This window comes from Triticum urartu, chromosome 5A, assembly GCF_056163025.1.
Source record: "Triticum urartu cultivar PI428250 chromosome 5A, HENAU_Tu73, whole genome shotgun sequence".
NCBI classification, from domain to species: Eukaryota; Viridiplantae; Streptophyta; class Magnoliopsida; order Poales; family Poaceae; genus Triticum; species Triticum urartu.
In genome coordinates this window covers 417,991,654-418,063,742 of record NC_141877.1, presented here as the reverse complement: position 1 = coordinate 418,063,742, position 72,089 = coordinate 417,991,654, and the positions used below count along the sequence as shown (strand labels likewise).

At 47.3% G+C, this 72,089-nt stretch overlaps 2 protein-coding genes across 2 annotated transcripts; both read right to left on the bottom strand.

The window, feature by feature from the left end:
- Positions 1-35,972: 35,972 nt before the first annotated feature.
- On the bottom strand, positions 35,973-37,554 carry LOC125507071 (GDSL esterase/lipase At5g45910-like). The gene is made up of 5 exons (XM_048671760.2): positions 37,314-37,554; positions 36,988-37,200; positions 36,754-36,902; positions 36,364-36,640; positions 35,973-36,275 (listed from the first exon to the last, which is right to left on the bottom strand). Exons 1-5 carry the CDS (start codon positions 37,552-37,554, stop codon positions 36,049-36,051), a joined length of 1,107 nt encoding a protein of 368 aa, XP_048527717.2. The 3' UTR covers positions 35,973-36,048.
- A 23,467-nt stretch (positions 37,555-61,021) lies between these two features.
- Positions 61,022-61,577, bottom strand: LOC147971679 (uncharacterized). The gene is made up of 2 exons (XM_087524076.1): positions 61,470-61,577; positions 61,022-61,300 (listed from the first exon to the last, which is right to left on the bottom strand). The coding sequence occupies exons 1-2, from the start codon at positions 61,575-61,577 to the stop codon at positions 61,022-61,024; spliced, it is 387 nt and encodes a 128-aa protein (XP_087380202.1).
- Positions 61,578-72,089: the final 10,512 nt, after the last annotated feature.

Below are 72,089 nucleotides of genomic sequence, written 5' to 3'. Positions count from 1 at the left end.
ACAATCAAAGACTCATATCATACAAGACGCTCCAAGCAAAACACATAGTATGTGACAACTAAAAATATAGTTTCGAATGATATAAGGAAGTATGTTCACGGAAAACATACACAATTAAACATTGGTTGAAAGGTGTGCCCAAAATATGGGTTGGGGTTGCACGACCAATGTCAGAATGGTGATTCAATAATCAATAGTCTAAGAACGAACGGCCGACCATTAACTTCAAAGCAATAGGGTTGCTAGAAGGGCAGAATCCAAACAGCACCGTTCACCTGTTGGTATCCCGGTTAGATACAACACGGGGACCAAGAAAGAATGGTGATGGTGATAAGTATTACCTGTATCAAGAATTCTTAGGAGGTGGTGAAATTCTCACGACATTCTTGACATAAAAGATGGTAATACTCCAAGGTATCGAAGAATAATTGCTGGATAGCACGGGTCTCCAGGTATAACACAAAACACGAACAAGTTTGTGTTGGAGGGAAAGCAATAATGTTGTCGGTGATAACACAAATCATCGAGGGACAAGGATGGTTACATGTCATCATACATTTGGTTGATATTCTAGAAGGAATCAAAATGTTGTTTGATGACCACGAAAAATTTAGTCGAGAGGCTCCACGAAGATGTAATCGATCGGCGATGACATCAACTGAAAGGAATGATGAAGCGAATGGTTATTGGAACCATGGGTATGACACAAACTCGAAATCAAGTTTGCTGTTCAGGGAGAAATGATATGATGAGGAAAATCGACGTAAGCTTAGCTCATCGTCGAGAATTGTGCTCCGTGAAGGACCAGGTAGCACAGTTAAAATTTAGCACAATGATGATATAGCCAATCAGGCTAGGAATGACTTAAATGAATATTAACTCGTAAGCAACAACATTTACTTAAGAGTTATTGAATCAGAGTGCGGACTCGATTCACTATTCGATGTTCTCGGTTGACGACAACCCAGAACCTAGGAACAATTGGATCCGGCGAGTGATAATAGTTTATGAAGAACCCATAAGAAGTTATGATGTCCCATGATATTCCCGAGATACCAGGGTGTAATACTCGACGGTAGATCAAAGTAAAGGTTGGACTGGTGTATTGGCCCACACAAGACAAGTGCTTAAACTTGCCCGAGAAATGGGGTCAAAGAAGAACATATGGTCGGAACCACGATTGCAAGGATCAATTCACAGATACCAAATGATATTATACCAAGGAGGATAGTTATTATTGCAAGAAGCTTCCATGATAGGATATACATCGTGTCCATGGGCATGAACACAAGTTCAAGGTCGACTCCCACTTCTTCAATGCATAACCTTTCATTCACTGCTCTAGATAAAACTGATTTCAGTGTCAAAACCTACCTGGTGAATTATCAGAGGAGTATGACCCGTGAAAACTTTTGGGTTCACACAGATTAAGAAAGGCATAGGTTCAACCCGTCAGGGTATCGTGGAAACATATACCACAAGCTTCAATCGTAAATATCACCAGCTCGAAAACAGAGCATGGTTGAGAAAACAGAGGATACAATTTACCGAAAGCATTATGTATTAGAGGAAAGGATCACGAGGTTATTGAATAAGGAGGACACTGTCGAATAATAATCCAATAAAGGATCTGACGGTCCATAGCGGAGCTGATGTGAGCATCGGCACACAATCAGTTGAAGAAAGGATGCAAGGGGATCAGATTATAGAAACAACTGACTAACTCAAAGCTCAAATGCAAAAGAATTATGATTTCTGATCAAGGGATCAAAAGCAAACGCTCTGATTAAGGATGGATAAGTTGAATAGCCCTAGGGGTACAATCGACGGCAATTGGATTTGTCGAGAACCAGCTCGTGTTTAAAATGACGTCTGAGCCGGAAAGATAATTTAAAAGGATCAACTGATGATTGCGTGCATTCGCACTCATGTTGAATCAATAGGACCAAAAAGACGATGCCTAAGGATACTGATGAATATTGCCAGACATATGGAAAGCATCCATAATGCAAGCAGCCAAGTATTGCAGAGCAATAAGCTACTAAGGATTTTTGGAGGATCGAATAGTATGTCGATGACCATTGTGAAACACATGAACAACTGGGGGATGAGCGGATACTCAATAAGTGCGAGAATTATCCGTAGGGGTATTCAGGTGACAAAGAACAACAAGGCAGTAAGCTCAAGGGATTATCGAAACAACGACGAGTATTTCAGGGTATCTTGTAATAACAAGACCAACTAGGGATGAATGTAAGAATAACAACTGCAAGTAGTTATCCATAAGGGTTGATGGTGGAAGGGCAATTGCAAACGCGATGAACACAAGTTCTTGGGTTAACAGTGGAGTGTATCCTCAGGATCTTCTCGTGCAGCAGACGATCATCAGTAATAAGGGGCTCTCCGGGTGAAAGTGATAACGAGATCCTAATGTTAGATTTAGCAAAATCCATTTAACCCGAATAGAAGAGAGATCAGTCCCAGAGTATAGACAAGGAGTAAAAGATCCTAATACCACCCAATGGCGACATGGGCCCATAAGCCACACAGCCATGTTAGTAAATGATTTTCAATGACTAAACTCGACTTCGGCCATGGAGTTTGGAAGGGGGATTCCTACAGGCAGTCGGCTCTGATACCAACTTGTGACGCCCTCGATTTGACCGTACACTAATCATACACGCAAACGTGTACGATCAAGATCAGGGACTCACGGGAAGATATCACAACACAACTCTACAAATAAAGTAAGTCATACAAGCATCATATTACAAGCCAGGGGCCTCGAGGGCTCGAATACAAGAGCTCGATCATAGACGAGTCAGCGGAAGCAACAATATCTGAGTACAGACATAAGTTAAACAAGTTTGCCTTAAGAAGGCTAGTACAAACTGGGATACAGATCGAAAGAGGCGCAGGCCTCCTGCCTGGGATCCTCCTAAACTACTCCTGGTCGTCGTCAGCGGGCAGCACGTAGTAGTAGGCACCTCTGGTGTAGTAGGAGTCATCGTCGACGGTGGCGTCTGGATCCTGGGCTCCAACATCTGGTTGCGACAACCAGGTAGAAGGGATAGGGGGAAAAAGAGGGAGAAAGCAACCGTGAGTACTCATCCAAAGTACTCGCAAGCAAGGAACTACACTACATATGCATGGGTAAAAGTGTAAAGGGCTATATCGATGGACTGAACTGCAGAAAGCCAGAATAAGAGGGGGATAGCTAATCTTGTCGAAGACTACGCTTCTGGCCACCTCCATCTTGCAGCATGTAGAAGAGAGTAGACTGAAGTCCTCCAAGTAGCATCGCATAGCATAAACCTAACCGATGATCCTCCCCTCGTCGCCCTGTGAGAGAGCGATCACCGGCTGTATCTGGCACTTGGAAGGGTGTGTTTTATTAAGTATCCGGTGCTAGTTGTCATAAGGTCAAGGTACAACTCCAAGTCGTCCTGTTACCGAAGATCACGGCTATTCGAATAGATTAACTTCCCTACAGGGGTGCACCACATTCCCCAACACGCTTGATCCCATTTGGCCGGACACACTTTCCTGGGTTATGCCCGGCCGCGGAAGATCAACACGTCGCAGCCCCACCTAGGCACAACAGAGAGGTCAGCACGCCGGTCTAAACCTAAGCGCACCGGGGTCTGGGCCCATCGCCCATAGCACACCTGCACGTTGCGAACGCGGCCGGAAGCAGAACTAGCCCCCTTAATACAAGAGCAGGCTTACCTTCCAATCCGGCGCGCGCCGCTCAGTCACTAACGTCACGAAGGCTTCGGCTGATAACACGACGCCGGGATACCCATAACTACTCCCGCGTAGATGGTTAGTGCGTATAGACCAGTAGCCAGACTCAGATCAAATACCAAGATCTCGTTAAACGTGTTAAGTATCTGCGAACGCCGACCAGGGCCGGGCCCACCTCTCTCCTAGGTGGTCTCAACCTGCCCTGTCGCTCCGCCTCAAAGTAACAGTCGGGGGCCGTCGGGAACCCAGGCCCACCACTACCTGGATGGAGCCACCTGCCCCTTCAGCCCCCATCTCCGAACAGTATCACAGGTAAGGTAACTGTGTAAAGTATATTGTATATGCCCGTGATCACCTCCCGAAGTGATCACGGCCCAGTAGTATAGCATGGCAGACGGATAAGAGTGTAGGGCCACTGATGTAACACTAGCATCCTATACTAAGCAGTAGGATAGCAGGTAATGGTAACAACAGTAGTAGCAAGGACAGGATATGCATCAGGATAGGATTAACGGAAAGCAATAACATGCTACACTACTCTAATGCAAGCAGTATAGAGAAGAGTAGGCGATATCTGGTGATCAAGGGGGGAGCTTGCCTGGTTGCTCTGGCAAGAGAGAGGGGTCGTCAACACCGTAGTCGTACTGGGTAGCAGCGGCGTCGGTCTTAGTGTCTAGCGAGAGAAGAGGGGGAAGAAACAATAAATATTTAAGCAAGCAGATGCATAGCGATGCATGACATGACAAGTATCGGTGCTAGAGGTGCTCTAACGCGGTATGAGGTGATACCGGTGAAGGGGGAAACATCCGGGAAAGTATCCCGGTGTTTTGCGTTTTCGGGCAGAGGAGCTGGAGGGGGAAAGTTGCGAGTTTTCTATGCTAGGGATGCGTGGCGGACGAACGGGCTGCGTATCCGGGTTCGTCTCGTCGTTCTGAGCAACTTTCATGTAGAAAGTATTTTCATCTGAGCTACGGTTTATTTTATATGATTTTCTAAAGTTTTAATCATTTTTAGAATTTATTTAATTATTTAATTCTAACCTTATCCAGAATAGTGCATGCTGACGTCATCATGACATCACCAGTCAACAGGGAGTTGACTGGTCAACTGACGTGTGGGTCCCGTTCGTCATTGTCCGAGATTAACTAAAACAGATTAATTAGTTTAATTAGTAATTAGGTTAATCTAATCAGGATTAGTTAAGTTAATTAATTTAATTAACCAATTAATTAATTAATATTTTTATTATTTTATTTTAATCTTTTTTTATAAACGTTCCAGGGGCTAGGCCCCACATGTCATTGGGTCAGGGGGCCTTAGCGGGCGCCGGCGCTAGCGGCAGCAGGTGTGGTGCCTGTGCCCGAGGCCGTAGCCTGCCCGAGCGATGGGGGGGAGCCGGGTACGGGCTCCGGCGGCCAAGGACCGCGATGGCGCTGGCCGGAACATGGCGGCAGGGCGGAGGCGGGACGGCGCCTGGGGTGAGCAGCATCGGCTGGAGCGGCTGAGCGCGGTCGTCCGGCGCGGCGCAGGAGCAGAGCGCCGGCATAGGAGGGAGGCAGCAGCAGCGCGAACGCAGGCGGGGCGAGGTTGCGTCGTGCGGGTGCGTACGGGAGCTGCGGTGGCCGCCGCGGGCAGCACCGACGCAGGTTGCAGGGGAGCGCTGCTGGCGCGGCCGTGGGCGCGAACGACACGGGCGGGCGCCGAGCGCGGCAAGGACGTCGACTGCGGGGGCGCGACGCGACGGAGCTCGTCGGGGCAGTCGGGGGCGGCGAGCAGCGGAGGGAACGAGCATGGGGCGAGGGGAAGAGAGGAGGGGCGCGGCTCACATTGGGTGGGGTAGGGCACTGGCAGTGGGTGCGGGGAGGCTCGTGGTGGCCGGAGTCGGTGGCGGCGTGCGGCGGCCCGAGGTGGAAGCCGAGCACGGGGCGGCGTCGTTGGGGCGTCCCCCTCCCGATCCAGCGGAATCGGGCAGAGGAGGGCGGAGGAGCGCGGCGTCTGGGACGGCGGCTGATGACGGGGCTCGAGGCGGCGGTGGCGTCCGGCGAGGAGGGGAATTCCGAACGGCGACGGTTGGCGAAGAGGAGCCGGCGCCCGATCCAGATCGGGATCGGGAGGAGACGAGGGAGAGAGGGGAACGTGGGGGGAGGAGTGGGGTAGTGGGCTAGGGTTTCGGTGTCCCCAGGGGTTAGTAGGTGAGGTGGGGGTGGGCCGGTCCAACCAGGCCGACTGGAGTGGCCAGCTGGGCTGAGGCCCAGCGTGCGGGGGGAGGGGGGTTAGGTAGTGGGGTGGCTCGGTCCAAGTGGGACGGCCAGTTGGGCCGAGGCCCAGGTGGGCCAAGGGGGACTTGTATTCTTTTTTTGTTTTGTTTTGTTTTCTCTTTTGTATTTTCTTTTTCTTTTATTTCTTTTCCTTTCTGTTTTAATTCAATTTAAAATATTTATGCATTTTATAAAACTGTATCTTCTACACCATAATTATCTATGTAATATTTAGTACAAACCGAACATTTTTATTTTAATGTTTGAAAACTTTTATTGTTTTCCTGTAATTAAATTTTGAACTTGTTTCGGTTTTGAATTATCTAGGGTTTATCAACAGTAACCGAGGTGACGTGGCATCATTAGCGGGGGATCACTGTAGCTTAATTATCCGGGCGTCACAATTCTCCTCCACTACAAGAAATCTCGTCCCGAGATTTAGGAGGGGAGTAAGGGGCAGAGATTGGTTAGGAAATTCTAACGGATCTTCTCGGTGTTGGTTGCTCTTCTCGAAGAGGTCAATCCAATATATTGATGCCTTCATACTTCTGCTTCAGGTCAAAATGATGAAGTCGTCATCCTGTCTTCGGGAACTTCATCGTACTTACGAAAAGGTAAGGGGTAGCTCGGCTACGACAGAATGCTTAAGGGGTAATCGTCTGGGGTTTTCCCGTGAATGAACAGATGAGTATCTCTCGAGTTTAACAAATCGAGAGTAAGGAAAGAAGGTACAATAAGGAGTTTGAAGCGGATAGACAATCGTCGTTCCCTGAAACGATGTGTTGAAGGGGTTTAGTGCAATGTGAATAAGCAGTGCATCTGATCCCAGAATAGATCAACAGACAGGTGGCACGTGAATTACATATGAAGTCAAGCGCGAGGAATACCTTTGGCAATAGGTTGTACAGGAGAGTCAGGTTTCGATCCTGTGGAACTATGGGTTATGGGCCCACCATGTGGGTTAAAAGTATGAAGGGCGAGGACATCTTGCACGATCATGTGAGCAAGGCATGTCAGAGGATAGTCCATTGGTTAAGTCGGCAACAACATCGGTACCAAGGGCGAGGGACGAAGAGAACCATTCTCCTGCTCGTTGAAACGAGGCGGACCAATAGGCAAAGTTCTCGTCCATCGGTGGTTATCGAATGTCATCAACAATCGCGACAGGGTCTTGCAGACAGAGAGGTACAACGAGGTGTTTACATAAGCAGGGAAATATTACTGCTTATATATTATAGATCACAAGGAGTTTTAAACAAACCAACGGAAGGAAAATGTGATCATCAGATCAAACAGAACAGTGGAAAGGATAATGTGTTTGTCACATATACCAGGGGTATACCCTTCCCAAGGACAAGCAGAGTATGATATCCATGACAGGATATAATGTAGAAAACTCTTTAGGTAAGGGGAGAGAAATTTCATGACATTACCCATACAACGGTGTTTGGAGAATTGAGCAGGAAACATTTAGCATTGGGCTTTAAATGTTCTCGTTGAAAATCGGAGTACCATAGACATGCTTCGAGATAGCATTGACATAGTCTTCAAGCAAAGGTCGTACTTTGGATACACCAAGGATCCATCAGGAACAACTTATAGAATAAGTCTTGCAATTTCCTCATGGAAGAATGGATAACCTTGCTAATAAGAAAATTATAACAGTAGGTCCTCCGGCCAGGTGTGCTGGCATGACATCACCTTACCAGGTCATATGAGGATCAATGTTATAACTCTTGAAAGTATGTTCCAACCATCATATCTGACCGAGATTCAGATCTGATCGGTGTTAGGAAACCTCAGACTCAAGATGCCTGAGAAGAAAAGGTGCAAGAAAAATTGACGAGACGACATTGTAAGATTCTCGGGAATTGAACTATGGAAGCAAGTTCCGAATCATGAGTTCATTATTAAATCAAGGATAGAATGAGGAGGTGGCTGATGGAATCAGCGACAATTCATCGAGATTAACAAAAGATGGATTCCCACAATTAAGTGAACAAGGAGATAACATTTGTCAGATCAAATGATATAAGGAAGTATGCTCACGGAAAACATACACAATTAAACATTGGTTGAAAGGTGCGCCCAAAATATGGGTTGGGATTGCACGACCAATGTCAGAATGGTGATTCAATAATCAATAGTCTAAGAACGAACGGCCGACCATTAACTTCAAAGCAATAGGGTTGCTAGAAGGGCAGAATCCAAACAACACCGTTCACCTGTTTGTATCCCGGTTAGATACAACACGGGGACCAAGAAAGAATGGTGATGGTGATAAGTATTACCTGTATCAAGAATTCTTAGGAGGTGGTGAAATTCTCACAACATTCTTGACATAAAAGATGGTAATACTCCAAGGTATCAAAGAATAATTGCTGGATAGCACGGGTCTCCAGGTATAACACAAAACACGAACAAGTTTGTGTTGGAGGGAAAGCAATAATGTTGTCGGTGATAACACAAATCATCGAGGGACAAGGATGGTTACATGTCATCATACATTTGGTTGATATTCTAGAAGGAATCAAAATGTTGTTTGATGACCACGACAAATTTAGTCGAGAGGCTCCACGAAGATGTAATCGATCGGCGATGACATCAACTGAAAGGAATGATGAAGCGAATGGTTATTGGAACCATGGGTATGACACAAACTCGAAATCAAGTTTGCTGTTCAGGGAGAAATGATATGATGAGGAAAATCGACGTAAGCTTAGCTCATCGTCGAGAATTGTGCTCCGTGAAGGACCAGATAGCACAGTTAAAATTTAGCACAATGATGATATAGCCGATCAGGCTAGGAATGACTTAAATGAATATTAACTCGTAAGCAACAACATTTACTTAAGAGTTATTGAATCAGAGTGCGGACTCGATTCACTATTCGATGTTCTCGGTTGACGACAACCCAGAACCTAGGAACAATTGGATCCGGCGAGTGATAATAGTTTATGAAGAACCCATAAGAAGTTATGATGTCCCATGATATTCCCGAGATACCAGGGTGTAATACTCGACGGTAGATCAAAGTAAAGGTTGGACTGGTGTATTGGCCCACACAAGACAAGTGCTTAAACTTGCCCGAGAAATGGGGTCAAAGAAGAACATATGGTCGGAACCACGATTGCAAGGATCAATTCACAGATACCAAATGATATTATACCAAGGAGGATAGTTATTATTGCAAGAAGCTTCCATGATAGGATATACATCGTGTCCATGGGCATGAACACAAGTTCAAGGTCGACTCCCACTTCTTCAATGCATAACCTTTCATTCACTACTCTAGATAAAACTGATTTTAGTGTCAAAACCTACCTGGTGAATTATCAGAGGAGTATGACCCGTGAAAACTTTTGGGTTCACACAGATTAAGAAAGGCATAGGTTCAACCCGTCAGGGTATCATGGAAACATATACCACAAGCTTCAATCGTAAATATCACCAGCTCGAAAACAGAGCATGGTTGAGAAAACAAAGGATACAATTTACCAAAAGCATTATGTATTAGAGGAAAGGATCACCAGGTTAGTGAATAAGGAGGACACTGTAGAATAATAATCCAATAAAGGATCTGACGGTCCATAGCGGAGCTGATGTGAGCATCGGCACACAATCAGTTGAAGAAAGGATGCAAGGGGATCAGATTATAGAAACAACTGACTAACTCAAAGCTCAAATGCAAAAGAATTATGATTTCTGATCAAGGGATCAAAAGCAAACGCTCTGATTAAGGATGGATAAGTTGAATAGCCCTAGGGGTACAATCGATGGCAATTGGATTTGTCGAGAACCAGCTCGTGTTTAAAATGACGTCTGAGCCGGAAAGATAATTTAAAAGGATCAACTGATGATTGCGTGTATTCGCACTCATGTTGAATCAATAGGACCAAAAAGACGATGCCTAAGGATACTGATGAATATTGCCAGACATATGGAAAGCATCCATAATGCAAGCAGCCAAGTATTGCAGAGCAATAAGCTACTAAGGATTTTTGGAGGATCGAATAGTATGTCGATGACCATTGTGAAACACATGAACAACTGGGGGATGAGCGTATACTCAATAAGTGCGAGAATTATCCGTAGGGGTATTCAGGTGACAAAGAACAACAAGGCAGTAAGCTCAAGGGATTATCGAAACAACGACGAGTATTTCAGGGTATCTTGTAATAACAAGACCAACTGGGGATGAATGTAAGAATAACAACTGCAAGTAGTTATCCATAAGGGTTGACGGTGGAAGGGCAATTGCAAACGCGATGAACACATGTTCTCCGGTTAACAGCGGAGTGTATCCTCAGGATCTTCTCGTGCAGCAGACGATCATCAGTAATAAGGGGCTCTCCGGGTGAAAGTGATAACGAGATCCTAATGTTAGATTTAGCAAAATCCATTTAACCCGAATAGAAGAGAGATCAGAGTCCCAGAGTATAGACAAGGAGTAAAAGATCCTAATACCACCCAATGGCGACATGGGCCTGTAAGCCACACAGTCATGTTAGTAAATGATTTTCAATGACTAAAATCGACTTCGGCCATGGAGTTTGGAAGGGGGATTCCTACAGGCAGTCGGCTCTGATACCAACTTGTGACGCCCCCGATTTGACCGTACACTAATCATACACGCAAACGTGTACGATCAAGATCAGGGACTCACGGGAAGATATCACAACACAACTCTACAAATAAAGTAAGCCATACAAGCATCATATTACAAGCCAGGGGCCTCGAGGGCTCGAATACAAGAGCTCGATCATAGACGAGTCAGCGGAAGCAACAATATTTGAGTACAGACATAAGTTAAACAAGTTTGCCTTAAGAAGGCTAGCACAAACTGGGATACAGATCGAAAGAGGCGCAGGCCTCCTGCCTGGGATCCTCCTAAACTACTCCTGGTCGTCGTCAACGGGCAACACGTAGTAGTAGGCACCTCCGGTGTAGTAGGAGTCGTCGTCGACGGTGGCGTCTGGATCCTGGGCTCCAACATCTGGTTGTGACAACCAGGTAGAAGGGATAGGGGGAAAAAGAGGGAGAAAGCAACCATGAGTACTCATCCAAAGTACTCGCAAGCAAGGAGCTACACTACATATGCATGGGTAAAAGTGTAAAGGGCCATATCGATGGACTGAACTGCAGAAAGCCAGAATAAGAGGGGGATAGCTAATCCTGTCGAAGACTACGGTTCTGGCCACCTCCATCTTGCAGCATGTAGAAGAGAGTAGACTGAAGTCCTCCAAGTAGCATCGCATAGCATAAACCTAACCAATGATCCTCCCCTCGTCGCCCTGTGAGAGAGCGATCACCGGTTGTATCTAGCACTTGGAAGGGTGTGTTTTATTAAGTATCCGGTGCTAGTTGTCATAAGGTCAAGGTACAACTCCAAGTCGTCCTATTACCGAAGATCACGGCTATTCGAATAGATTAACTTCCCTGCAGGGGTGCACCACATTCCCCAACACGCTTGATCCCATTTGGCCGGACACACTTTCCTGGGTCATGCCCGGCTGCGGAAGATCAACACGTCGCAGCCCCACCTAGGCACAACAGAGAGGTCAGCATGCCGGTCTAAACCTAAGCGCACAGGGGTCTGGGCCCATGGCCCATAGCACACCTGCACGTTGCGAACGCGGCCGGAAGCAGAACTAGTCCCCTTAATACAAGAGCAGGATTACGTTCCAATTCGGCGCGCGCCGCTCAGTCGCTGACGTCACGAAGGCTTCGGCTGATACCACGACGTCGGGATACCCATAACTACTCCCGCGTAGATGGTTAGTGCGTATAGACCAGTAGCCAGACTCAGATCAAATACCAAGATCTCGTTAAATGTGTTAAGTATCTGTGAACGCCGACCAGGGCCGGGCCCACCTCTCTCCTAGGTGGTCTCAACCTGCCCTGTCGCTCCGCCTCAAAGTAACAGTCGGGGGCCGTCGGGAACCCAGGCCCACCACTACCTGGATGGAGCCACCTGCCCCTTCAGCCCCCATCTCCGAACAGTATCACAGGTAAGGTAACTGTGTAAAGTATATTGTATATGCCCGTGATCACCTCCCGAAGTGATCACGGCCCAGTAGTATAGCATGGCAGACGGACAAGAGTGTAGGGCCACTGATGTAACACTAGCATCCTATACTAAGCAGTAGGATAGCTGGTAATGGTAACAACAGTAGTAGCAAGGACAGGATATGCATCAGGATAGGATTAACGGAAAGCAATAACATGCTACACTACTCTAATGCAAGCAGTATAGAGAAGAGTAGGTGATATCTGGTGATCAAGGGGGGAGCTTGCCTGGTTGCTCTGGCAAGAGAGAGGGGTCGTCAACACCGTAGTCATACTGGGTAGCAGCGGCGTCAGTCTCAGTGTGTAGCGAGAGAAGAGGGGGAAGAAACAATAAATATTTAAGCAAGCAGATGCATAGCGATGCATGACATGACAAGTATCGGTGCTAGAGGTGCTCTAACGCGGTATGAGGTGATACCGGTGAAGGGGGGAAACATCCGGGAAACTATCCCGGTGTTTTGCGTTTTCGGGCAGAGGAGCCAGAGGGGGAAAGTTGCGAGTTTGCTATGCTAGGGATGCGTGGCGGACGAACGGGCTGCGTATCCGGGTTCGTCTCGTCGTTTTGAGCAACTTTCATGTAGAAAGTATTTTCATCTGAGCTACGGTTTATTTTATATGATTTTCTAAAGTTTTAATCATTTTTAGAATTTATTTAATTATTTAATTCTAACCTTATCCAGAATAGTGCATGCTGACGTCATCATGACATCACCAGTCAACAGGGAGTTGACTGGTCAACTGACGTGTGGGTCCCGTTCGTCATTGTCCGAGATTAACTAAAACAGATTAATTAGTTTAATTAGTAATTAGGTTAATCTAATCAAGATTAGTTAAGTTAATTAATTTAATTAACCAATTAATTAATTAATATTTTTATTATTTTATTTTAATCTTTTTTTATAAACGTTCCAGGGGCTAGGCCCCACATGTCATTGGGTCAGGGGGCCTTAGCGGGCGGCGGCGCTAGCGGCAGCGGGTGTGGTGCCCGTGCCCGAGGCCGTAGCCTTCCCGAGCGATGGGGGGGAGCCGGGTACGGGCTCCGGCGGCCAAGGACCGCGATGGCGCTGGCCGAAACAGGGCGGCAGGGCGGAGGCGGGACGGCGCCTGGGGTGAGCAGCATCGGCTGGAGCGGCTGAGCGCGGTCGTCCGGCGAGGCGCAGGAGCAGAGCGCCGGTGTAGGAGGGAGGCAGCAGCAGCGCGAACGCAGGCGGGGCGAGGTTGCGTCGTGCGGGTGCGTACGGGAGCTGCGGTGGCCGCCGCGGGCAGCACCGATGCAGGTTGCAGGGGAGCGCTGCTGGCGCGGCCGTGGGCGCGAACAACACGGGCGGGCGCCGAGCGCGGCAAGGACGTCGACTGCGGGGGCGCGACGCGACGGAGCTCGTCGGGGCAGTCGGGAGCGGCGAGCAGCGGAGGGGACGAGCATGGGGCGAGGGGAAGAGAGGAGGGGCGCGGCTCACATCGGGTGGGGTAGGGCACTGGCAGTGGGTGCGGGGAGGCTCGTGGTGGCCGGAGTCGGTGGCGGCGTGCGACGGCCCGAGGTGGAAGCCGAGCACGGGGCGGCGTCGTTGGGGCGGCCCCCTCCCGATCCAGCGGAATCGGGTAGAGGAGGGTGGAGGAGCGCGGCGTCTGGGACGGCGGCCGATGACGGGGCTCGAGGCGGCGGTGGCGTCCGGCGAGGAGGGGAATTCCGAACGGCGACGGTTGGCGAAGAGGAGCCGGCGCCCGATCCAGATCGGGATCGGGAGGAGATGAGGGAGAGAGGGGAACGTGGGGGGAGGAGTGGGGTAGTGGGCTAGGGTTTCGGTGTCCCCAGGGGTTAGTAGGTGAGGTGGGGGTGGGCCGGTCCAACCAGGCCGACTGGAGTGGCCAGCTGGGCTGAGGCCCAGCGCGCGGGGGGAGGGGGGTTAGGTAGTGGGGTGGCTCGGTCCGAGTGGGCCGGCCAGTTGGGCCGAGGCCCAGGTGGGCCAAGGGGGACTTGTATTCTTTTTTTGTTTTGTTTTGTTTTCTCTTTTGTATTTTCTTTTTCTTTTATTTCTTTTCCTTTCTGTTTTAATTCAATTTAAAATATTTATGCATTTTATAAAACTGTATCTTCTACACCATAATTATCTATGTAATATTTAGTACAAACCGAACATTTTTATTTTAATGTTTGAAAACTTTTATTGTTTTCTTGTAATTAAATTTTGAACTTGTTTCAGTTTTGAATTATCTAGGGTTTATCAACAGTAACCGAGGTGACGTGGCATCATTAGCGGGGGATCACTGTAGCTTAATTATCCGGGCGTCACAGATATCTAGGCAATGATCATTACATAGGCATCACGTCCAAGATTAGTAGACCGACTCCTGCCTGCATCTACTACTATTACTCCAGACATTGACCGCTATCCAACATGCATCTAATGTATTAAGTTCATGGAGAATCAGAGTAATGCAATAAGAAAGATGACATGATGTAGACAACATCTATCTATGTAGAGATAGAACCCATCATTTTTATCCTTAGTAGCAACGATAAATACGTGGCGGTTCCCTTTCTGTCATTGGGATCAAGTGTTGGGGAACGTAGTAATTTCAAAAAAATTCCTACGCACACGCAAGATCATGGTGATGCATAGCAACGAGAGGGGAGAGTGTCGTACACGTACCCTCATAGACCATAAGCGGAAGCATTATGACAACGCGGTTGATGTAGTCGTACGTCTTCACGATCGACCGATCCTAGTACCGAACGTACGGCACCTCCGCGATCTGCACATGTTCAGCTCGATGATGTCCCATGAACTCACGATCCAGTAGAGCTTCGAGGGAGAGTTCCGTCAGCACGACGGCGTGATGACAGTGTTGATGAAGCTACCGACGCCGGGCTTCGCCTAAGCACCGCTATGATATGACCGAGGTGGATTATGGTGGAGGGGGGCACCGCACACGGCTAAAAGATCAATGATCAACTTGTGTGTCCATGGGGTGCCCCCTGCCCCCGTATATAAAGGAGCAAGGAGGGGCGGCCAGCCGGCCCTAGGAGGGCGCGCCAATAGGAGGAGTCCTCCTCCTAGTGGGGGTAGGACTCCCCTTTCCTAGTCCCAATAGAAGGGAGGAGGAAGGAGTGGGAGAGGGGAAAGGCAAGGGGGGCGCCGCCCCCTTTCTTGTCCTATTCAGACTCAAGGGGAGGGGGGCGCAGCCTGCCCTAGCTGGCCCCTCTCTCTCTCTCTCCACTAGGGCCCATCAAGGCCCATTAGCCTCCCCCCCCCGGGGGGGGGGGGTTCCGGTAACCCCTCCGGCACTCTGGTTTTCTCCGAGATCACCCGAAACCCTTCTGGTGTCCGAATATAGTCGTTCAATATATCAATCTTTATGTCTCGACCATTTCGAGACTCCTCGTCATGTCCGTGATCACATCCGGGACTCCGAACTACCTTCTTTACATCAAAACACATAAACTCATAATACCGATCGTCACCGAACGTTAAGCATGCGGACCCTACGGGTTTGAGAACTATGTAGACATGACCGATACTCATCTCCGGTCAATAACCAATAGCGGAACCTGGATGCTCATATTGGTTCCTACATATTCTACGAAGATCTCTATCGGTCAAACCGCATAACAACATATGTTGTTCCCTTTGTCATCGGTATGTTACTTGCCCAAGATTCGTCGGTATCTCAATACCTATTTCAATCTCGTTACCGGCAAGTCTCTTTACTCGTTCTATAATACATCATCCCGTAACTAACTCATTAGTTGCATTTCTTGCAAGGCTTATAGTGATGTGCATTACTGAGAGGGCCCAGAGATACCTCTCCGACAATCGGAGTGACAAATCCTAATCTCGATATATGCCAACCCAACAAGTACCATCGAGACACCTGTAGAGCACCTTTATAATCACCCAGTTACGTTGTGACGTTTGGTAGCACACAAAGTGTTCCTCCAGTATTCAGGAGTTGCATAATCTCATAGTCATAGGAACATGTATAAGTCATGAAGAAAGCAATAGCAATATACTAAACGATCAAATGCTAAGCTAACGGAATGGCTCAAGTCAATCACATCATTAGAGAATGATGTGATCCTGTTAATCAAATGACAACTCATGTCTATGGTTCAACGAGCTAGTCAAGTAGAGGCATAGTAGTGACACTTTGTTTGTCTATGTGTTCACACATGTACTAAGTTTACTGTTAATACAATTCTAGCATGAATAATAAACATTTATCATGATATAAGGAAATACAAATAACAACTTTATTATTGCCTCTAGGGCATATTTCCTTCATCAAGCACCGTAAGATCGAACCCACTATAAAGCACCTCTTCCCATTGCAGGATAAATAGATCAAGTTAGCCAAACAAAACCCAAATATCAAGAAGAAATACGAGGCTATAAGAGATCATGCATAAAAGAGATCAAAGAAACTCAAATACTTTCATGGATATAAAAAGATAGATCTGATCATAAACTCAAAGTTCATCGATCCCAACAAGCACACCGCCAAAGAGTTACATCATATGGATCTCCAAGAGACCATTGTATTGATAATTCAGAGAGAGAGGAAGCCATCTTGCTACTAACTACGGACCCGAAGGTCTACAAAGAACTATTCACGCATCATCGGAGAGGCACCAATGGAGGTGGTGAACCCCATCCGAGATGGTGTCTAGATTGGATCTGGTGGTTTTGGACTTTGCAGCAGCTGGATGAATATTTCTCCAAATCCCCTAGGGTTTTGGGAATATTGGGGTATTTATAGAGCAAAGAGGCGGTCCGGGCGGCACCCGAGGTGGGCACAACCACCAAGGCGCGCCAGGGCCTCCTGGTCCGCCCTGCTGGGTTATGCTCTCCTTGGAGCACCCCCAGGTGCATCCAGGGCCCATTACGTGTCTTCTGGTCCATAAAAAATCTCCGTAAAGTTTCATGGCATTTGGACTCCGTTTGGTATTGATTATCTGCGATGTAAAAAACATGGAAAAAACATTAACTGGCACTTGGCACTATGTCAATAGGTGTAACGCCCGGATAATCTTGCTACAGTAATCCCACACTAATCATGCCATGTCATCCCGATTACTGTTGCTAAACGTCCGTTAGTTCAAACCGCGTCAAATTCAAATTTGAAATTAAAATTAATGTCGGCAATAAAAGTTTTCAAAAATTGAAACAAAAATGTTTGGTGGTTGCCAAATATTACAAAGGTAATTATGGTGCAGCAAACACATTTTTATAAAATGTCTAAATAATTTAAAAGGTTTAAAAGCAGAAATGCAAATAGATAAAAACAAAAAAAAGGCAAAGCAACCCCCCCTCTCACTGGGCCAAGTGGCCCAGCTGGCCTCAGCCGCCCGAACGGGCCGGCCCACCCTTGGCCCAGCCGGCCCCCCCACACTCCCTTAACCCCCCACCCGACCGAAACCCTAGCCGTCGCCCCACTTCCCCCCCACTCCCCACGACCGCAGCCACTCCCCCCACACTCCCTCGTCTCTCCCTCTCACCCGATCCAGATCGGATCGGGCCGTCCCCGTTGGCGGCGCCGCCGTTCACCATCGCCGCCACCGCCCGCCTCCTCAACCCTCCTTCCCGGTGCCCCACACTCTAGATCGGGGAGGGGCCCGATCCCGCGCCGCCCTGCACACCCGATCCCGTCGCCCGTCACCGCGACGACCTCGCCATCCCGTGCCAGGACGCCGCGCCCGGAGCCCGCGCCTCCTCGCCGGCCTACACCTCGTCTCCGCCACACACGTCGTCGTCGTCGTCCTCCCCAACCCCCACTGCCCCGTTCCCTACGCCCCAATGTGAGCTTGCTGCTGCGCTCGTCTCCGCGCTCCTCTCTCGCGCGCCTCTGCTCACCGGCCCCACAGTCGCCGTCCACGCCATGCTCGTGTCGTCCGCTATCCCGCTCCGCCCCTGCCCCTTGCCCTGGCCGGCGCCCTCCTCCGCCCTAGCCAGCGCCAGGGACCAGTCGGGGTGCGCGCGCCCTATCGCCACTGTGGCCTCACCCTGCTGCGCCGCATGGAGGCCCCCGCGCCCTGCCTAGCTCGCCGTGGCCACCGGCCTCTCCCTGCTCCGGCGCCCTGCCGGGCTTGCCCGCCCGCTCGGGCTGCGCCCCACGCCCGTGCCCACTAAGGCCACAGGGGCCTTTTCACAGCCGGGCCCCAAACCACCTCTGTGTCTATGACGAAGGGGGCCCCCACCCCCCAGAATGTTTAATAAAAAGAAAAGGATTTTTTAAATTTTTTTAAAACTAAATAAAAATAAAAATATTAATTAATTAATTAACTTAATCCTAATTAGATTAGCCTAATTAACTAGTTTCACCTAATTAACTTTGATTAATTAACATAACTAATATGATTAACTAAACTAATTAACCTGGTTAATTAGATAACAGACAATGACATGTGGGTCCCACTGGACCCACCTGTCTGTTTGACTGGTCAACCGACCAGTTGACCTGCTGACATCACCCTGATGTCATGCTTGCGTCATCATTCACTGTTCTGGATAATGTTGGTTTTAAATAAATAATTAAAATCAGAAAATGATTTAAATATTTAGAAAATCATATCTTTTAATCCGTAATTCGGATGAAAATACTTTATACACGAAAGTTGCTCAGAACAACGAGACGAATTTGAATACGCAGCCCATTTATCCGCCACGCATCCCTAGCATAGAGAACACGCAACTTTCCCCCTCCGGTTCGTCTGTCCAAAAACGCGAAACACCGGGGATAATTTCCCGGATGTTTCCCCCCTTCACCGGTACCACCTCGTACCGCGTTAGGGCACACCTAGCATCACGCTTTGTCATGTCATGCATCATCATGCATTTGTTTGCATTATATTTATTGTTTCTTCCCCCTCTTCTCCCGCTAGACACCGAGACCGACGCCGCTGCTACCCAGTACGACTACGGTGTTGACGACCACTCTCTCTTGCCAAAGCAACCAGGCAAGCCCCCCCCCTTGATCACCAGATATCGCCTACTCTCCTCTATACTGCTTGCATTAGAGTAGTGTAGCATGTTACTCCTTTCAGTTAATCCTATACTACTACATAGCCTGTCCTTGCTACTACTTTTGTTACCTTTACCTGCTATCCTACTGCTTAGTATAGGATGCTAGATTATCATCAGTGGCCCTACACTCTTGTCCGTCTGCCATGCTATACTACTGGGCCGTGATCACTACGGGAGGTGATCACGGGCATATACTATATACTTTACATTGTTACATTACCGGAGAAACTGTTTGGAGATGGGGGCTGAAGGGGCAGGTGGTTCCATCCCGGTAGAGGTGGGCCTGGGTTCCCGACGGCCCCCGGCTGTTACTTTGTGGCGGAGCGACAGGGCAGGTTGAGACCACCTAGGAGAGAGGTGGGCCTGGCCCTAGTCGGCGTTCGCGAATACTTAACACGTTTAACGAGATCTTGGTATTTGATCTGAGTCTGGCTACTGGCCTATACGCACTAACCATCTACGCGGGGACAGTTATGGGCACCCGACGTCGTGGTATCAGCCGAAGCCTTCGTGACGTCAGCGACTGAGTGGCGGGCGCCGGGTTGGACCGTAAGCCTGCTCTTGTATTAAGGGGGCTAGTTCTGCTTCCGGCCGCGTACGCAACGTGCAGGTGTGCAATGGGCGATGGGCCCAGACCCCTGCGCCATAGGATTTAGACTGGCGTGCTGACCTCTCTGTTGTGCCTAGGTAGGGCTGCGACGTGTTGATCTTCCGAGGCCGGGCATGACCCAGGAAAGTGTGTCCGGCCAAATGGGATCGAGCGTGTTGGGTTATGTGGTGCACCCCTGCAGGGAAGTTAATCTATTCGAATAGCCGTGATCTTCGGTAACAGGACGACTTGGAGTTGTACCTTGACCTTATGACAACTAGAACCGGATACTTAATAAAACACACCCTTCCAAGTGCCAGATACAACCGGTGATCGCTCTCTCACAGGGCAACGAGGGGAGGATCATCGGTTAGGATTATGCTACGTGATGCTAATGGAGGACTTCAGTCTACTCTCTTCTACATGCTGCAAGACGGAGGCTGCCAGAAGCGTAGTCTTCGAAAGGACTAGCTATCCCCCTCTTATTCCGGCATTCTGCAGTTCAGTCCACATATGATAGCCTTATTCTAGTTGATACCAATGCATACATATGTAGTGTAGCTCCTTGCTTGCGAGTACTTTGGATGAGTACTCACGGTTGCTTTCTCCCTCTTTTCCCCCTATCCCTTCTACTTGGTTGTCGCAACCAGATGTTGGAGCCCAGGAGCCAGACGCCACCTTCGACGATGACTCCTACTACACCAGAGGTGCCTACTACTACGTGATGCCCGCTGACGACGACCAGGAGTAGTTAGGAGGATCCCAGGTAGGAGGCCTGCGCCTCTTTCGATCTGTATCCCAGTTTATGCTAGCCTTCTTAAGGGAAACTTGTTTAACTTATGTCTGTACTCAGATATTGTTGCTTCCGCTGACTCGTCTATGATCGAGCTCTTGTATTCGAGCCCTTGAGGCCCCTGGCTTGTAATATGATGCTCGTATGACTTATTTTATTTGTAGAGTTGTGTTGTGATATCTTCCCGTGAGTCCCTGATCTTGATCATACACGTTTGCGTGTATGATTAGTGTACGATTAAATCGGGGGCGTCACAAGTTGGTATCAGAGCCGACTGCCTGTAGGAATCCCCCTTCCACACTCCTTGGCCGAAGTTGAGTCTAGACATTACAAAAACTTTTACTAACATGGCTGTGTGCCTTACGGGCCCACATCGCCATCTGGGTGGTATTAGGCTCTTTTACTCCTCGATCCTTACTCTCGGACACTGAACTCTCTCCTACTCGGGTTAAACGATTTTACTAACTCTAACACTAGGATCCCGTGACCACGTTCACCCCAAAGTTGGATAAGCCCTAGTTATTCTTTAGAGTAGTATTTGAACATTATCCACATTGTCATTTGACTCCTGTGAAAACATCTTTGTTTTCAGATGGAACCCCCGAGGCAGGTCGTGCGCCACACGACGGCCATTGGTGCCTCAGGATCACCTGCTGTGTTGGTTGAGATGATGACCTATCTGGGTTATCGCTGGCACCCTGAGTACACCGTCTATGAGGAGTATCAGGACTTCAACCAAGAGCAGTACCGTGCCATCGTCCACCTCTACTCTCGGGAGTATGACTCCACTACTGTGCTGCACACTGCTCATGGTGTTGGAGTGACTATCGATATGGCGGTCCACGATGCTGCTTATGCTGCTCTGACACGTCTTCGTGGAGAGTATCAGGAGTTGGACACCTCCCCCTTCAGGCACATTGCTATCGCATCCGATGTTGGTGCGGAGGGATACTACACTGCTGCCTACTCCACTGTCACCCGAGAGCCCTTCTACCATCAGAGCCTGGTTATGCATGCTGATGGGCTGGATAGAGCTAACCGAGCTCTTCGCCACGAGTTGTACACCACCTGTCAGCACCTGTATCGTGCTCTGACGCTGTTGCACCCCTCTGTCCGCTCTGGTGATCTGTCGCGTTCTGCGATCTACCCTGCCTGGACCGTGATGCCCCAGGGCGTCGGCTGGCCAGATGTGGGAGGCTACTCTCCTGCATTGGGCCCTCTCCTGCCACCTGCGCATCGGGTTCCTCACCAGAGTATCCGCGAACCCAGGCTACTCGCATGGAGGTCTTCCCTTCGCGTCACTACCAACTGTCGGGCTACACCTACCTCCGCAGTACCGCATGGGACTGACGTAGACTTGCTTATTGGTGTTAGATGCATTCGCCGCGAGCCTGCGTGCCGCCTATGATGTCTTAGCCTATGTACTAAACACTGTGTAACGAACTCTATGCATGATCTCTTTTGTAAGGTATGCCGACTACTATGTAGTATCTATCGTGCTGCTTTCGTTGTGCATGTTTCATCATGAATGATTCTTGTTTTTTGCAAATTTCTCAATGCTGAACTACCCCTGTTAAATATTAGCAGGATGGTTAGACCAGGTGGTCATGGTCGTGGTGGCAACGCCCGACCACCGCCTGAGTACATGGCTGGGATGATGCAACAGTTTGAGCTGAATCGTCAGTTCATGGAGAATATAATGGCTCAGTTTCCTCGCCCCAATATAAACCAGCAGCCAGCCCAAGTGACTCTGCAGGATTTCATGCGCCTCAACCCAACCGTGTACCACAGCTCGACTCAGCCTCTGGATGCTGATGACTGGCTCCGTGACATCACCTATGAGATGGAGTCTGCTGATGTAGCCCCTGCCAGCTATGTCACCTTTGCTTCCTTCTTCCTGAAAGGACCCGCAGCTCAATGGTGGGACAGCCACAGGCGTACTCTGCCAGCTGGAACAATCATCACCTGGCCAGACTTCCAAGTTGCCTTCCGTGCTCGCTTCATTCCTCAGGGAGTCATGGACCGGAAGAAACGTGAGTTCCGCAACCTCACCCAAGGCAACAAAACTGTGGAAGCTTACCAGCGGGAGTTTCTTGACTTGTCCCGCTATGCTGAAGAGGACATTGCAACTGATGCACGCTGACAGGAGAAGTTCCGTGATGGCCTTCAAGCTGACATCAAGCTCGCACTTCTAGTGCATGACTTTGCTGATTTCGCCACTCTGGTGAACAAGGCCATCAATGTTGAAACTGGTCTGCAGGAATACCAGAGCTCTCACAGGCGCAACCGTGACACGGGCTCATCTTCGGGCCCGTCTTCACAGAAGCGCAAGATATGGATTCCCAACAGCATGTACCAGCCGAATGCACCTGCCCCAAGGCAGAACTATGCTGCACCTCGTCTGCCTGCTCCTCCAACTAGGCAGCCAATACTTCCAGCTCCAACACCACAAGCTCCTGTTCCCACTCCCAATAATGGTCTCTGCTACAAGTGTGGTCAGCCAGGTCACCGTGCTAGGGATTGCAATCAGAACCAGAATCAACTGGCCCTCCCCACAGCTGGCCGTGGAAGCAACCAGCCTCGCAACAACAATGCCAAGTCTTATGGACGTGTTCATGCCAACCACGTTGATCTCAATGAAGTTCTAGACCAGCCTGCTACCGTGATGGCTACACTCCTCGTAAACTCAGTACCTGCATCTGTTTTATTCGATTCAGGACCATCGCATTCATTCATGTCAGAAGATTTTGCATACAAGCATGACGTTAAATGTGAGGAGATGAACACTTCGGTATTGGTAAAAACCCCCGTGGGACAATGTCAAACCTCACTGGTTGGCATCGATGTCCCCGTGGAAATCAAAGGGCTGGAATTCTATGCCTCTCCCATTATCCTGAAGTCGTCTAACATCGACCTCATTCTGGGAATGGATTGGTTGAAAGCGCATACTGCTTCTATAGTTTGCGCCACTAAGGTCGTCCATCTGCTACACCCTTCTGACGAAATAATAGCTTACCAAGCTCATCTAGTTCAGAACGCCGAGGCACGACTTTATGCCTTGAATGCGTTGAACGCTGCACCACTTGAGGGCATTGAAAACATTCCCGTCGTTCGTGAATTCCAAGACGTCTTCCCAGAAGAACTTCCAGGGATTCCCCCTGCTAGAGCTGTCGAGTTCATCATCGACTTGAAACCCGGCACCACCCCTATAGCTAAACAACCCTATAAGATGCCGCCGCATGAACTCATTGAGCTTAAGGAGGAAATCGACAAATCTCTTGTCAAAGGTTTCATTCGCCCAAGTTGCTCTCCTTGGGGAGCACCTTCTCTCTTTGTTAAGAAAAAGGATGGGACAAACCGATTAGTCCAAGACTACCGTCCTATAAACCAAGCTACCATTCAGAATAAATATCCTCTTCCTCGGATCAATGATCTTTATGATCAACTGGCTGGCTCATGAGTGTTCTCCAAACTCGATTTGAGGCTAGGTTACCACCAGATCCGTGTTCGTGAAGAGGATATCCCAAAAACTACCTTCGTGACTCGGTATGGATCATACGAGTACACCGTCATGTCATTCGGCTTAACGAATGCTCCCGCCACCTTCTCTCGTTTGATGAACTATATATTCATGGATTACCTCGACAAGTTTGTCATGGTTTATTTGGACGATATCCTTGTATTTTCCAAGAACAAGGAAGAACATGCTGAACATCTTCGTCTTGTGCTGGAAAAGCTTCGGGAGCATCAGCTGTATGCTAAGTATTCCAAGTGTAAATTCTGGCTCCCTGAAGTAACCTATCTTGGGCATGTCATCTCCAAGGATGGTATTTCCGTCAACCCTAAACGAGTTCAGGCCATTCTCGATTGGACTCCTCCGAAGAATGTGAAGCAAGTCCGAAGTTTCCTCGGTCTCGCCAGATATTGCCGTCGATTCGTCGAGAACTTCTCCAAGATTGCCAGGCCTCTGACTAATCTGTTGCATAAGGGTGTCAAGTTCGAATGGACAGACAGGTGTCAGGAAAGTTTTCAGGCGCTCAAAGACAAGTTGACCTCTGCCCCGTACTTGCTCCACCTGATACTAAGAAGGACTTCGTCATTTGCTGTGATGCTTCCCGTCAAGGATTAGGCTGTGTCCTAATGCAAGAGCGCAGAGTGATTGCTTATGCCTCTCGTCAACTGCGCCCTCACGAAGAAAACTACCCAGTTCACGACCTCGAGCTTGCTGCTGTCATTCATGCACTAAAGCAGTGGCGACATTACCTTCTCGATAATCGTTGCGAGATCTTCACCGACCACCAAAGTCTGAAGTATCTGTTTACTCAGCCAGATCTGAACCTTCGCCAGCAGAGATGGATGGAGACTGTTGCAGACTTTGACATGGGTATATCATATACCCCCGGAAAGGCTAATGTAATGGCTGATGCCTTGAGCCGCAAGTCTTACTGCAACCACCTCCAGGTTCACAAAGTTCAGCCCTCGCTTGTCGAAGAATTTAGAAAGCTGAACCTCCATATTGTTCCTCCTGGAGCACTCGCTCCCCCTCCCCAGAGTTCCGCAAGATGAATCTTCTTGTTGTTACTAAGGGTTCTCTAAATACCCTGGCTGTCGTACCAGATCTCATAGCTGGTATAAAGACTATTCAAGGTTATGACTCTGAAGTCCATAAGATTAAACGCCATCTAGCAGAAGGAAAGCCCTCATTCTTCACTATCGCCGATGATGGCGCCTTGTATTTCAAAGGCCACCTAGTGGTACCATGTTCGAAGAAAAACCTGGATAAGACTAAAAGGGTTATGCAAGAAGCTCATGATACGCCTCTGTCCATCCATCCTGGTAGTACAAAGATGTATCAGGATATTCGCCAAAGATTCTGGTGGTCTAATATGAAGCAGGACATTGCTCGTTATGTTGCGGAGTGTGATGTTTGCCGTCGTATCAAAGCTGAGCATCAAAGGCCTGCTGGAACTCTGCAACCTATCTCTATTCCTGAATGGAAATGGGACCATGTTGAGATGGACTTCGTCACTGGATTTCCCAAGTCGCAGAAAGGTAATGATGCTATTCTTGTCGTCATTGACCGGCTTTCTAAAGTTGCACATTTTCTGGCGGTCAAAGAGACAATCACTGCTAGTCAGCTTGCTACTCTCTACATGGGCAGAATTGTTTCACTTCACGGTATTCCACTGGTTATCAGTTCAGACCGTGGCAGCTTATTCACTTCAAGGTTTTGGGCGAGTTTCCAAGAAGCTATGGGAACTCATCTATCATTCAGTACTGCGTTTCATCCTCAGTCGCAAGGACAGGTTGAACGTGTCAACCAAATTCTCGAAGACATGCTTCGAGCTTGTGTAATATCATTCGGCAAGAAATGGGAGGAATCTCTTCCATATGCCGAGTTCTCTTATAATACTAGCTATCAAGCTAGTCTGAAGATGTCCCCCTTCGAAGTGCTATATGGACGAAAGTGTCGAACCCCTCTGAACTGGTCAGAAACTGGGGAACGTCCACTCTTTGGTCCGGATATTATCCAACAGGCCGAAGAACAAGTTCGCATTATTCGCGAGAATCTCAAGACTGCTCAGTCATGTCAGAAAAGTCAGTATGACCGTCATCACCAAGACATGGTCTATCAACCTGGCGAAAAGGCTTATCTTTGAGTTACACCAATGAAGGGTGCACACTGCTTCGGGATCAAAGGAAATCTAGCTCCCCGCTATATTGGTCCTTTCACTATTCTCGAAAGGCGTGGAAAGGTGGCATATCAACTGGAGCTTCCGCCGAACCTTTCTCAGGTTCACGATGTGTTCCACGTGTCACAACTCCGACGCTGCTTCAAGGACCCAATCCGAGCAGTGGATCATGAAGTGCTTGAATTGCAACAAGACCTCTCATATAAAGAGCATCCGGTCCGCATTCTCGACCAAGCTGAACGCCGCACACGTCAGAAGGCGATCAAGTTCCTCAAGGTCCAGTGGTCGAATCACTCTGAAGACGAAGCCACCTGGGAACGCGAGGATCGTCTTCGTGATGAATACCCCGCACTGTTTCCTTCTACCTCCTAAATCCCGGGACGAGATTTCTTGTAGTGGAGGAGATTTGTAACGCCCGGATAATCTTGCTACAGTAATCCCACACTAATCATGCCATGTCATCCCGATTACTGTTGCTAAACGTCCGTTAGTTCAAACCGCGTCAAATTCAAATTTGAAATTAAAATTAATGTCGGCAATAAAAGTTTTCAAAAATTGAAACAAAAATGTTCGGTGGTTGCCAAATATTACAAAGGTAATTATGGTGCAGCAAACACATTTTTATAAAATGTCTGAATAATTTAAAAGGTTTAAAAGCAGAAATGCAAATAGATAAAAACAAAACAAAAAAGGCAAAGCAACCCCCCCTCTCACTGGGCCAAGTGGCCCAGCTGGCCTCAGCTGCCCGAACGGGCCGGCCCAGCCGGCCCCCCCACACACTCCCTTAACCCCCCACCCGACCGAAACCCTAGCCGTCGCCCCACTTCCCCCCACTCCCCACGACCGCAGCCACTCCCCCCACACTCCCTCGTCTCTCCCTCTCACCCGATCCAGATCGGATTGGGCCGTCCCCGTTGGCGGCGCCGCCGTTCACCATCGCCGCCACCGCCCAGCGCCCGCCTCCTCAACCCTCCTTCCCGGTGCCCCCACACTCTAGATCGGGGAGGGGCCCGATCCCGCGCCGCCCTGCACACCCGATCCTGTCGCCCGTCGCGGCGACGACCTCGCCATCCCATGCCAGGACGCCGCGCCCGGAGCCCGCGCCTCCTCGCCGGCCTACACCTCGTCTCCGCCACGCACGTCGTCGTCGTCGTCCTCCCCAACCCCCACTGTCCCGTTCCCTACGCCCCAATGTGAGCTTGCTGCCGCGCTCGTCTCCGCGCTCCTCTCTCTCGCGCCTCTGCTCGCCGGCCCCGCAGTCGCCGTCCACGCCATGCTCGCGTCGTCCGCCGTCCCGCTCCGCCCCTGCCCCTTGCCCTGGCCAGCGCCCTCCTCCGCCCTAGCCAGCGCCAGGGACCAGTCGGGCTGCGCGCGCCCTATCGCCACTGTGGCCCCGCCCTGCTGCGCCGCACAGAGGCCCCCGCGCCCTGCCTAGCTCGCCGTGGCCACCGGCCTCTCCCTGCTCCGGCGCCCTGCCGGGCTTGCCCGCCCGCTCGGGCTGCGCTCCACGCCCGTGCCCACTAAGGCCATAGGGGCCTTTTGACAGCCGGGCCCCAAACCCCCTCTGTGTCTATGACGAAGGGGGCCCCCACCCCCCAGAACGTTTAATAAAAAGAAAAGGACTTTTTTTAAAAAAATTTAAAACTAAATAAAAATAAAAATATTAATTAAGTAATTAATTAATTAACTTAATCAATCCTAATTAGATTAGCCTAATTAACTAGTTTCACCTAATTAACTTTGATTAATTAACATAACTAATCTGATTAATTAAACTAATTAACCTGGTTAATTAGATAACAGACAATGACATGTGGGTCCCACTGGACCCACCTGTCTGTTTGACTGGTCAACCGACCAGTTGACTTGCTGACATCACCCTGATGTCATGCTTGCGTCATCATTCACTGTTCTGGATAATGTTGGGTTTAAATAAATAATTAAAATCAGAAAATGATTTAAATCTTTAGAAAATCATATCTTTTAATCCGTAATTCGGATGAAAATACTTTATACATGAAAGTTGCTCAGAACGATGAGACAAATTTGAATACGCAGCCCGTTTATCCGCCACGCATCCCTAGCATAGCGAACACGCAACTTTCCCCCTCCGGTTCGTCTGTCCGAAAACGCGAAACACCGGGGATAATTTCCCGGATGTTTCCCCCCTTCACCGGTACCACCTCGTACCGTGTTAGGGCACACCTAGCATCACGCTTTGTCATGTCATGCATCGTCATGCATTTGTTTGCATTATATTTATTGTTTCTTCCCCCTCTTCTCTCGCTAGACACCGAGATCGACGCTGCTGCTACCCAGTACGGCTACGGTGTTGACGACCACTCTCTCTTGCCAGAGCAACCAGGCAGGCCCCCCCCCTTGATCACCAGATATCGCCTACTCTCCTCTATACGGCTTGCATTAGAGTAGTGTAGCATGTTACTGCTTTCAGTTAATCCTATACTACTACATAGCCTGTCCTTGCTACTACCGTTGTTACCTTTACCTGCTATCCTACTGCTTAGTATAGGATGCTAGATTATCATCAGTGGCCCTACACTCTTGTCCGTCTGCCATGCTATACTACTGGGCCGTGATCACTACGGGAGGTGATCATGGGCATATACTATATACTTTACATTGTTACATTACCGGAGAAACTGTTTGGAGATGGGGGCTGAAGGGGCAGGTGGTTCCATCCCGATAGAGGTGGGCCTGGGTTCCTAACGGCCCCCGACTGTTACTTTGTGGCGGAGCGACAGGGCAGGTTGAGACCACCTAGGAGAGAGGTGGGCCTGGCCCTAGTCGGCGTTCGCGAATAGTTAACACGTTTAACGAGATCTTGGTATTTGATCTGAGTCTGGCTACTGGCCTATACGCACTAACCATCTATGCGGGGACAGTTATGGGCACTCGACGTCGTGGTATCAGCCGAAGCCTTCATGACGTCAGCGACTGAGTGGCGCGCGCCGGATTGGACCGTAAGCCTGCTCTTGTATTAAGGGGGCTAGTTCTGCTTCCGGCCGCGTACGCAACGTGCAGGTGTGCAATGGGCGATGGGCCCAGACCCCTGCGCCATAGGATTTAGACCGGCGTGCTGACCTCTCTGTTGTGCCTAGGTAGGGCTGCGACGTGTTGATCTTCCGAGGCCGGGCATGACCCAGGAAAGTGTGTCCGGCCAAATGGGATCGAGCGTGTTGGGTTATGTGGTGCACCCCTGCAGGGAAGTTAATCTATTCAAATAGCCGTGATCTTCGGTAACAGGACGACTTGGAGTTGTACCTTGACCTTATGACAACTAGAACCGGATACTTAATAAAACACACCCTTCCAAGTGCCAGATACAACCGGTGATCGCTCTCTCACAGGGCGACGAGGGGAGGATCATCGGTTAGGATTATGCTACGTGATGATACTTGGAGGACTTCAGTCTACTCTCTTCTACATGCTGCAAGACGGAGGCTGCCAGAAGCGTAGTCTTCGAAAGGACTAGCTATCCCCCTCTTATTCCGGCATTCTGCAGTTTAGTCCACATATGATAGCCTTATTCCAGTTGATACCAATGCATACATATGTAGTGTAGCTCCTTGCTTGCGAGTACTTTGGATGAGTACTCACGGTTGCTTTCTCCCTATTTTCCCCCTATCCCTTCTACCTGGTTGTTGCAACCAGATGTTGGAGCCCAGGAGCCAGACGCCACCTTCGACGACGACTCCTACTACACCGGAGGTGCCTACTACTACGTGATGCCCGCTGACGACGACCAGGAGTTGTTAGGAGGATCCCAGGCAGGAGGCCTGCGCCTCTTTCGATCTGTATCCCAGTTTGTGCTAGCCTTCTTAAGGCAAACTTGTTTAACTTATGTCTGTACTCAGATATTGTTGCTTCCGCTGACTCGTCTATGATCGAGCTCTTGTATTCGAGCCCTCGAGGCCCCTGGCTTGTAATATGATGCTCGTATGACTTATTTTATTTGTAGAGTTGTGTTGTGATATCTTCCCGTGAGTCCCTGATCTTGATCGTACACGTTTGCATGTATGATTAGTGTACGATTAAATCGGGGGCGTCACAATAGGTTAGTACAAAAAATGATATAAAATGACTATAAAATGATTATAAAATATCCAAGATTGATAATATAACAACATGGAACAATCAAAAATTAATGATACGTTGGAGACGTATCATGGCGCACTAAACTATCAAGCAGTCATCATACTGAGCTTGCCAAACGTTCGTAACGTCTGCATCCGCTCCTGCAATAGGTTTGTCACCTAGCGGTGCATCAAGGACATAATTCTTTTGTGCAACAATGAGGATAATCCTCAGATCACGGACCCAGTCTGCATCATTGCAACTATCATCTTTCAACTTAGTTTTCTCTAGGAACATATCAAAAACATAGGGGAGCTACAGCGTGAGCTATTGATCTACAACATAATTTGCAAATATTATCAAGACTAAGTTCATGATAAATTAAGTTCAATTAATCAAATTACTTAAGAACTCCCACTTAAATAGACATCCCTCAAGTCATCTAAGTGACACGTGATCCAAATCAACTAAACCATGTCCGACCATCACGTGAGATGGAGTAGTCATCAATGGTGAACATCTCTATGTTATCTACTATATGATTCATATTCGACCTTTCGGTCTCTAGTGTTCTGAGGCCATGTTTGTACATGCTAGGCTCGTCAAGTTTAACCCGAGTATTCCGCATGTGCAAAACTGTCTTGCACCTGTTGTATGTGAATGTAGACCCAATCACACCCGATCATCACGTGGTGTCTCAGCACGACGAACTGTCGCAACGGTGCATACTCAGGGAGAACACTTATACGTTGAAATTTTAGTAAGGGATCATCTTATAATGCTACCACCGTACTAAGCATAATAAGAAGCATAAAAGATAAACATCACATGCAATCAAAATATGTGACATGATATGGCCATCATCATCTTGTGCCTTTGATCTCCATCTCCAAAGCACCATTATGATCTCCATCGTCACCAGCTTGACACCGTGATCTCCATTGTAGCATCGTGGTCGTCTTGCCAACTGTTGCTTCTACAACTATCGCTAAGGGATAGTGATAAAGTAAAGCAATTACATGGCGTTTGCATTTCATACAATAAAGTGACAACCATAAGGCTCCTGCCAGTCGCCGATAACTTTTACAAAACATGATCAGCTCATACAATAACGTATATCACATCATGTATTGACCATATCACATCACAACATGCCCTGCAAAAACAAGTTAGACGTCCTCTACTTTGTTGTTGTAAGATATACGTGGCTACTACGGGCTTCTAGCAAGAACCGTTCTTACCTACACATCAAAACCACAACGGTGATTTATCAAGTTTGCTGTTTTAGCCTTCAACAAGGACCGTCCGCGGTCAAATTCGATTCAACTAAAGTTGGAGAAACAGACACCCGCCAGCCACCTTTATGCAAAACTAGTTGCATGTCTGTCGGTGGAACCGGTCTTATGAACGTGGTCATGTAAGGTTGGTCTGGGCCGCTTCATCCAACAATACCGCCGAATCAAAATAAGACATTGGTGGTAAGCAGTATGATGATCACCTCCCATAACACTTTGTATTCTACTCGTGCATATCATCTACGCATAGACCTGGCTTGGATGCCACTGTTTGGGAACGTAGCATGCAATTTCAAAAAAATTCCTACGCTCACGCAAGATCTATCTAGGATATGCATAGCAAAGAGAGGGGGAAAGTGTGTCCACGTACCCTCGTGGACCGAAAGCGGAAGCGTTTGACAATGCAGTTGATGTAGTTGAACTTCTTCTAGTTTCGACCGATCAACCACCGAACGTACGACACCTCCGAGTTCTGCACACGTTCAGCTCGATGACGTCCCTCGAACTCTTGATCCAGCAAAGTGTTGAGGGAGAGTTTCGTCAGCACTGCGGTGTGGTGACGGTGATGGTGAAGTGATTCGCACAGGGCTTCGGCTTAGCACTACGACAATATGACCGGAGGCGTAAACTGTGGAGGGGGGCGCCGCACACGGCTAGGAATCAATGTTGTGTGTTCTAATGGTGCCCCCCACATATATATTGGTGGGAGAGGGAGAGGGGCTTCAAGGGCGCCCCAAGTAGGAGTAATCCTACTTGGGCGCCTCCTCCAAGTCGGCCTCCCCCCTTCCATATCCATCAGAGGGGGGAGGAAAGAGAGGGCGGAGGGGAAGGAAAGGGGGAGGCCGAATCCTCCCCCTTCCTTCTCCCTTCCCTTCCTTTCCTTCTCCTCCTATTCAGCCTATAGGGGGGAGCACCAGCCCCTTTTGGGGCTGTTCTGTCCCTCTCTTGTCCCATTAGGCCCATATAGCTTGTCAGGGGGTGCCCGAAACCCCTTCCGGTGACCCGATACGTACCTAGTTCCCCCAGAACACTTCCGGTGTCCAAATACCATCATCCTATATATATGAATATTTACCTCTCGACCATTTCGAGACTCTTCGTCATGTCCGTGATCTCTTCCGGGACTCCGAACAACATTCGGTCACCAAATCACATAACTCATATAATACAAAATCGTCATCAAACGTTAAGCGTGCGGACCCTACGGGTTTGAGAACTATGTAGACATGACCGAGGCACCTCTCCGGTCCATAACCAATAGCGGAACCTGGTTGCTCATATTGGTTCCCACATATTCTATGAAGATCTTTATTGGTCGTACCGTAATGACAACATACGTTATTCCCTTTGTCATCGGTATGTTACTTGCCTGAGATTCGATCGTCGGTATCTTCATACCTAGTTCAATATCATTACCGGCAAGTCCCTTTACTCGTTCCATAATGCATCATCCGACAACTAACTCATTAGTCACTTTGCTTGCAAGGCTTATCATGATGTGCATTATCGAGAGGGCCCAGAGATACCTCTCCGATACTCGGAGTGAAAAATCCTAATCTCGATCTATCCAACCCAACAAACACCTTCGGAGATACCTGTATGGCATCTTTATAATCACCCAGTTACGTTGTGACATTTGATAGCACACAAGGTATTCCTCCGGTATCCGGGAGTTGCATAATCTCATAGTCAAAGGAATATGTGTATGACATGAAGAAAGGAATAGCAACAAAACTTAACGATCATAATGCTTAGCTAACAGATGGGTCTTGTCCATCAAATCATTCTCCTAATGATGTGATCATGTTCATCGAATGACAACACATGTCCATGGTTGGGAAACTTAGCCATCTTTGATTAGTGAGCTAGTCTAGTAGAGGCTTACTAGGGACACGATGTTTTGTCTATGTATCCACACTTGCATCAAGTTTCCGTTTAATACAATTCTAGCATGAATAATAAACATTTATCATGATATAAGGAAATATAAAATAACAACTTTATTATTGCCTCTAGGGCATATTTCCTTCACAATTACATGGCAACTTTACTTTGCTTTTTTAGCTACAAAGTAGCGATGGCAAAAAATTTGATGTTTCTGATTTGGCCACTTTAAGTTTCATACTACATATTCTCATGGCAAAATTATTGTATTGACCATGGAAAAATCAATGCATTGACTATGGCATTTTATTATTTAAACAATGGCAATTTTATTAATTAGACCATGGTAGTTTTAGTGTAGGTAGCATGTCATTTTTATTTTTTAGGGGATGACATTTTTGTTCTTTAAACGATGTTTTTTTTTCTTAATGGCATTTCCTTATTTAGAGCATAGAAAATCATTAGGTAGAAACAATATGCTCTTCTTTTTGAAAACTGCCATGCTTTTTGTTAATATTTGTCAATGCCATTTAATGACCATCACCATTCAAATTGGAATACTAATTTGGTTCTAATGGTAATTTTTGCACTGATCTTTTTCTTCCAAAATGTTATCTAACACATGGCAATTTGTCTAATATGCTTATCTAGTGATCAATGGCATTCATGAACAAATTGGGTTTCTCCATAACATGGAAGTTTGATTTTTTGGGTAATGGTCACATGGGAATTCAGAACTTTATGTTTCCACGACAATTCTATGAACTATACTTTCAAATTCTTGAAATAAAAGTATATTTGTCTCATGGGAAGTTCTTTTAAACAGTTTTTGATTTCTAAATCATGGCAATTCTTGAAGAAAAAATATACTGACATGGCACCTTATCATATATGGCCACATTCATATAGAGCATCATGGCGAGTATTTTAAATGCATCATGCACAAATCTACATAAATTAGGACCTTTCTTTGTTTCTTCTTGGGCACATTCCATGGCAATTTTTACTGAACATGCATGCCATGGAAAAATTGTTGAACTTACCATGGCATTTATTTTCAATTTTTAGAAGCATGCAAATTTTATTATCTAGATCATGGCAATTTTTGTTTTAGTCGCATGGCAATTTTATTAGTTCGACAGTGATAAGTTTGTATGCACGATATTTTATGCTATGACAAATAAAGTATAAAACATGGCAAATTTATTATCTTGGTAAATATAGTTTTAGTGTCATGGCATTTTTATTTATTTTCAATCACGACAATTTGTTTGTGTGATTGTTATGTTATGACAACAGAAAAATAGAGGATGACCATTCTGTTATTTAGAGCACGACTCTTTCTTTGAATTAGCATAGCAATTTTTATTTTCTCGACCATGCCAATTTTTTATTTGATACATTTTCGTCGAAAACCAGATTTTTATTCCGTTTTTAGACGATAGCAAGTTTATTAATTATATTTTGTGCATTTTTAAGAGCAAGGTCTTTTATATTATCTAGATCATGTGAATTTTGTTTTTAATGGCATGGCAATTTTTATTTCAGTCTGCTAAATCTCAGTCGACTAAGACTTGGTTAAGTTTCAGTCGGCGCTATACTCATGAGATCTTACATTGAGAACTATGTCAAACTTTCTTTTTAGTTCTTTTCTTTCTTTCTTACATGTTATATCACTTGACTCTTCGGTAAGTCTCACTACACCCTTTTTATTTATGTCCAACCATGGCACTTTTCTATGTGCGCTTTTTTTATGTTATGACAAAGAAAACATAGAGCATGGAAATTTATTTATATTAAGATCATGACAAATTAAATCTAAAAAAAGATCATGGCAAATTACATTCTAGATTTTGGTAATTTTTCTGCATGGCAATTTTAATATATTTTAAACTAGAAATATTCAGTGTGTGATTTTTATGTTATGATAGCAAAAAATATAGAGCATGGTAATTATTAAGAGCGTAGCATTTTTAGTTTTTTGCAGTGGAAGGAAAATTTTATTGTTTCGATACACACATTTGCCATGATTTGGTCTAGAGCATCATGGCCGCGAGCTGTGAACTTTTTTCTTGGATATACATATTAATTTGTTGCTCAACTTTGTGTTTTTTCCCTTCTTTTTGAATATCACGGGTAACTCAATTTTTTTAGTCCGCAGAATGTCACGGGTAACTCAATAGTGGTAATGTTATGGCCCCAAATATACTTTAGACTCTTGTATGCATTGGCACTGCTAATGCAGAGACTGAGGATAATAAAAGGTTGCACTTTCTTGGATTTGTTATAATAACTGGACGCTAGCCCGCCGAGTATAAAGCCATTGAGTTATACCATGAGTTTCAGAAGTACAGCATGCAACAATAGCTAGTCTCTGTAGTTAGTCGCTGCTGAAAATTACTGTCAATTTGCCTCGGGTCGTTTCAGTTCTCTCCCCCCTCTAAAAACAACTCGTCTTGGTTTCAAAAAAAAAAATCGTCTCAAATCAATTGTCTAAAGCTAACTTTTATTGATTCCTTCTAAAACATGGTATTAACATGTTCGTGAACCGTGGAACTCTTTACGACACCTGTAACGGTTTTATTCCGGGCTCCTCTCTAATACTAGTTATTAGCATTCAGTATGGGCGGATCGGCGTAAGGACCGGAGAGCCACCCTTTGGCGACGTGGCGGTACGTGGCCTCCGTGAAGTGAGTCCCGTCCCAGCTCACAAACGCCGAGGGATTCTTGCAGGCGGCCACCCCCGGTTGGCTGCACACGGCGCTGATGTTCCAGTTGTACTTCCCGCCACCTCCGCAGCAAGCCCGCAGAACGTCGCCGCCGGCCACTCCTGCATGCAGATCGGTCACAAAATCTCAGATAACTCAGTGGCCATGCACATGCAACCCATGCACGCAGAACTTCTTTTTCTTACGTACCGAACCGGCCAGGGTTTCGGAGGATGTCGATGATCGGGTTGTAGAAGTCAGCCTTGATGACCTTGGCATGCGTGTACTTGCGCCTCAGACCGTCGATCGCATCACGGAGCTGGGTGTTGTGGTACTTGGTCACGCGGTCGACGTCGCTTAGGCAGCCGAGCTGGTCGAACTCCTTCGCCTTGTTGAGCTTCACGCGGGTCGCCAGCAGGGACGGCGAGCACCCGATCGGCGGGATCCCCGGCAGGACCACGTAAGTTGCACCTCCTTTGATGAGCACCTGTTGCACCAAGGTAATTAAGTTGACTAGTTTAGCGCCGTGTCACAAAAATGGTGTGTTGTGTACCAAAAAACTGAAGCATAACTAAAGAAATTGCAAAATGTATTACATACATCGACGGCATTGGCAATATTTTGCACAACTTGAGGTACATAAGCCCTCACTTCGCCTTCAGACTTCCCCGCAGCCCATGCCAGGTTGTAGTCGTTCACTCCAAACTCCCCGACGACGAAGAGGGTTTTCTTGAAGCATTCACTTGGTCCTACGTATCAAGCAGTTTCTCGGTATGTGTGTAACAGCCAAGAATTAAGCACTGTAACGGCTAGACAAGGGAGCGTGTCGCAGACCTGCCGTCTTGCAAAACGATGGCTTGAGTTTCTCGAACCAGTCCAGCTGCACGTTCAGAGAACTGTTTAGAAGCTTGAAATTAACATATTTGTTCCTCTCGAAGAAGTCGGCGTTGAGCGACGTCGCGCCGCCGACAGCGAAGTTGACGCCCTTGGAGACGTCAGGGCTCTTTTGCAGGGAGGGTCGAAGAAGAGGGAGACCAAACTCCTCGGCTGGTACCAAACCAAAAGAACAAGGTACATGATCAGTTATTCAAATTCCATCTAATCAAATTTTGAGCAAAGTGTTCACTTGACTCAACGAATTATCTGATAGTTCAACTTACCGATGAAATCGATGGTGACTCTCCCGTCGCTGAAGCGGCCATTGGGGTGGCCAAAGAAGGACTTGCCGTAAGGAGGCTTGTTATTGAACACAGGCACATCCGGAGTAGCCAAGATAAGCAGGTTGCCGGTGTCGATGTTGGAGTCGCCGAGGGCAAACAAGGAGGTGAACTTAACCCTGTCGGCGCTCACGCCTTGGAGACAGAAGAGGGCGAGAAGTGAGAATACGAGGGTAAGCTCCATGGCTGCAAAAACGTGGATTGCTGAAGAAAATCAGAGGCGCCCGAGGGCTAATTATAGTAGACGCTGCCCTCTGCTGATATGGAGTTACCATGCGTTATTTTAGGAAACAGTCAATGGAGTTACCATGTTTTTCTTTTGGGAAACCAATGGAGTTACCATGTTAATTAAGGTGGGAGCTCCTAAACTGATACGGGCCAGGAGGTACTAATTGAATAAGATTGAGCAACGATTTTGCACTTATACTATACAAAGACAGTATAATTGCTGGCACAATATTTTGCACGCAATCACCGTGATTACATGACAAATATGGATTTTAGCTGCCAAATGAATCAGCACTTACTCTCTTTTTTTTGCACTACTACAAACACAATATAATTGCTGGCACAATATTTTGTACGCAATCGCCGTGATTACATGACAAATATGGAATTTAGCTGCCAAATGAATCAATACTTCCTCCGTTTTTATTTACTCTGCATATTAGAGTTGACTGAAGTCAAACTTTGTAAAATTTGACCAAATTTTTAGAAAAAAGTACAAACATTTTCTATAAAAAATCTATATGATGTGAAAGTACATTCAATAATAAATCTAATGGTATATGTTTGTTATTGTATATGTTAATATTTTTGTTTATAAATTTGGTCAAAGTTTACAAAGCTTGACTTTGACTAAAGCTAATACGCGGACTAAATAAAAACGAAGGGAGTACTTACTTAATAAAACAAAAATTATTGATTTACCAAAGATGACACTAGTCAATGTGTACGTGCAATGCACGTTAATTTGAAAATATATTAAGTGCATGCGGATATTAAGTAGAATATTATTTGTGTGTTATTATGTAATTAGCACTATAATTGGTATGAAATTAACTGCACGCTAAACGTATTGAGTGCTCGACATTGAAGCAGTCTAGGTCGTTGGATTGCCATGATTTAATGGGCGAGATTAATTGGATCTGCCTCTTTATGTCTTTATATTGGTATAGATGATTTCATTTGCTAAACCAGCAAGACGTGTGTGGTTTTCAATGAAAACCGGTGAAAGAAAACCAAAGGCGGGAGAAAAAAAGTTAAAACAGAGAGGACATACATAGTGTGGGTTGGACACTCTAGGTTACTATCAACCTAATAGCAACCTTTTCTGTTTGTAAGTATTGCACCAGGGCACATTTTACTTCTAATAGGTCATGAATTATAGATAAATAAAAGAATCATTCTGAGCGAGTACATAATAGTTGTCCATTTTTTTTAATCGGCTTTAGGGAAAGACCAAAGATCTTTCGCCAGAAAAATTCCGAAAGAGAAAGAACTCTCATTGATATCTTCATGCTCGGTCCGATTTTGTAGTATGTTTTGGCCAAAGAAAACCCCACTTCATGGCACGATTGCCAGAATCTTTTAAGAAATGTTGTTTTAGGGCATCTTTAAAGCAGACTCTCAAACCTCCCGCAAGTGTCCGGACAACCATTCAACGACGTCCCATATTAGTCCGCGGACCAATCCGGAAGTCGGTTTTTTGGCAAACCGGAAGCAACCCAAGGGACTTTGCGGGAGTCTGGACAACTAGCCACCACTAGTGCAGGCAGGTCCTATACAAACTGTTTGGTCCTATACAAACTGTTTTTACCCCCTGTTGGTGTCCTGAATTAGTGGGTGCTTGTCACGTTGGCCCTATGGAGATGGGTCAGGCCGAAGACTAACCGAAGATAGACAAGTGGACCATGCTAGCCCTCGCCTACACTTAAAGCATATTTTGAATAGTTTGCATGTTTATCCCTACATTGTAACCAACCATGTGTAAATCCTAGGTACCCCCGACGTCTATATAAGACGCGGGGTTTAGTCCATAGAGGCACGCATTCTCATTCGCAAGGTGTACAAAGCTTAGACACTCATACAATCTCGAGGTAGATCAATTTGTACTATATACCCCATCACAATCAATATATAAGAAGAAGGATGCAGGGTTTTACCTCATCAACAGGGCCCGAATCTGGGTAAAACATCGTGTCCCTACTTTCCTTGTTACCATCTATCTCTGATCATCAAGCTTCAGACCCCCTACCCAAGATCTGCCGGTTTTAGCACTGACATTGGTGGCCCATACAGGTCCCGTCAGGTGATCACGAGAGCTCGGTGGTAGGTCTTCGGATCGATGACAACATCGGCTGTGGGGATATCTTTTGTCCCCGACCCACTCTTTGCTTTAGGAAGCGGCGTACTATGCGCTGACCCCGTTGGCACCTCGGCCAGGTGGAGAGTCTCGCCCAAGCCAAGCCCTTCGATTTGGCAATCTGGAATATGCCGCGGATGCCCGTGGCAAGCTCGTCTTCTCGGGTTGGGTTTCTGATCAGCTCGAGGATTCTTCGCATGTCATTGCCCACGAACCAGATTCGATCTTGGAGCAGGCCCATGACGAGATCCACTCCCCGGACTTGGCCTCAAGGATCTGAACATTACCTCGCCAGCTTAGACATCAAGCCCCTCCGGTGAGGCTTCTGAGGCAGCGTTACACCGCACCCCAGCTGATCTACAGGTAAGCTCCCCCTACCGTTAAGAGATGGGCGAGGCCAAACTCTCTGTTGTAAACAAGATGTTAAGCAGAATCCAGAACCTTACGACGCGTTTGGTTTGCGCTCAGGTAACGTATTCGACTTGGGTATCGGGAAGCTTCGTCTTCAGACTATTTTTACCGAATACGAGATATGTTTGTTTCGAGCGTTCGGCTCCTGATTTTCTAATCACCTTCGGTCCCGCCGTTTTCCGCTTCGCGAGCGCATGTATCGGAAGACGCCGCTACCTAATACATCGTGGGCCTACCAAACGCCGGATTCTGTTTCAGAAAGCGCTGTAATCGGAAGTCGTGACATTTCCGTTGAACCAAACGCGTTGTTAGACTCTCGAACGACCAGACTTCGGTCTACGACAAGATCAAAGGAGAGTCCAAAGACACGAGAAAATTCATCGCACCCGCCACCCACGAAGTCGTTACTGTCAAATATAGAACTGACATATCGGACCACGCCTATGAAAACACACCAATTCAAACGAAGTTGCCAGCAATCCATCACAGGACGTGCTCCCGATCACCGCCGAGGAGACTCAAAGTCGAGCAGTTCCCTCCACCCAAGACGTTTGTATCTTGGACAATACAAGTGATGAGGAGGAACCCAATGATTATGATTATTATCCGGAGACCAAGGATGATTTAACCCTCAGATCCGATGACTTCGATGTCCCCGAGGAGCCGTTCACCGACCTTCGGCTACAGGCTTTCCACCGGCGGTTTATTAGTACCGCCAGAAGAATGAAACAGAAGTCCGAATAGCTTCAAGGTGAGCAGGATAGACTAAATGACAAATGGACCGAGGTCCTTATCGCTGAGCAGGAGTTCAAACAAAGGGGGATTTGCTCTCCTTAGTTAGCAGATTCTTCTTAGTTAGATTCGCAAAATACTTTATTAGGATCAGCTACTAGTTCTCGTCAATGAGCACCGCCAAGCGGTCTTCACTGGCGTGCTTCTCCTTGACCGTGGAGTCGACCTTAACGGAAGTTGCATCATCGGAGGAAGGCATAACCACGAAATCGATCGGTGCTAACACCTTTCATCACACAATGAAAAATAAGATAAGAATTAACAACAAAGATTAATTCTAAGCAAATTTACCAAGGTTGTTGTATATATGGTGGACACTCTCTCAAGGTATCACGTGATGAACTGGCCCAGATCAACCGTCAATGTCAAAAGTCAACTTTTTTCTCCAAGAAGAACTGTTACAAATCTCATCTCTCTTGTGGTTGTATATATGGTGGACACTCTCCTGTGTATTTTGACTTCAGTGATGGTCAAGTTGGGTGAGTCCATCGTGCATTGCATAGGTATTTCATAGGACAAACTCGCCCAGATTGACCGTCATCATCAAAACTTGATTTCTTTCCTCCAAGAACAAATCTCACCGACTTTCATGATGGTCGCTCTTTCTCTCCTCTTTCTGCTTTACCAAGATCTCAGAGAAAGAGCGACCCCCTACGAAAACTGAAGGAAATATGCCCTAGAAGCAATAATAAAGTTGTTATTTATATTTCCTTATATCATGATAAATGTTTATTATTCATGCTAGAATTGTATTAACTGAAAACTTAGTACATGTGTGGATACATAGACAAATATAGTGTTCCTAGTATGCATCTACTTGGCTAGCTCGTTAATCAAAGATGGTTAAGTTTCATAGCCATGGACATGTGTTGTCATTTGATGAACGGAATCACATCATTAGAGAATGATGTGATGGACAAGACCCATCCTTTAGCTTAGCATAATGATCGTTTAGTTTTTCTGCTATTGCTTTCTTCATGACTTATACATGTTCCTCAGACTATGAGACATTAGAGAATGATGTGATGGACAAGACCCATCCGTTAGCTTAGCATAATGATCGTTTAGTTTTTCTGCTATTGCTTTCTTCATGACTTATACATGTGTAACGCCCCGAGACCGTTGCGCCAGGTGTCTTCCAGTTATTCGCTGTTGTTGCCTTGTCATTCGTTTGCGTGTTGCATCCTTGTCATGTCATCTGCATTGCATCATCATGTTTTCAAAACTTGCATCCGTCCGGGTTCCCCAATTCCGTCCGTTGTCCGTTCTGAGCCCAGACACACTCGCACGCGCCCGCGGCACGTCCGAAATAGTATTTTATAAGTGGCCAGGAAATGTTCTCGGAATGGGTTGAAAGTTGGCATGTGGTGTTGTTATGTTGTAGGTAGGTCGCCTTCCAAGTTTCATCGCATTCGGAGTTAGTTTGATAGCCCAACGGATAAATATGGCGACATTATAGTCGGTCTAACGTCGGATGTTTTCGGTCTCCGAAAACAGTCGCCGGGCCTCTCCTCTTCTCTCTTCTCAGCCCATTGCCTTCTGCACTACCTCTCACCTCCAGGCCCTACCTAACATCTCTCATCAACCCGCGACCCTCCTCGCGCGCGCACCCGAAAGCTGTCCCGGAACCGACCCGGGCAGTCGTCACCGTTGGATCCGGATCATCCCCAAACATCTACAAAATATCTCCGTTTTATTATTTGATCTCCCTAGCCTATTTATCCGGGACCATCCGATTAAGATCGGAGGGACCAAATGCCCTTAAACTTAGCCTTTTTGCTATATATAGATCAAACTCTATCCAAACCCTAAAATCTAGGAAGTTTGTCCTGCTGCCGCCGCCGCACTCATCTCCCAAATCCCCATCGGGATCCACCCCGATCCATCCCATCGCACCGCCGCAACCCCACCAAACTTCACTTGGCTTTCGTGCCCAGCCAATCCAGATCGAGAGGGGTTCGATCCCCAGCCTTCCCGTCCTCCTCCTTACCTCGTCGCTGGTGAGCGTCGTCGTCGGACCAAAACGGCCAGGCCAGTACCCCGCCGATGCCCCTCTAATCCCCTTCTCTCTTTGTTCCTCTCTCACATGTTCTCGTTTCTTGCTGCGAGGAGGAATCTCCATGGCCAACCGGAGCTGCGTCGCCGCGCCCGAGCTCTTCCGTCCACGCCAAGCCGTCGCCGTTCTTTCTCCGGTGCCCCATTCCCGTCGGATTTGCTCGAGCCCGCCACCACTGCGCCTCAAGCCTCTCCCGCCGGAGCCCCGCAGTCCTGCGCCGTCGCCTCCTCTGCATCGAGCGGGAGGACGACAAGCAGTGCTTTCCCTACAGCCGAGCTCCCCGTGACCTGAGGCTGTCGTCTTCGCCCGCGCTGCCACCATTGATTGGATCCGGCCGGAGCTGCTCATCCGCCTCACCTCCTGTCCTGGCTGCAAGCCACCGTCGCCCAGATCCTCCCCGAGCTCCAAGTTCTAGCGCCGCTGACACTACTGCATCTCCGCTGCAACCACCGTGGCGCTCGAACTCATGCAGCTTCGGGGCCAGCGCCGTCGCCTAGAGTTTCTCCGCCCGTAGTCCCCTTCGTCTCGTCCGCGTCGCTGGCGCCCCGCCAAGTCCTTCAAGCCACCGCCAAGTTCGCCGTCGTAGCTCTCCTGCATCGCCGCTGAACCTGCCACTGCTTCGCTCGAACAGGGAGGAGAACGCGTCTTCCTCTCCTGGCTCGGTTCGGCTGCACGTTGACCGGCCCAGCAACCGGCCTCTCTCCCGACTGGGCCTCAGCCCAAAGTGAGCAGCACCCTTTGTTTTTTTTTCCTCCTGTTGGGTCCAGCCAGTTTCGGCCCATGCTGTATTTTTTTCCCTGAACGATTTTCCTTTTTTTTCCAGAGAACCCAGTTTTACAGGAAACCCCCTAAACTTCATGCATTTAATAACTCTCAAAACGTGCATCCAAATTAAACAAACTTAATATGAAAGTTGCTTAGAATTTTGTGTAGTTTCATAATATGTCTTTTTCATCCATGTCTAAAATGTTTAAAATGATGTTTGTTTAAATTTGCTTAAATAACTTATTAAAATGATTTAATTCATAACTTAATAACCGTAGCTCGGTTTTTAATAAACTTTATATGTAAATGGGGTAGAAAAATGCCTAGTTTAACATGGTGTACTTGCTTTGCATGTTTAACAACTCTAAAATTGTGTTTAGGTCAGAACAGTACCAAACCTAATATTTGCATATGGGGTTTTGCCGGAGTTGTTGTTCGTTGTTTCCGGCCTCATTTGAACTTGCCTAGATAGGTAGTTTTGTTGTGCTTCACCCTTGCCATGTTAATCAACATTTAATATTGTTGGGTACATAAGCGAGATCAAACTAAATAACTTGAATGTGGTGTTTCATCAATATGCAACTCGTTGCATATTGAGCTCCACTTGATTTGTAGGATTGCTTGTGCACTTTGCCATGCCATGTATCATTAAACCGGTCATGCATCATACTTGGTTGTGCATCATGCCATGTCTATGTGGTGGTTGTTTACTATGTTGTTTGCTCCTTTCCGCTTGTGCTTCTTCGGGTTAGTTTCGATAACGTCGCGTTTGTGAGGATTCGTTTGACTTCGTCCGTTTGTCTTCTTCATGGACTCGTTCTTCTTCCTTGCGGGATTTCAGGCAAGATGACCATACCCTCGAAATCACTTCTATCTCTGCTTGCTAGATGCTCGCTCTTTTGCTATGCCTATGCTACGATACCTACCACTTGCTTATCATGCCTCCCATATTGCCATATCAAGCCTCTAACCCACCTTGTCCTAGCAAACAGTTGTTTGGCTATATTACCGCTTTGCTCAGGCCCTCTTATAGCGTTGTTAGTTGCAAGTGAAGATTGGAGTTTGTTCCATGTTGGAACATGGATATTTTGTTGGGATATCACAATATCTCTTATTTAACTAATGCATCTATATACTTGGTAAAGGGTGGAAGGCTGGGCCTTATGCCTGGTGTTTTGTTCCACTCTTGCCGCCCTAGTTTCCATCATACCGGTGTTATGTTCCTTGATTTTGCGTTCCTTACACGGTTGGGTTATAATGGGAACCCCTTGATAGTTCGCCTTGAATAAAACTCCTCCAGCAATGCCCAACATTGGTTTTACCATTTTCCACCTAGCCTCTTTTTCCCTTGGGTTCCGCGGATTCAAGGGTCATTTTTATTTAAACCCCCCGGGCCAGTGCTCCTCTGAGTGTTGGTCCAAACTAGAGCCCTGTGCAGCGCCCCCTCGGGGAAACTCGAGGTTTGGTTTTAGTTGTATGGAGCGCTCATCTAAGTGTGCCTTGAGAACGAGATATGTGCAGCTCCTATTGGGATTTGTCGGCATATTCGGGCAGTGTTGCTGGACTTGTTTTACCATTGTCGAGGATGTCTTGTAACCGGGATGCCGAGTCTGATTGGATTGTCTTGGGAGAAGGAATATCCTTCGTTGACCGTGAGAGCTTGTGATGGGCTAAGTTGGGACACCCCTGCAGGGATTTGAACTTTCGAAAGCCGTGCCCGCGGTTATGGGCAGATGGAAATTTGTTAATGTCCGGTTGTAGAAAACCTGAAACTTATCTTAATTAAAATGCATCAATCGCGTGTGTAACCATGATGGTCTCTTCTCGGCGGGGTCCGGGAGGTGAACACGGTGTTGGAGTAATGCTTGAACGTAGGTTGTTCTAGGATCACTTCTTGATCATACTTTCTCGACCGTGCTTTGCCTTCTCTTCTCGCTCTCATTTGCGTATGTTAGTCACCTAATATGCTACTCGCTTGCTGCAGCTCCCCCTCATACCTTTTACCCTACCTATAAGCTTAAATAGTCTTGATCACGAGGGTGTAAGATTGCTGAGTCCCCGTGACTCGCAGATTACTTCCAAAACTAGCTTGCAGGTGCCGATGATACCGTGCAGGTGACGCAGCCGAGCTCAAGGAGAAGCTCGATGAAGATCTCGTTCATTGTGTTGTTTTGTTTCAGTTGATCAGTAGTGGAGCCCAGTTGGGACGATCGGGGATCTGTGTAGCATTTGGGGTAGTCTTATTTTATTTTGGTTCCGTAGTCGGATCTTGTTTGTTTTCTGGATGTTGTAATGTTATATTCATGTATTGTGTGAAGTGGCGATTGTAAGCCAACTATGTATCTCCTTTCGTATTCATTACATGGGTTGTGTGAATATTACCTCACTTGCGACATTGCTTACAATGCGGTTATGCCTCTAAGTCATGCTTCGACACGTGGGAGATATAGCCGCATCATGGGTGTGACAACATGTTCCTCAGACTATGAGATTATGCGACTCCCAAATACCGGAGAAACACCTTGTGTGCTATCAAACGTCACAACGTAACTGGGTGATTATAAAGATGCTCCACAGGTGTCTCTGATGGTGTTTGTTGAGTTGGCATAGATCGAGATTAGGATTTGTCACTCCGAATGTCGGAGAGGTATCTCTGGGCCCTCTCGGTAAGGCTCATCACTATAAGACATGCAAGCAATGTGCCTAATGAGTTAGTTACGGGATGATGCATTATGGAACGAGTAAAGAGACTTGCCGATAACGAGATTGAACTAGGTATGATGATACCGATGATCGAATCTCAGGCAAGTAACATATCTATGACAAAGGGAACAATGTATGTTGTTATGTGGTTTGACCGATAAAGATCATCGTAGAATATGTAGGAGCCAATATGAGCATCCAGGTTCTGCTAATTGACCGGAGATATGTCTCAGTCATCTCTACATAGTTCTCGAACCCGTAGGGTCCGCACACTTAATGTTCGATGACGATTTGTATTATGAGTTTATGTGATTTGATGACCGAAGGTTGTTCGGAGTCCCGGATGAGATCACGGACATGACGAGGAGTCTCGAAATGGTCAAGACATAAAGATTGATATATTGGAATGCTATATTCGGACATCGGAATGGTTCTGAAGAAGTTCAGGTATTTTCCGGAGTACCAAGAGGTTACCGGAACCCCCCGGGGAGTTGATGGACCTTAGTGGGCCTTAGTGGGAAGGAGAGGCGGCAGCCAGGAGGTGGCGTGCGCCCTCCACCCCCAAGCCCAGTCGGAATTGGACAAGGGGTTGGGGGCACGGCCACCCTCTCCCTTGCTTCCCTCTTCTCCTTTACGTGGAAACCTACTAGGACTTGGAGTCCTAGTAGGATTCCCCTTCTCTCGGCGCGCCCTAGCCTGGCCGGCCGGGCTCCCCCTCCCTCCTTTATATACCCGGGCAGGGGGCACCCTAGAACACACAAGTTGATCTTTTAGCCATGTGCGGTGCCGCCCTCCACAGTTACACACCTCGATCATATTGTTGTAGTGCGTAGGCGAAGCCCTGTGTCGATAACTTTGCCGTACCTTCGGTACTTGGATCGGTTGGATCGCGAAGACGTTCGACTACATCAACCGTGTTACTAAATGCTTCCACTTTCGGTCTATGAGGGTACGTAGACACACTCTCCCCTCTCGTTGCTATGCATCTCCTAGATAGATCTTGTGTGATCGTAGGTAAATTTTTTGTAATACTGCGTTCCCCAACAGTAGCATCCGAGCCAGGTCTATGCGTAGATGTTATATGCACGAGTAGAACACAATGAGTTGTGGGCGATAATAGTCATACTGCTTACCAGCATGTCTTACTTTGATTCAGCGGTATTATTGGATGAAGCGGCCCAGACCGACATTACATGACCGTGTTCATGAGACTGGTTCTACCGACGTGCTTCGCACACAGGTGGCTAGTGGGTGTCTGTTTCTCCAGCTTTCGTTGAATTGAGTTTGACTACACCTGGTCTTTGTTGAAGGTTAAAATAGCACACTTGACGACAAATCGTTGTGGTTTTGATGCGTATGTAAGAACGGTTCTTGCTAGAAGCCCGTAGTAGCCACGTAAAACTTGCAACAACAAAGTAGATGACGTCTAACTTGTTTTTGCAGGGCATGTTGTGATGTGATATGGTCAAGACGTGATGATATAAATTGTTATATGAGATGATCATGTTTTGTAACAGTTATCGGCAACTGGCAGGAGCCATATGGTTGTCGCTTTACTGTATGAAATGCAATCGCCATGTAATTTCTTTACTTTATCACTAAGCGGTAGCGATAGTCGTAGAAGCAATAGTTGGCGAGACGGCAAACGATGCTACGATGGAGATCAAGGTGTCAAGCCGGTGACGATGGTGATCATGGCAGTGCTTTGGAGATGGAGATCAAAGGCACAAGATGATGATGGCCATATCATATCACTTATTTTGATTGCATGTGAGGTTTATCCTTTATGCACCTTATTTTGCTTAGTACGGCGGTAGCATTATAAGATGATCTCTCACTGAATTTCAAGATATGAGTGTTCTCCCTAAGTATGCACCGTTGCTATAGTTCGTCCTGCCGAGACACCACGTGATCATCGGGTGTGATAAGCTCTACGTTCACATACAACGGGTGCAAACCAGTTTTGCACACGCAGAATACTCGGGTTAAACTTGACGAGCCTAGCATATGCAGATATGGCCTCGGAACACTGAGACCGAAAGGTCGAGCGTGAATCATATAGTAGATATGATCAACATAGTGATGTTCACCATTGAAAACTACTCCATCTCACATGATGATCGGACATGGTTTAGTTGATATGGATGACGTGATCACTTAGATGATTACAGGGATGTCTATATAAGTGGGAGTTATTAAGTAATATGATTAATTGAACTTTAATTTATCATGAACTTAGTACCTGATAGTATTATGCATATCTATGCTGTTGTAGATAAATGGCCTGTGTTACTGTTCCATTAAATTTTAATGTGTTCCTAGAGAAAGCTAAGTTGAAAGATGATGGTAGAAACTACACGGACTGGGTCCATAACTTGAGGATTATCCTCATTACTGCACAACAAAATTACATCCTGGAAGCACCGCTAGGTGCTAGGCCTGCTGCTGATGACTACTCGATAGTTCAGTGTGCCATGCTTTATGGCTTAGAATTGGGACTTCAAGGACGTTTTGAATGTCATGGATCATATGAGATGTTCCAGGAGTTGAAGTTAATATTTCAAACAAATGCCCGGATTGAGAGATATGAAGTCTCCAATAAGTTCTACAGCTGCAAAATGGAGGAGAATAGTTCTGTCAGTGAACATATACTCAGAATGTCTAGGTACCACGACCACTTGACTCAACTAGGAGTTAATATTCCTGATGATAGTGTCATTGAAAGAGTTCTTCAATCACTGCCACCAAGCTATAAGAGCTTCGTGATGAACTATAATATGCAAGGGATGGATAAGGCAATTCCTGAGCTCTTGGCAATGCTAAAGGCTGCAGAGGTAGAAATCAAGAAGGAGCATCAAGTGTTGATGGTTAACAAGACCATTAGTTTCAAGAAGAATGGCAAAGGGAAGAAGGGGAACTTCAAGAAGAATGGCAAGCAAGTTGCTGCTCAAGTGAAGAAGCCCAAGTCTGGACCTAAGCCTGAGACTAAGTGCTTCTACTGCAAAGGGACTGGTCACTGGAAGCGGAACTGCCTGAAGTATTTGGCAGATAAGAAGGATGGCAAAGTGAAAGATATATTTGATATACATGTTATTAATGTGTACCTTACTAATGCTCGCAGTAGCGCCTTGGTATTTGATACTAGTTATGTTGCTCATATTTGCAACTTTAAACAAGGGCTATGGATTAAGCGAAGATTGGATGCGCATGGGAAATGGTTCCAAAGTCGATGTGATCGCGGTCGGCACGCTACCTCTACATCTACCTTCGGGATTAGTTTTAGACCTGAATAATTGTTATTTGGTGTTAGCGTTAAGCATGAACATTATATCTGGATCTTGTTTGATGCGAGACGGTTATTCATTTAAATCAGAGAATAATTGTTGTTCTATTTATATGAGTAATATCTTTTATGGTCATGCACCCTTTATGAGTGGTCTATTTTTATTGAATCTCGATAGTAGTGATACACATATTCATAGTATTGAAGCCAAAAGATATAAGTTTAATAATGATAGTGCAACTTATTTGTGGCACTGCTGTTTAGGTCATATTGGTGTAAAGCGCATGAAGAAACTCCATGCTGATGGGCTTTTGGAATCACTTGATTATGAATCACTTGATGCTTGTGAACCATGCCTCATGGGCAAGATGACTAAGACTCTGTTCTCGGAACAATGGAGCGAGCAATAGACTTATTTGAAATAATACATACTAATGTATGCGGTTCGATGAGTGTTGATGCTTGCGGCGGGTATCATTATTTTCTAACCTTCACAGATGATTTGAGCAGATATGGGTATATCTACTTGATGAAACATAAGTTTGAAACATTTGAAAAGTTCAAAGAATTTCAGAGTGAAGTGGAAAATCATTGTAACAAGAAAATTAAGTTTGTATGATCTGATCGTGGAGGTGAATATTTGAGTTATGAGTTTGGTCTTCATTTGAAACAATGTGGAATAGTTTCACAGCTTATGCCACCTGGAACACCACAGCGTAATGGCGTGTCTGAACGTCGTAATCGTACTTTATTAGATATGGTATGATCTATGATGTCTCTTACTGATTTACCGCTATCATTTTGGGGTTATGCTTTAGAGACGGCTGCATTCACGTTAAATAGGGCACCATCGAAATCCGTTGAGACGACACCATATGAACTGTGGTTTGGCAAGAAAGCCAAGTTGTCGTTTCTTAAAGTTTGGGGCTGTGATGTTTATGTGAAAAAGATTTAACCTGATAAGCTCGAACCCAAATCGGCGAAATGTGTCTTCATAGGATACCCAAAGGAGACTGCTGGGTACACCTTCTATCACATATCCGAAGGCAAGATATTCGTTGCTAAGAATGGATCCTTTCTAGAGAAGGAGTTTCTCTCGAAAGAAGTGAGTGGGAGGAAAGTAGAACTTGATGAGGTAATTGTACCTTGTCCCTTATTGGAAAGTAGTTCATCATAGAAATCAGTTCCAGTGATTCCTACACCAATAGTGAGGAAGCTAATGATGATGATCATGAAACTTCTGATCAAGTTACTACCAAACAACGTAGGTCAACTAGAGCAAGATCCGCACCAGAGTGGTACGGTAATCCTGTTCTAGAGGTCATGTTATTTGACCATGACGAACCTACGAACTATGAGGAAGCGATGATGAGCCCAGATTCCACAAAATGGCTTGAGGCCATGAAATCTGAGATGGGATCCATGTATGAGAACAAAGTGTGGACTTTGGTTGACTTGCCCGATGATCGGCAAGCCATAAAGAATAAATGGATCTTCAAGAAGAAGACTGACCCTGACGGTAATGTTACTGTCTACATAGCTCGACTTGTTGCGAAAGGTTTTTGACAAGTTCAAGGAGTTGACTACGATGAGACCTTCTCACCCGTAGCGATGCGTAAGTCTGTCTAAATCATGTTAGCAATTGCCGCATTTTATGATTATGAAATTTGGCAAATGGATGTAAAAACTTCATTCCTTAATGGATATCTTAAAGAAGAGTTGTATATGATGCAACCAAAAGGTATTGTCGATCCAAAAGGTGCTAACAAAGTGTGCAAGCTCCAGCGACCCATTTATGGACTGGTGCAAGCCTCTCGGAGTTGGGATATACGCTTTGATAGTGTGATCAAAGCATATGGTTTTATACAGACTTTTGGAGAAGCCTGTATTTACAAGAAAGTGAGTGGGAGCTCTGTAGCATTTCTGATATTATGAAATTTGGCAAATGGATGACATATTGTTGATTGGAAATGACACTGAATTTCTGAATAGCATAAAAGGATACTTGAATAAGAATTTTGCAACCAAAGACCTCGGTGAAGTTGCTTATATATTGGGCATCAAGATCTTTAGAGATAGATCAAGATGCTTAATTGGACTTTCACAAATCACATACCTTGATAAAGTTTTGAAGAAGTTCAAAATGGATTAGTCAAAGAAAGGGTTCTTGCTTGTGTTGCAAGGTGTGAAGTTGAGTCAAACTCAATGCCCGACCGCTGCAGAAGATAGAGAGGAAATGAAAGTCATTCCCTATGCCTCAGCCATAGGTTCTATCATGTATGCAATGCTGTGTACCAGACCTAATGTGTGCCTTGCTATTAGTTTAGCAGGGGGGTACCAAAGTAATCCAGGAGTGGATCATTGGACAGTGGTCAAGAAATTCCTGAAATACCTGAAAAAGACTAAGGATACTTTTATCATTTATGGAGGTGATAAAGAGCTCGTCGTAAATGGTTACGTCGATGCAAGCTTTGACACTGATCCGGATGACTCTAAGTCACAAACCGGATATGTATTTTTATTGAATGGTGGAGCTGTCAGTTGGTGCAGTTGTAAGCACAGCGTCATGGCGGGATCTACGTGTGAAGCGGAGTACATAGCTGCTACCTCTTGAGCATGCGTTGGTTTTCCATTGAAGAGGAAAGGTTGATGCAACAAAGTAGCGTAAGTATTTCCCTCAGTTTTTTAGAACCAAGGTATCTATCCAGTAGGAGACAACGCACAAGTCACCTATGTGATAGCCTGGCTTATTAGGGATGATAGACTACTCATATCAATAAGGAATTCCTTCTTTTCCGGGAGCCCATTTGGACAGAACTCCAAATTTAAGCGTGCTCAGCCTGGAGTAGTGTCGGGATGGGTGACCGACCGGGAAGTTGCTCCCGGGTGCGCATGAGTGAGGACAAAGTGCGCAGAAAAGACTAGTATTGATCTGTGGGGCCAGTCTAGATCCCGCCAGGAGTAACGACCACCGGCGGGTGTGTCCGGGGCGTTACAAGTTGGTATCAGTGCTGACCCTCACGGTTACACGGATGGTTGCGGACAGGTGTGTGGTCATGTTGTTCATGATGTTTGTGACCCGTCGTGGCACACGGCATGGCACATGTACTGGACTGGAAGCACAGACGTATGTGCCAAGAGGGAACGTTCCTGTGGCCCAACGAGGACATCAATTCCTCTGAGTGGGGATGTATGTGATAGCCTGGCTTATTAGGGATGATAGACTACTCATATCAATAAGGAATTCCTTCTTTTCCGGGAGCCCATTCGGACAGAACTCCAAAGTTAAGCGTGCTCAGCTTGGAGTAGTGTCGGGATGGGTGACCGACCGGGAAGTTGCTCCCGGGTGCGCATGAGTGAGGACAAAGTGCGCAGAAAAGACTAGTATTGATCTGTGAGGCCAGTCTAGATCCCGCCAGGAGTAACGACCACCGGCGGATGTGTCCAGGGCGTTACAACCTAGTACCTGCACAAACAATCAGGAACCTTGCAACCAACGCGATAAAGGGGTTGTCAATCCTTTCATGGTCACTCGCAAAAGTGAGATCTGATAAAGATAGTAAAGTAAATATTTTTGGTATTTTTGTTGTATAGATTGGAAAGTAAAGATTGCAAAATAGTAAACGAGATGCGATGTAAATAAAAGAGATGCAATATAATAAGAAAGAGACCCGGGGGCCATAGGTTTCACTAGTGGCTTCTCTCAAGATAGCATGTATTACGGTGGGTGAACAAATTATTGCCGAGCAATTGATAGAAAAGCGCATAGTTATGAGAATATCTAGGGAATGATCATGAATATAGGCATCATGTCCATGTCAAGTAGATCGAAATGATTCTGCATCTACTACTGTTACTCCACACATTGACCGCTATCCAGCATGCATCTAGAGTACTCCCTCCATTTTTGTATACAAGGCCACTATCTCAGATTACATGTACCTAGGTAGAATTTAATGTGTGCTTTGCCATCCAACTCTTCTTTTCGTTTACCGTGAACATTAACACCCCGCATGCAATCCTTCAGGTGGCGAACAACAATTTTTAATCCCGCGCACAACTCTCTCTCTCTCTCTCTCCCGCCGCTTTCACTCGTTGCATGCAGCCATGCAGAGCATGCATTGGACGTCCGAAAAACGGGCTGCAAATACTTGCCCGCGCCATCTTTTGCTCGTCCGCGCCATTTTTTTGCATATTCTCGCCCGCGCCATCTTTTTCTCGTCCGCGCCATCTTTTCCAAAGGTTCGCGGGCGCCAAACACTGACCTGTTTTACCATTCAGATTCAACTTTTTTGTACTCCATTATCACACTTAGTCGTCACACTTAAACAAGAGTAGCAATGTTCATAAATCCACAAGACTAAAACATGACTCATAACTTGAACAACGCAAGATTAAAGGAAGAGTAGCACAGTTCATAATCCAACAATGGAATCATACTTCAAACTTGACAACACAATGATCGAAGACATGAAAGAGGAGACTACTTCTCATCTAGGAGCTCAATATCAATGGAATCCGGCACTACCGTATCCGGGTCAAATGTATCAGGTGCATACTCACCTCGCCGGTCTTAGTTTTCGGAGTCCGGAATATGTACCACTTGGGGTGGATACATCTCTGTTACGTCGTCAACGAAGACACCTTCTTCCTCCTCATAGTTATCAAGGTCGTCTTCCATGCCAACGAGGTCTCCGGCCAGCAGAACCTGTGCATGTTCGGTCCCCTTCTCTACGTCAAGCCACCTTCCTAATGCACTCAGAGATCGCATGCTCCATGGTGGCATCTTCTCCGACAACTGTACATCGACGGCGCCTAGCTGCTGGTCTTCTGTCTCTGCGTCAGAGTCGATAAGGCCGGTGATGAAGTCAAACTCGTCGTGGTGGACGGCGGCTATGGCTGCCATGTCATTGCCTGCAGCCCGGCCGTCTCCGACGCTTGAAACAAAGCTGCGACTGCCGCTTGCAGCCCAGCCGTCGACCCCGCTTGAAATGTAGCCGCCGTCGCCTGCAGCTTCCTGTCCTCCGCCGCTTGAAACAGAGCCGCCGTGGCCTGCAGCCCAGTGCCCGCTGCTGCTTGAAACCGAGCGGCAGCCTGCGTGTGACTTGCTGCCATCGCCACTTGTAGCCCAGCCTCCGCTGCCACTGCCTCCACTAGCCATAGGAGAAGAGAAGAAGATGGAATGGACGAGGAAGGAAGAAGGAGAAGAGCGGATGCAAGCAATGAATAGGAGATGAGCGAACGTCTAGCAGAAAGTAGCTAGTGTCATTATCACAGCATGCATGCACGCATTAAACTGGTTTGCTTATATGAGGAAGGATCATTAATTCTTGCCTCGTTTTGTGTTGGTGGCCTTGTATAGATGCAATATGTATTTTTGATAGTGGCCTTGTACACAAAAATGGAGGGAGTATTAAGTTCATAAGAACAGAGTAACGCTTTAAACAAGATGACATGATGTAGAGGGATAAACTCAAGCAATATGATATAAACCCCATCTTTTTATCCTCGATGGGAACAATACAATACGTGCCTTGCTGCCCCTACTGTCACTGGGAAAGGACACCGCAAAATTGAACCCAAAGCTAAGCACTTCTCCCATTGCAAGAAAGATCAATCTAGTAGGCCAAACTAAACCGATAATTCGAAGAGATTTGCAAAGACATCAAATCATGCATATAAGAATTCAGAGAAGAACCAAATAATATTCATAGATAATATTGTTCATAAACTCACAATTCATTGGATCTCGGCAAACACACCGCAAAAGAGTATTACATTGAATAGATCTCCAAGAACATTAAGGAGAACTTTGTATTGAGAATCAAAGAGAGAGAAGAAGCCATCTAGCTAATAACTATGGACCTAGAGGTCTGTGGTAAACTACTCACGCTTCATTAGAGAGGCTATGGTGTTGATGTAGAAGCCCTCCATGATCGATTGCCCCTCCGGCAGATCACCGGAAAAGGCCCCAAGATGGGATCTCACGGGTACAGAAGGTTGCGGTAGTGGAAAAGTGGTTTTGTGGCTCTCTGCGATCGATCTAGGGTATAAGAGTATATATAGGTGGAAGAAGTACGTTGGTGGAGCAACAAGGGGCCCACGAGGGTGGGGAGTGTGCCCTCCTGCCTCGTGGCCGCCTCGTGGTGTTCGAGACATCAACTCCAAGTCTTCTGGTTTGCTTTCGGTCCAAAAAAGATCACGCGAAGGTTTCATTCCGTTTGGATTCCGTTTGGTATTCCTTTTCTCCGAAACTCTAAAATAGGCAAAAAAACAGAAACTGGCACTGGGCCTTCGGTTAAAAGGTTAGTCCCAAAATAATATAAAAGAGCATATTAAAGCCCATTAAACATACAAAACAGATAATATAATAGCATGGAACAATAAAAAATTATAGATATGTTGAAGACGTATCAAGCATCCCAAGCTTAATTCCTCCTCGTCCTCGAGTAGGTAAATAATAAAAACATAATTTTTGATGTGGAATGCTATCTACATAATTATCGATGTAATTTTTCTTTATTGTGGCATGAATGTTCAGATCCGAAAGGTTCAAAATAAAAGTTTATATTGACATAAAAATAATAATACCTCAAGCATACTAATAAAGCAATCATGTCTTCTCAAAATAACATGGCCAAAGAAAGCTATCCCTATAAAATCATATAGTCTGGCTATGCTTATCTCCATCACTGAAAATATTTAAATCATGCACAACCCTGATGACAAGCCAAGCAAAATTTTCATACTTTTGATGTTCTCAAACTTTTTTAATCTTCACACAATACATGAGCGTGAGCCATGGACATAGCACTAAAGGTGGAATAGAATGGTGGTTGTGGATATGACAAAAAGGAGAAGATAGTCTCACATCAACTAGGCGCATCAACGGGCTATGGTGATGCCCATCAATAGATATCAATGTGAGTGAGTAGGGTTGCTATGCAACGGATGCACTAGAGCTTGTTTGACACGAGAAAAATCTCTAAGGACTCCGCGAGAAGGGAAGGGGAGTGTATTTCTCTCTTGCGCCGGGAAAGGGAAATGTAAATATGCGGGCATGCCAGTGTACCGTAGTACACAAAGAAAACAATACGGCAAACGAGTATTTCATTAATCTCATTGGAGAAACAAAATTATGAGATCCCGTAAAGAAAACAAATGCGCTCTGTGGCCTACTAGCACGGCTAGCCTGACTGTGGCGAGTGCGGTCTCCTGGTTCCCGGGGCCTCGGAAGGTTCCCGATTAATTACTCCTGCGGTTGCTCCGCGGCATACCTCCGATTGAGCTATGTGGTCGTCTTCGTCGTCTTTGCTTCGCGTCCTCCATGCATGATGATGGTGATGTGTGTGTGGGCGGCGGCACAGCCCGTGTCCTTGTCGATACACGCGCTGCATGTAGCGTGGCCTTAGCGATGGCCGCACCCGCCCTCGCTGTCGTGCCTCGTCGGTCTTGATGGTGTTGGAGTAGTTGGTGTTGGGGTAGCATGGGTCACACTTGGCTTAGATTTCTCGACGGCCGGTTACTTCATCGGGGTGTGCAAGGGCCTACACCTTGCGGGAGTAATGGTTTGGGGAGATTGCTGTTAGTGTAAAAACGAACACGCGCTTAGATGGGCGTGGCCGAGGTGGTTGGCACCTCGTCTCGGCTAGACGCCGAGTATTCGGCGGTCTACCAAGACAAAGGGGGACGCCTTACAAGGCCGTGGAAAGGTGGCATTGTAGAGTCCGCGTCGCCTTGGACTGGTGCTATGCCAGATGGTGACCTGTACGCCGGCGACACCATGGACCTGTACGCCAAGGACCTGTTCGCCACGATAGGTGCACCTCTCGAAGGAGGGACCGATCTTGTACTGTGTCGCTGCAAACTTTGATTTGACAAAAGATCTGTACGCAATGAAGGGGGAAGCGAGTCCCGGGCCACGTCATCACCGAGCTCCGGCTCCGCCCCGCCGTCTCATCCGGGAAGCAAGACACCAAACCTGTGCATCGTGATCGGAACGCCATGGACCTGTGCACCGGTGGGCCCGTTCGTTGTGACCTGTGCGTCGTGACCTGTTCCCTGGTGACATGTAGACTGCCATGATAGAGCACTGGGGCTAGCGGTTGGGCTGCGTCTTTGCGAGCTCCGGCTGCTCCCAAGTCATCTTCAGCCAAAAATATAACACCTAAAAGAGAAAGACTTCGTGTAGACTAACTCCGACGGTACCAATGTAGTTTTCTGTTCCGGTGAAGTCGTCTCCGGAGGCGGCGATGGGATCACACGAGCATCATCTCAGGTGACCGACACGTATCCTCGGCGTGGTGCATGCATGCTGCATGTGAAGGAGAGAGACAAGAGAAAAGTTAGACGATCATCTCACCATCCGGAAAAGTGAACTTGATGTTCATGTCGATGACGCGGAGGTCCCTTGTGTGTAGATGGATGAACGCCGGCCTCCTCTCCGTGCACGCCGGTGTAGATTTATGAACGCCGGCCTCCTCTCCGTGCACACCGGCATCGTCTCACGTGGTGTCAGGTACTGTGTTTTCTGTGTGATTGATGTGTGCATGCGTGAGTCCTTCCTCTCTGATCGTGCATGGATGTGAAGGGCGGTGGCGTCTACGCGTGCGTGCCTCCGTGCCTCGTCCTCATGTCGTGGAGTTCTGCCTTTATATAGGCAAGGAGCTAGGGCTGGATGATGCGGTGGTGCAGCGTAGGCCGCCGCCAGTTTTCTGTTAGATGAACGCATCGCTCGCAAGATACACGGAGGTGATGATAATCCATTCAAACCGTGAGCTTAAGGTGCATTCTTATCCAATTGCTACCAACCAGACGTACTCGATTTATCATGTATTTTGCTGGCTGTTAGACAGGCCCAAGCAAGACGCATGCATGTGGCTTCAAAAGATAAGCAACCGAGTTGTCAACACACTTTAAACAACGTGTCAGGCAGATTAGAGGGCTGGATGGAATATTTAAATAATATATTTGTGATTGAGAAAGCTAATTAGCATGCAACGCATGCATGCATCAGGCTCAAGTTCACATGCATGAACTATGGCCACCGAACGTGGAGAAAGTTTTTATTTGTACGTGTGCATATCAAATACTACCAAAGTCATTCTTCCTTTGATTCTATGAAAAAACACTATGATATATACTCGTGCTCATAGATACTTTGGCGCCACAAATTCTCGTCGAACAAATGCCCCCTCGCCAAGTTGAGTTCGAGCGCGAAGCGATCAAACTTGACTTGCTAAAAATGTTCGACCGCTGGGCGCAATTTACTTGCAGCCTTGGTGTTTTTTTATTTAAAGATAACGCGGGTAGATCCTTCCGCTTTCTGAGACAACTTGTTGGGCCATGTAGCTGCTATGGCGCCTATCAACGAAGCGATCTCAGCTTACCTCCATTCTGCAGTGCAACACCATGCCACATTTTGGAGAAGTTTTATCGACCTAGTCGCGACCGCCTAGCTGTTGCGGTGTCAGCCGACTAGATCGAAGGGTTTCACAGATTCATGCTAGCCGCACTGGCGCATTGCACTACTCCCGTGATCTTCCAGTGATGATGTAGGTGAGGCGTCGGTAGGCCATCGACAACTCACTTACACCTTGGATAGTGTGTTGCCATGGCATGGCGGGGCAATTTTGATGGTATGCCGGGACGCCATCGGCCTTATGGATGATCAAGGGGTGATGTTGCCCCCAAGCTTCATTGTTGTTGGAGACGGGGTACCGGAGTGACATCGGCACCACCCTTAGGAGCATGCAAGTGTCGCCTTCCGGTGCTCACCATTCATGTTGGTGTAGGTGATTGGTCGTCGGGATGTCATCGGCGCCGCCATGCACGCATGGGTATTTCTGCCACCATGCGAACATGGTGTAGGTCGGTGTAGAGGTTTGAAGTCGGGATATCGTCGACGTTCATGGCGTACGGGTTGGTTGCCCCGGACGCCCTGCGATGTTGGTTGGTGTAGAGTACTCGACGTTAGGTTGTCATCGGCAACACCGAGAAGTACCTCTTCATTGGCTGCAAAAGACGTTGGGGGAGTGCAACAACTAGAAACACCCAACAAAACAAAGTGAACCAAGAGAAAAAGGGAGGTTTGGTTGTTTTTTTTAATGTTGGCTTTCCCGTTATACACCAGCTATAGGTGTGACATCCGAGAAGGCTACCAAAGGACTTGTCATCGAGAGTCGTCGAAATACCATGAAGATTACAACTCAACAACTGCATAAGCCTCGGTGTATGTGTATGAAGACGCCATGTTTCGGGATGCTTCCGAGAGGCAACAGAAATTCATATTCTAGCCCATCATCATGCGGAGGGGCCCCACAGCCCACCATGCCCACTACGCATGCCTCATGAACCCAGAGACTTGGGTATGGTAGGTTCAGGGTAGATGGTTTTGGGAGAACAGCTTGGCGATTTTTCTTCATGCCTTATTGAGGGGTGGTGAACATCTACCTTCCGCCTTCGTTCTAGTGAGTCCCGTATTGCTTGGGACAACTTGACTACTTCTTGGACTCTTGGTGATTTTTTGATTGCTTCTTGGAGATTTAGGATTTTTTTGTGTGCGGATTGATTGATTGGCCATAGACTTTGTGAACTTGCTTGCACTTTTGTGGATTTTGCTTGCACTTCTTGAGGATTCTTCTTCCATGACTTTTCGAAGACCCACCTTAAGAACTTGGAAGGCACGTGTTCACCTCTGTGGACTAAGAAAACCCTCTGGCATTTTATCTGGAGCTTTTGGTGGCGTACCCCAAGGTTGTCATGTGGCTATGCACCGAACCAACCTGCATTGGGCCAGGTAGCACCATGATCTTTTCCTATAGCCTCCCCTAGGATGCGAGCCTCTATGAACACGAAGCATGACAGGAAACATGAAGGACACGGAGTCTCAGCACTCAGAAGTGCCCAAGTAATCATCTCCACAGCCTCTGGAAGCATATGCCTGATACTTGTCGTGCATTGTGGGTGTAGGAGCCGCTCTGCCTGCAACTTGACACATTGTGCCACCCTCTGACAAGTCCTAGGGTAGCCAAAACTTCAATCAACAGAATGACATGGTAGGTGAAAGCTAGTTTTTGTTGTTGTTGGACTGAGTCCATTAAAACTAAGGAGACCAAGAAAATATCCACAACATGTAATGAAGAGTGCATCATGGATCCGATAACCCACTGAAAAGGGTCTCCCCAACGTAAAAAAGGCAACATTTTAAGAAAATATTTTTTAAGGAACCTTCTGTTGATTGGAGGCATAGGCCGGGCTCCCTGGGAATCAACCAGCTAGTATGCACCCCTGTCATAGACTTTCTCGACGACATATGGTCCTTCCCATTTTGGCTCGAACTTCCCCTTCGTCTTGTGCGTGATGACAATGGGTCGACGGAGCACGAGGACCAACCCGCCCTTCCAGAATACGCGCTGCTTGACGAACTTGTCATAGGCTCTCACCATGTTCTGGCGGTAGAGCTCCAGGTTTTGCAGGGCATGAAGTCGCTCCTCTTCAAGGGCGTCGAGCTCCTGGAAACGAAGTTGTACCTGTTCATCTTGGTTGAGTCCTTCCTGGAGAGACACCCGTAAAGAGGGTAGCTGGAGTTCCAGTTACAGTACGGCTTCACTCCCATAAACGAGAGAGAATGGAGTAGCCTGTGTCGGGGTACGGACTGTAATGCGGTACGCCCATAAGGACTCGAAGAGACGATCATGCCAGTCTCTCTTGTGTTTTTGTCACCGTCTTCTTGAGTATCTTGCTGAGCGTCTTGTTGAAGGCTTCGATCGCCCCGTTGGCTTGAGGGTAGTAGCCGGTGGAGTAGTTCCACTTGATCTTGTACTTCTCCATGAACGTGTACATCTTGTTGGACTTGAATGCCTTGGCATTGTCAGAGGTGATGCGGTGTGGAATCCCAAAGGATATATGATATTTTGCTCTAGGAACTTGATGACGTTGTCGCTCTTCACCTCCCGTAGTGGAACGGCTTCCACCCATTTGGAGAAGTAGTCCATCACGACGAGGATGAAACGATGCCCCTGGATGATGAAGGGTCAATGAGGCCGATGACGTCGATTCCCCAAGCATCAAATGGCCAAGAGGGAACTGTAGGATGAAGCGGGACCGGCGGCTGGTGCTTGAAGTCGCCAAGTACTTAACAATTGTGGCATGACCTGGCGACTCGAAGGCAGTCCTCCATGACGCCGGGCCAATAGTATCCTGCAAGACGTATGCTATGATACATCTTTGCTCCTCCTTGGTGCCCGCCGCAGACTCCATGGTGCATCTCCTAGAGGATCTTCTCGGCTTCACCTCGACTGATGCACCGAAGTAGGACCTCCTGTCTATGAGACCGCTTGTATATAAGGACACTTGCTTCGTAAAGATAAAAGGGAAGTCGTCCTTGTAGTTGGCGTCTCGCGACGGGGTCGTCGGGGAGACTGCCATGCTTGAAGTAGTTGAGGAAGGGTTGCAGCCACTCGTCTTCCTCCATGGCGTTCGTCATGATGGAGTTGACTTTGTACTCCGCCGGGATAAGCTCTAGAACAACTGGGAGGAGCCACCTTTCTTCAACATTTACCTGCATGGTTTTATTATCCGGGAGCACCAATGCTGCCGCTAGTTTTGCCAAGGCATCAGCACGTGCATTTTTGCTTCACGGGACATGGAGCACTTCCACATGTTGAAAATTTTCCATGAGGTTCCAGGCCGCAGTGTAGTACGACACCGGTTCAGGCTTGCGAACTTCATAGATGTCGTTGACCTGACGAACAATGAGCTCGGAGTCACCAAAGGCCCGAAAGGAACGGACTTCCATGGAAAGTGCCAAGAGAAGGCCAAAGATGAGCGCCTCATACTCTACTTCATGATTTGAGCATTCCTCTTTGAGGAGGGAAAATGAGTGATACATCACCCCTCCTTGCGGCGTCTTGAACACCAAACCTGCACCTGCCCTTCGTCTTGGGGCTCCGTCAGCATCAGCGTCAATGCGGGAGGCGCCGTCGAAGTAGAGCTCCCACGATGTGTTGAGGTCGACGGTGAAGACCTCCTTGTCAGGAAGGTTGGTGATGAGAGGAGAATCATCTGGCACTGGGTGTGCCACGAGGAATTCCGCCAGGGCTTGCCCTTTGATCGCCTTCTGAGGGACAAAGGTGATATCGAACTCCATCATGAGAAGCGCCCATTTTCCCAGTCGCCCCATGAGTGCGGGCTGACTTAGCACGTACCTTGCGGGGTCCACTCTTGCGACGAGCTGGATTTGGTGCTTCATTGTGTAGTGCCTCAACTTCTTCAACGTGAAGATTAGGGCCAGGCATAATTTCTCTATTGCAGAGTAATTTCGCTCGGCCCCAACCATGGTGCGGCTCAAGTAGTAGTAGGCCACTTCCTTCCCTTCGTCATAGTTTTGGGCGAACAAAGCACCTACCGAAGTAGGCTGTGCTGCAATGTATAGAATGAGTGGGCGCCCCTTTACAGGAGCTGCCAAGACAGGTGGATTAAGGAGGTACCTTTTGATATCATCAAAGCCACGTTGGTATCCCTCATCCCACACGAACGGAGCTCCTTTCTTCATGAGGCTCGAGAAGGGTTGGATGCGTCCGGAGAGGTTGGAGATGAAGCATCGGATGTACGCTAGCTTCCCCTGCAATGACCTCAACTCCTTGAGATCTTGGGGTGGTGGCATGTAGATGATGGCCTTGATCTTCTTAGGCTCGATCTCTATGCCTCGATGACGAATGACAAAGCCGAGGAAGAGGCCCGACTGAACACCAAAGGCACACTTCAACGGGTTCATCTTGAGTTGGTGTTGTCGTAGCCGCTCAAAAACCACTCAAAGATATCTAGATGATGCTCGCGTTCTTTGGTCTTGACCGCCATGTCGTCGATGTAGCACTCCCTCGGATGATGGATTAAATCACCAAGAATGCATGTCATGGCACGCTGGTACATTGCGCCGGCATTCTTCAATCCGAACAGCATGACGATGTAGTAGAAGTTGCCCTTCGTGGTCCTAAAAGTGGTGTTGATGGCGTCATCTGGATCCGGTTGTAGCCTGATGAACCATCCATGAAGGATAGTGCGTCGTGTCCTGTGGTGGAGTCGACGACTATCTCCGGGATCGGCAAGGGAAAGTCATCTTTGGGGCAGGCTCGATTCAAGTCATGGAAGTCCTGGCAAATTCATATCTACCCATTCTTCTTCTCCACCAGGACGATGTTGGCGAGCCATCGTGGATACTTGACCTATTTGATGAAACCTGCAGCGATTAGTTTGTCTACCTCAGTGATGACATTACCTTTGAGTTCCGGACACAAGCGTCACGGTTGCTACTTGACAGGACGAAATTGTGGGTCAATCGCCAGCTTGTGGGTGGTGACATGAGGGTCCAACCCCGGCATCTCCTTGTAGTTCCAGGAGAAGCAATCTCGGTACTCCATCAAGAAGCTTCGGTACTCTTCCCGCTCCTCTTTCGTTAGTGTGGCGCTAAAAAAAGTGGGTGTGGATCATCTTCAGTCCCGAGGTTGACCTGGACAAGCTCGTCGATGGTCGGCTGCCCCCCATCTTCGAGTTCTTGGGGTGCTGGTGTGGAGATGAACTCCTCATCAGCACTTGGCTCGCTGTTGACAGGGTGTTGTTGATGAGGAACGATGGGCGAAGTGTCGAAGTCATCACTCGACGAGACCGACATGGCATGGCAGTTGACTCGTGCTCCTCCGTCGGGCTCCTCCCCTTCATCTGTAGAGACATCATAGGTGTAGCATTTCATTGCAGGGAGAGTCAGATCGCCAAGGACACATGTCATGGCATGCTGGTATGTTGCACCAGCATTCTTCAACCCGAAAGGCATGCTGGTGTTGTAGAAGTCTCCTTCTAGCATCGACCGCCCTTCGTCTTCTGGTTCTTGTGGTGTTGGCGTGGGGTCAAGCTTCCCTTCATCGCTAGGGGCGTCGAGATCGGTGTAGCCAAGCCCAAACTTTGGTTGGGCCTTTCCTTTTTGCTTGACGAGGGCTTCCGCTTGTCTCCACCATTCCTCACATAAAGCCGGCGGTGGAGGCATCCTATTGTTTTGACAAAGAGTGATCCCGGCCTTCTCCAGCAAGCGAACCATCTTGGGCTCAGCCTTCATCGTGTGTAGCACCTCCTATTGGTCACTGCCATCCATTGCTTGACTCTTGACTAGGTTGCACTCCTAGCGTGCCGCACAGAGCAAGGTTCTTCTCACCTGGTTCATTTGCTTTGTCTGCCTCATGATGAAGCTTGTTAGCCTCCCCATCTTGGTCCAACCTGCTATCAGAGGGGACAAGAGGAGGATTCATGGGAACTGTTGCGTCTGGTTGGAGAGCGGCCTTGGATGTAGCCTCAGGAACCGCTTCGTTGTTCATGGAGGTCGTAGGCTTGGTTACTTCAATGTCGTTCATCGGCGTGGCCGACGGGAGCGGTGTCTTCGGGTCCTCCAATGGGGGTGGTGTCATGGCCGCATTCACCTATTCTCCATTTTTGGGGGGAAGGGATGAAGAAGGCATCTCCTTGCTCCTTTGCTATGCGTTGCTTGTGGAGGACTTGCGCGGTTTCGGCGCCAAACGACTGAGCAGGTAGTTATACCGCTCGTGTCGCTCTAAGTCGAGGGAGATGCGGAACCTGATTCTGTCATTTTCTTGAATGACCGCGCCATCGGGTCGTAGACATACCTGGGTGTGTCGAAGGACTAAGTCCTCGAGTTTATTATATAGAACTTGGCGGTTTCTCCAGCGCCTCTCGCGCTTGCGTTGGTTATCCGTCGGAATGCCGCCAGCCCTTAGTGGCACTGGTGGCGTGGGGAGAAGTGGTTGTGCAGGTCGTCGCACATATGAGGAAGTCCTGTCCATCAGTGCATGTAGTTGTGGACAATCTCCCCGCCTGGGAGGAGAAGATGGCCGTGGTGGAAGCGTTGGTCGCGGAGGGTCCCGTGGTCGCTGTTGAATGGGTCGTGTGTTCCTTTCTTCATCTTGGTGTCTTGACCACCGGTTCCAACATGGGGGCATGTTGGGATGCCTCCGTTGTTGAAAGTGTCGGGTTGGTGACGGTGGTCGTCGAGGTGCCAACGTGTGGCGCTCATGTTGAGGGCGATGACTCTGGGCTTGACGCCCGGTCCCACCTACACCTTGTGTTGGTGATGTGCTTGGTGCCGTTGGATCAAGTAGCCGCCTCTGGATTTTGTTCATCTCCTCTTGGAGTTGGCGAAATTCTCGCTACAGGTCTTCGTCACGTGGCGCTGGTGCTTCATGGCGAAGGACAGAAAACCTATTGTCGTTGGTGAGAGATCGTCCGTCGACCGCAGAAGTGTGGAGGCATGGCGCCCATGCCCCCCGTCGAGTATCTTCAAGGTTGATGGAGACTGTAGGGCCCGATAGAATAGGCTCCTTGTGTGAACGCCACTTCCAGAACTCCTTCATAATGGCCTAACTCACCAGCCGCTTGATCTTGGTTGGCTCGTACGCCCAGTCATCAAGGAACAAGTCGTACGGAGGGGCCTGGGTGCTCTGGTAAGTGAACACCTTGTCCGCCAAGTCCCTTGCTCCGAGGGACCAATCCTCCTTCGGCACCATGCTCTGAGAAAGGCGTGAGGTAATCTGCTGGTGGAGTCACTATACCTTGCGATACTTGCTACTGTAGTTCCGAAGAGGGTGCGGGCTTTCCGACAAATGTGCGTTCGCCATGAGTTTCCGCAAGTTCTGGGCGATGGCCTCCAAACCTTCAAGCAGCTCGACCTCGGTGCGTCGGGGTGCTGTTCGTGAAGGCTCCGAGTGCGGAAATGGTGTAGGGGCGTGATGTGACGCCGCTCTTGCCTGCCTGTTGGCGGCCTTAGCGCGAAGGCGTTGAGCCGCCTCCACATCTCCTTTTATATCCGCCCTTGTTGACTCCTTCAACATGACACGTGCCTCGAGAATTAGCTTGCGATGCTCCTTCTTTGCCTTGGCGGCCTCCCACCTTTGCGCCTTCTTTGATTGCATAGTTTGGAAGTTCGCACGATCTTGAGCTTCGTGCATGTAGACCTTGTCAACGAGCTCGATGACGCTCATGGATGGCATTGATCCAAACTCAAGCACCAATGGCTCCGAGTTGCCTCCATGCGAGAGTCCACATATAGGAAAAGGGATCTCGATCAACGGAAGTCCTCGCCGATGCCTTGTCATGTAGGATGCTATGAGGAATGGGAGACGGGCAAAGACGATTCCGACGACCACAATGAAGCAAAGATGGGAGGAGAACCAGGTCCCACTAGGCATGCCAATTTGTTTGACATGAGAAAAATCTCTAAGGACTCTGCGAGAAGGGAAGTGGAGCGTATTTCTCTCTTGCACCGGGAAAGGGAAATGTAAATATGCAGGCGTGCCAGTGTACCGTAGTACACAAAGAAAAAGATACGGAAACACGTATTTCATTAATCTCATTGGAGAAACAAAATTACCAGATCCTGTAAAGAAAACAAATGCACTCCGTGGCCTACTAGCGCGGCCAGCCTGACTGTGGCGATTGCGGTCTCCTGGTTCCCGGGGCCTCGAAAGGCTCCCGGCTAATTACTCCCGCAGGTTGCTCTGCGGGATACCGCCGATTGAGCTATGTGGTCATCTTCATCATCTTCGCTTCGCGTCCTCCATGCATGAAGCTGGTGATGTGTGTGTGGGCGGCGACAGAGCCCGTGTCCTCGTCGGTACACGCGCCGCATGTAGAATGTCCTTAGCGATGGCCGCTCCCACCCTCGCCGTCGTGCCTCATCGGTCTTGACGGTGTTGGAGTAGTTGGTGTTCGGGTAGCATAGGTCGCGCTCGGCTTAGATTTCTCGACGGTCGGTTACTTCATCGGGGCGTGCAAGGGGCTACACCTTGCGGGAGTAATGGTTTGGAGAGATCGGCGTCAGTGTAAAAACTAACGCACGCTCACATGGGCGTGGCCGAGGTGGTTGGCACCACGTCTCGGCTAGACGCCGAGTATTCGACGGTCCGCCAAGGCAAAGGGGGCCGCCTCACGAGGCCGTGGAAAGGTGGCGTTGTAGAGGCCGCATTGCCTTGGACTGGTGCTACGCCGAAGGGTGACCCGTAAGTCAGCGACGTCGTGGACCTATACGCCAAGGACCTGTTCGGCACGGTAGGTGCACCTCTCGAAGGAGGGACCGGTCTTGTACTATGTCGCTGCAAACTTTGGTTTGACCAAAGATCTGTACCCCATGAAGGGGGAAGCGAGTCCCGGGCCGCGTCATGAACGAGCTCCGGCTCCGCCCTGCCGTCTCATCCGGGAAGCAAGACACCAAACCTGTGCACTACGATTGGAATGCCAGGGACCTGTGCGCCGGTGGCTTGTTCGTTGTGACCTGTGCGCCGTGACCTGTTCACCGATGACATGTAGACTGCCATGGTAGAGTGATACGTCTCCAATGTATCTATAATTTTTTATTGCTCCATGCTATATCATCTACTGTTTTGGACTATATTGGGCTTTATTTTCCACTTTTATATTATTTTTGGGACTAACCTATTAACTGGAGGCCCAGCCCAGAATTGCTGTTTTTTTGCCTATTTCATTGTTTCGAAGAAACGGAATATCAAACGGAGTCCAAACGGAATAAAATCTTCGGGAACGTGATTTTCTCACCGAACGTGATCTAGGAGACTTGGACCCTGCTCCAAGGAACAAAAAAGGCGGTCACAAGGGTGGGGGGAGCCCCCCTAGGGCGCGCCCCCTGCCTCATGGCCTCCTCGTTGCTCCTCCGGCGTACTTCTTCCTCCTATATATACACACATACCCCCAAACAATCAGAAAAGGAGCCAAAAACCTAATTCCACCGCCGCAACTTTCTGTATCCACGAGATCCCATCTTGGGGCCTGTTCCGGAGCTCCGTCAGAAGAGGGCCGTCATCACGGAGGGCTTCTACATCATCATAGCCCCTCCGATGAAGTGTGAGTAGTTTACCTCATACCTTCGGGTCCATAGTTAGTAGCTAAATGGCTTCTTCTCTCTCTTTGAATCTCAATACAAAGTTCCCCCCTCTCTTGTGGAGATCTATTCGATGTAATCTTCTTTTTGCGGTGTGTTTGTTGAGACCGGTGAATTGTGGGTTTATGATCAAGTCTATCTATGAATAATATTTGAATCCTCTCTGAATTCTTTTATGTATGATTGGTTATCTTTGCAAGTCTCTTCGAATTATCCATTTGGTTTGGCCAACTAGATTGGTAGTTCTTGCCATGGGAGAAGTGCTTAGCTTTGGGTTCGATCTTGTGATGTCCTTACCCAGTGAAAGAAGGGGCAGCAAGGCACGTATTGTATCGTTGCCATCGAGGATAAGAAGATGGGGTTTATTTCATATTGCATGAATTTATCTCTCTACATCATGTCGTCTTGCTTAAGGCGTTACTCTGTTTTTAACTTAATACTCTAGATGCATGCTGGATAGCGGTCGATGAGTGGAGTAATAGTAGTAGATGCAGAATCGTTTCAATCTACTTGTCACGAACGTGATGCCTATATACATGATCATGCCTAGATATTCTCATAACTATGCTCAATTCTGTCAATTGCTCAACAGTAATTTGTTCACCCACCGTAGAATACTTATGCTCTTGAGAGAAGCCACTGGTGAAACCTATGCCCCCCCGGGTCTATTCTCATCATATCAATCTCCATCACTTTAATCTTGCTTTGCTTTTTTACTTTGCTTTTACTTTTTACTTTGCATCTTTATACCAAAAATACCAAAAATATTATATCTATCAGTTCTCACTCTCGTAAGTGACCGCAAAGGGCTTGACAACCCCTAATCGCGTTGGTTGCGAGTAGCTATCGCTTTGTGCAGGTACGAGGGACTTGAGCGTGGGCTCCTACTGTATTGATACATTGGTTCTCAAAAACTGAGGGAAATACTTACGCTACTCTGCTGCATCATCCCTTCCTCTTCGGGGAAAACCAACGCAAGCTCAAGACGTAGCATAGAGCACCAGGGTTGGCGATTGGGCTGCGTCTTTAGCGAGCTCCAGCTGCTCCCAACTCATCTCCAGCCAAGAATATATAACACCTAAAAGAGAAAGACTTCACGTAGACAAACTCCAACGGTGCCGTTGCAGTTTTCTGTTCCGGTGAAGTCGTCTCCGGCGGCGGCGATGGGATCACACGAGCGTCATCTCCGGTGATCGGCAGTACCCTCGGTATGGTGCATGCATCCTGGACCTGAAGGAGAGAGATAAGAGAAAAGTTAGACGATCATCTCACCATCCAGAAAAGTGAACTTGGTGTTCATGTCGATGCCGCTGAGGTCCCTTGTGTGTTGATGGATGAACACCGACCTCCTCTCTGTACATGTCGGTGTAGATTTATGAACGCCAGCCTCCTCTCCGTGCACACCGCGTCGTCTCGCCTGGCGTCAGGTACTGTGTTTCTGCGTGATTGATGTGTGCGTGCGTGAGTCCTTCCTCTCTCTGATCATGCTTGGATGTGAAGGGCGGCGGCCTCTACACGTGCGTGCTTCCGTGCCTCGTCCTCATGTGTGTGGAGTTCTACCTTTATATAGGCAAGGAGCTAGGGTTGGATGATGCGGTGGTGCAGCGTAGGCCGCCGCCAGTTTTCTATTAGATGAATGCGTCGCTCTCAAGATACGTAGAGGTGATGATAATCCATCCAAACCGTGAGCTTAAGGTGCATGCTTATCCAGTTGCTACCAACCAGATGTACTCGATTTATCATGTATTTTTCTGGCTATTAGACGGGCCCAAGCAAGACGCATGCATGTGGCTTCAAAATATAAGCAACCGAGTTGTCAACACACTTTAAACAACGTGTCAGGCAGGTTAGAGGGCTGGCCGGAATATTTAAATAATATATTCGTGATTGAGAAAGCTAATTAGCATGTAACGCATGGATGCATCAGTCTCAAGTTCACATGCATGAACTATGGTCACCGAACGTGGAGAAAGCTTTTCTTTGTACGTGGCATATCAAATACTACCAAAGTCATTCTTCCTTTGATTCTATGAAAAAACACTATGATATATCCTCGTGCTCATAGATACTTTGGCGCGACAAATTCTCGTGGAACGGAGCTATAAGTGCATGAAAGCTCAAAAACAAACTAAGTGGGTGTGCATCCAACTCGCTTGCTCACGAAGACCTAGGGCATTTTGAGGTAGCCCATCATTGGAATATACAAGCCAAGTTCTATAATGAAAAGTTCCCACTATTATATGAAAGTGACAAAAGAGGAGACTCTCTATCATGAAGATCATGTTGCTACTTTGAAGCACAAGTATGGGAAAAGGATAATAGCATTGCCCCTTCTCTCTTTTTCTCTCATTTTTTATTTGGGCCTTTCTCTTTTTTATGGCCTCTTTTTTTCTCTTCTCTTTTTGTTTCATCTGGAGTCTCATCCCGACTTATGGGGGAATCATAGTCTCCATCATCCTTTCCTCACATGGGACAATGCTCTAATAATGATGATCATCACACTTTTATTTACTTACAACTCAAGAATTACAATTCGATACTTAGAAGAAAATATGACTCTATGTGAATGCCTCCGGCGGTGTACTGGTATGTGCAATGAATCAAGAGTGACATGTATGAAAAATTATGAATGGTGGCTTTTCCACAAATACGATGTCAGATACATGATCATGCAAAGCAATATGACAATGATGGAGCGTCTCATAATAAACGGAACGGTGGAAAGTTGCATGGCAATATATCTCGGAATGGTTATCGAAATTCCATAATAAGTAGCTATGGTGGCTGTTTTGAGGAAGGTAAATGGTGGGTTTATGGTATCGGTGAAAGTTGCGCGGTACTAGAGAGGCTAGAAACGGTGGAAGGGTGAGAGTGCATATAATCCATGGACTCAACATTAGTCATAAAGAACTCACATACTTATTGCAAAAATCAATTAGTTATCGAAACAAAGTATTACACGCATGCTCCTAGGGGGATATATTGGTTGGAAAATACCATCGCTCATCCCCGACCGCCACTCATAAGGAAGACAATCAAAAAATGAATCATGCTCCGACTTCATCACATAACGGTTCACCATACGTGCATGCTACGGGAATCACAAACTTTAACACAAGTATCTCTCAAATTCACAACTACTCAACTAGCATGACTATAATATCACCATCTTCATATCTCAAAACAATCATAAGGAATCAAACTTCTCATAGTATTCAATGCACATTATATGAAAGCTTTTATTATACCCATCTTGGATGCCGATCATATTAGGACTAAGTTTATAGCCAAAGCAAATTACCATGCTGTTCTAAAAGACTCTCAAAATAATATAAGTGAATCATGAGAGATCAATAATTTCTATAAAATAAAACCACCACCGTGCTCTC

Bases quoted from the DNA above. Each gene is read 5' to 3' on its own strand.
- LOC125507071 (XM_048671760.2), bottom strand. From the start codon at position 37,554: ATGGAGCTTACCCTCGTATTCTCACTTCTCGCCCTCTTCTGTCTCCAA. The intron at 37,201-37,313 runs GTAAGTTGAACT...GTTTGGTACCAG, and splicing joins AGTCACCATCGATTTCATCG to CCGAGGAGTTTGGTCTCCCT. The intron at 36,641-36,753 runs GTATGTAATACA...TTGGTGCAACAG, and splicing joins ATATTGCCAATGCCGTCGAT to GTGCTCATCAAAGGAGGTGC.
- LOC147971679 (XM_087524076.1), bottom strand. From the start codon at position 61,577: ATGGAGAAGTACAAGATCAAGTGGAACTACTCCACCGGCTACTACCCT. The intron at 61,301-61,469 runs GTGACAAAAACA...GTGTCTCTCCAG, and splicing joins GCAAGATACTCAAGAAGACG to GAAGGACTCAACCAAGATGA.